Source organism: Saccopteryx leptura, chromosome 2, assembly GCF_036850995.1.
Source record: "Saccopteryx leptura isolate mSacLep1 chromosome 2, mSacLep1_pri_phased_curated, whole genome shotgun sequence".
In the NCBI taxonomy this organism is placed as follows: domain Eukaryota; kingdom Metazoa; phylum Chordata; class Mammalia; order Chiroptera; family Emballonuridae; genus Saccopteryx; species Saccopteryx leptura.
The window spans coordinates 6579340-6644130 of record NC_089504.1 but is presented as its reverse complement, the minus strand read 5'-3'; the positions used below and the strand labels follow the sequence as shown (position 1 = coordinate 6644130).

Below are 64791 nucleotides of genomic sequence, written 5' to 3'. Positions count from 1 at the left end.
CTGAAAAGTATAATACTCCTCATCTTTTTTTCTTTTAACCATCTTCTTCATCAAAAGAGTTTCTGCAATTAGCTAGCTAACTACTTGGTTAAAAGGAGGGAAGTTTACTTCTTGACCTCATAACGACCCATGTACATTATGCATTATCCAATAAAAATTTGGTGTTGTTCCGGAGGACAGCTGTGATTGGCTCCAGCCACCCGCAACCATGAACATGAGCGGTCGGGAATGAATGGATTATATAATACATGAGAATGTTTTATATTTTCAACGTTATTATTTTTTTTATTAAAGATTTGTCTGTGAGCCAGATGCAGCCATCAAAAGAGCCACATCTGGCTCGTGAGCCATAGGTTCCTGACCCCTGCCCTAGGCTCTGGTCGGCAAACTCATTAGTCAACAGAGCCAAATATCAACAGTACAACTATTTAACTTTCTTTTGAGAGCCAAATTTTTTTAACTTAAACTATATAGGTAGGTACATTCCTTATCAAGGTAGCGCCCGCATATGGTATTTTGTGGAAGAGCCGCACTAAGGGGCTCGCCAGCTGCAGTTTGCTGACCAGGGCCCTAAGGCGTTGGGAAACGTCTGCCCCAGTTGTTAGGGTCCACACCCCATCCTTCCATTGATCCCAAGGTTCTGAGTGGCACAGCCGCCCACAGGTGACCCAGGGGCTGCACAGCTCTTCTCTCATTTGATCCAGGGTCACTTGCTCCATAGCACAGGTGAGGGGACTGGAGTGCCTGGAGGACACACAGTGAGTAAGAGGGGAAGCCCATCTAGAACAGGGTCCAGGGTAGAGCTGGGAGGACAGTTGTCCGAGGCCCACTTCTTCCCTGGCTCCATTAGCTTTCCAAGACCATCAGAACAAAGTACTACAAACGAGGTGGCTCAGAGCAACAGAAATGCATCCTCTCCCAGCTCTGGGGCTGTAAGTCTGAAATCAAGGTGTTGGCAGGGCCGTGTTCCCTCCAAAGAGTCTAGAGAAGGTTCCTCTCTCACCCCTTCCAGCTCCTGGCAGCCCCAAGTGTTCCTTGGCTTGTGGCAGCATCATTCTAATCTCTGCCTACCTCTCTCTTCACGTGGTCTCCTTCCTTGTGTCTGTGTCTCTGTCCAAATCTTCTGCTCCTTTCTAAATGACACCAGTTGGCCTTGGCCAGTTGGCTCAGTGGTAGAATGTTGGCCTGATATGTGGAAGTCCCAGGTTTGATTCCTGGCCAGGGTACAGAGGAGAAGCACCCATCTGCTTCTCCACCCTCCACCCTCTCCTTTCTCTCTGTCTCTCTCTTCCCCTCCTGCAGCTAAGGATCCATTGAAGCAAAGTTGGCCAGGGCGCTGAGGATGGCTCCATGGCCTCTGCCTCAGGTGCTAGAACGGCTCCAGCCGCAACAGAGCAATGCCCCAGATGGACAGAGCATCGCCCCCTAGTGGGCATGCCGGGTGGATCCCAGTCGGGCACATGCAAGAGTCTGACTGCCTCCCCGCTTCTAACTTTGGAAAAATACAAAAACAAAACAACAACAGAAAACACAATAAATGACACCAGCCATTGGATTTGGGGCCCACCCTCATTCAGTATGACCTCTTCTTAACTCGGTTACAGGAGCAAAACCCCCTTTTCTAAATAAGGTCACAATCATAGGTCCCAGGGGCTAGAACTTGAACATATCTCTCTGGAGGACACAATTAAAGCCATTATAATGAATGGTGCTAGGCACGACCCTTGTGGTCTCTGGGCCTCAGTTTCCTCACCTGTAAGCTGAAGGCCTTCAGCTCTGGCAATCTTGGAGCCAATAAAAAGCTCTGAGAACCATAGCTGCCTTGTGACCAATATAGTAATAATATGAGTTCGCTTTTATTTACCTAGCCCTTTTGATGCCTTACCAGGCACTGTGCTAAATGCTTGACATACTGAAGCTCAATACACCCTATTAAGGAGGCGATGGTATCATGCCATTTTACAAACAAGGAAACTGAGGCTCACGGAGGTTTGGGTGCTGGTCCAACATTGCACAGCCAGGCCAGGCCTCTGGGAGCTGAGCATCGTGCAGCCCCTCCAGCTCTGGGCCCAAGAGTGTCCGGACACGCAGGAGGGAGGAGCTGACCCCTGTTCAGTCACAGCCCTTGGGCACCACACTTTGGAGCCAGGCCCTGCCGTCTGCCTGTCGCCCAGGCTCCTATCTTTAGAATGCTCTGTGCCCTCTGACCTCCCTCCTGTCAGCAAGGGCAACCTTGTTTCCTCCATCTGCCTCCCATTAAACCGCTGTCACTCAGGACCTCTGATTTCAGCTCTGAGCCTGCTCTGTTCTTTCTTTGCCACGGTCCCTCCCTGCCCTGCCAGCCTAGCCACTTCCTGCTGCCCGACTCCAGGGCTCCTCAGGGGCGGGGGTCCTGGGGCCAAGCACTGAGCGCTCAGACCCTGGCAGGGTGTCTCCCTGTTTCCTCTCTCCAGGGGGTTTGGAAGTCACTCTGAATATCCAATGTACAGAGGATGGTAACCTTCATATATAAAATACCATTAAAAACCAACAAGACGAAGGCAAAAACACTAAGATAAATGGGTAAGGGACATGCACAGGTGAGTCACAAGAATGAATAATTGTCAGCAAACATAAGGGGAGAAGTTTAGCCTCTCTAGCTATCCAACAGCAATAGTGACGATCGCTGACATACAGGACTTACCGCCTGCTAGACTGCCCCGCAGCAGCTCCACAAACAAGTTACAGAAGAGAAGGGACCACACGATCTCATTTAGGAAAAAATGTGGTGCATGTATGCACCTGTGTGTGTATGTGCTTGTGTGTGTATGCACCTGTGTGTGTATGTGTGTGTATGCATGTGTGTATGCGCCTGTGTGTATGAGCCTGTGTGTATGTGTATGTATGCACCTGTGTGTATGTGTATGTATGCACCTGTGTGTATGCGCCTGTGTGTATGCACCTGTGTGTATGTGTGTGTATGCACCTGTGTGTATGTGTATGTATGCACCTCTGTGTGTATGCACCTGTGTGTGTATGTGTGTGTATGCATGTGTGTATGCGCCTGTGTGTATGTGTATGTATGCACCTGTGTGTATGTGTATGTATGCACCTGTGTGTGTATGCGCCTGTGTGTATGCGCCTGTGTGTATGCACATGTGTGTATGCATGTGTGTATGCATGTGTGTATGCACCTGTGTGTGTGCGCCTGTGTGTATGCACATGTGTGTATGTGTGTATGCATGTGTGTATGCACCTGTGTGTATGTGCCTGTGTGTGTATGCACCTGTGTGTGTATGTGTGTGTATGCATGTGTGTATGCACCTGTGTGTGTATGTGTGTGTATGCATGTGTGTATGCACCTGTGTGTATGCACCTGTGTGTGTATGTGTGTATGTGTGTATGCACCTGTGTGTATGCGCCTGTGTGTATGCGCCTGTGTGTGTATGTGTGTGTATGCATGTGTGTATGCACCTGTGTGTATGCGCCTGTGTGTATGTGTGTATGCACCTGTGTGTATGTGACTATGAGTGTATGTGTGTATGTACCTGTGTGCGTATGCACATGTGTATGTGTGTGCGTGTATGCGCCTGCATATGTATGCACCTGTGCATGTATGCGCATGTGTGTATGTGCCTGTGTATGAGCGTGTGTGTATAAACCTGTGTGTATGCATCTGTGTATGCACCTGTGCATGTATGCACTTGTGTGTGTGCGTGTATGCGCCTGTGTGTGAATGTGTGTGCGTGTATGCGCCTGTGTGTGTATGTGTGTGCGTGTATGCGTCTGTGTGTATGCGTGTGCATGTATGTGTGTGCGTGTATGCGCCTGTGTGTGTATGCGCCTGTGTGTGTATGCACCTGTGTGTATGCACTTGTGCGTGTATGCATGTGTGCATGTATGTGCCTGTGTGTGTACATGCCTGTGGTGTATGTGGCCGGAAATACTTCTCTTTGATCCCATGCTGAGATGGTTGTTTCTGGGTGCTGGGATCGGGGATCTTTTATCTCCTTTGTGCTTCTGTGTATTTTCTACCCTTTTTACCAGTGAATGTATCTTCTTACGTGAGACTCAAAATGCTACCTCAGCAGAGGCTGGAGTCGGGTCCTGCACACTTCTATGGTATCTGGAGTTGAATGTGAGGCCACGAACACCTGGGCAAGGCCACAGTCTGTCCACAAAGCCCTTTCTCCTTCCAACTCCATCTAGTGACGTCCTTCTCAGCATACAGACCCCCCTCCCCTGGGTCCTCCCCCCCTCCTCCGGGGCGCCACAGGGCCCAGCCTGACTGTATGAGTGATAAACTGATGACAGCAGCCTTTGACGGGCTATGTTCTGTGTTCTACAAATGAGATGAGAAGCTCAACATGCGTGGTGTCATACACCCAGTAGTCCCATGTCACCGTCAGGGATACTGAGGTTCAGAGGGATAACTGACGAACTCAAGGCTAGGGCGCCAGTGAGGGGCCCACCAGGGTTCAGACCCGGAGCCTGGCCCCCAGCCTCCCTGTGGGGCCCCAGCCACCACCCTCCGAGCTCCCCCCCCACTCTCTTGTTCACACATACACACTCTCACACCATTTCACATGTGCACCTGTGCCCTCACACACTCATGCACACTCATGCACATGCATACATGCCCACAATAGACACACACTCTTTCTCACACACGTCCTTGCAAACATACACCCTCACACACTCATCTGTCCCACACTCCTACATACTTGTGACACCCATATTCACAACTGATAAGACATACACCCTCACACACTCATCTGTCCCACACTCCTACATACTTGTGACACCCACATTCACAACTGATAAGACATACACCCTCACACACTGTCACATTCTTACACTCACCAACATATTCACAGTCGTCTCTCACACACATTTTCTCAGACACACAATTATGCACACCTGTCCTTTCTCACCCCCCCCCTCTCTCTCTCACACACACACACACACACACACACATGTCCAAGGCGGGTGGCTCCTGGGAGGGTTGGTGTCCCTGGTCCCATCCCAGCACCTTCCCCTGCCCAGGAGGGCTGTCAGCAGCCACATCTGTCCTATACAAGAGTCCCGGGGTGGGGAAGACTGGATGGAAAGCCCCTTTTACTATCTCCTTTTATCATTTGGCGGCGTTTCCACAAGCGGGACAATTGGACAGTGCGGCGGTCGGCCACAGGAGTGTTGGCTTCCCCTCTCGGTGGTGGCCTGCTGCTTCCGCCCTGCCAGGGCCCAGGGCCACCGAGGCACAGAGACGCAGCGCTGGGCACGGTTCACAAGTGCGGTCACGGGCTTCCTCCTGTCGGCTTCTTCTGGGCCCAGTGTCCCTTTCTCTCCCCTGCCCTCACCCTGACCCCTCCCCGACCTCCTGCCCTCACGACCCCAGTGTGTCACTGGTCAGGAGACCCAGACTGCGTGGCCCTGTCGGCCACAGTCCCCACGCTGAAGGGCAGGGCCCCGATTCCTCACTGTGAGGGGCCCAGCCTTCTGGGGCTCGGTGGGGGCTGGGCCAGGGAAGGACTTTCTTGTCTCCTCTCTCGTTCCATTTGCTCTCCTAAGAAGCACTCGGGACCGTTTGGGGGATCCCGACACGTAAGGAAAACAAGCCCCAGGGACCTCTGTGCTCCCAGGGACCTGCCCACTCTTTCCCCTCCATCTGCCCCTCCAGAAAAACTGCCCCTGCTGACCAGAACCCCCTGCTCCGAGGGCAGCATTCTCCCCAACCCCCACTCCACACCTGGGCACTTCGGCTGCTCCCGGCGCCTGGCCCTGGTGTGGGGCCTGGGAGAGCCAGCTGTGACATGGGCGAGGCCCCGGTGAAGTCCCCAGCGGCTGCATCAGACGGGGCACAGAGGGACCTCCCTTTCTTACCATCTCTGTGCCCACATCGGAGGCTCCACTTGACCCCAGCCTCTTCCGGGAGAGGTGAGTCCTCAAGGCCCCCAGAAGCCCGGGAGAACAGGGTGAGAAGGTGCCAAGAGCCTGTCTTATCCAGCGTGGGCTAGAGTAACAAATGGTCACCATCTGGGCAGCTTAAGCAACAGGCATTTATTTCTCACTATTCTGGAGGCCAGAAAAGTCGAGGTCAAGGCAATACCAGGCGGGTTTCATTCCGAGTCTCCCTCTCCTCTTGGCTTACAGGCAGACTCCATCTCTCTGTGTGCTCACATGCCCTCTTCCTGCGCACGTGCTCAGAGACGATGTGCTCTGGAGACTCTTCCTCTTCTTAAGAGGGCACTAATCTGGCCCTGGATGGTTTGCTCAGTGGTAGAGCATCGGCCCGGTGTGTGGAAGTCTTAGGTTGGATTCCCACCCAGGGCACACAAGAGAAGCGCCCATCTGCTTCTCCACCCCTCCCTCTCTCCTTCCTCTCTGTCTCTCTCTTCCCCTCCCGCTGCCGAGGCTCCATTGGAGCAAAGTTGGCCCGGGGCCCTGAGGATGGCTCCATGGCCTCTGCCTCAGGCACTAGAATGGCTCCCACTACAACAGAGCAACGCCCCAGATGGGCAGAGCATCACCCCCTGGTGGGCATGCCGGGTGGATCCCGGTTAGGCACATGCAGGAGGGAGTCTGTCTCTCTGCCTCCCTGCTTCTAACTTCAGAAAAATACACACACAAAAAAAAGTGGGCACTAATCTCATCATGGGGCTCCCACCCACCCTCATGATGTCATCTAACATAATCACTTCCCAAAGACTCCATCTCCTAATACCATCACATTGGGAGACAGGGCTTTAACATGTGAACTCGGGGGGGGGGGGGAACACAAACATTCAGTCCACACAGAGCCCCTCAGACCCCTCACCCCAAGCTGGGAAGGAGGTGGGCCTGGTCTCTGGCCTGGTGCTCTCAGCCTCATGCACCATCCACACAAGAAGATGGTGGTTTTGAGGCGCCTTAGATTCCTTCCTGCCTGCCCCAGAAGTCAGGGGTCTACTGAGAGTGACCCTTAGCTTCCCGTGCGGGAACTATCTCCCAAATAATGTCCAAGCTCTCCCTGGCAGACCTCCTCCTCTGCAATTCTGGTCGGTCTACCTCCACCGCTCCCATCCACACAGCTCTGTGTGATCGTGGCCCAGGCCGCGCCTTCTCTGAGCCTTGTCTATCTGGTTGCCAAACGGGTGGGGGCCGGGGCGCGGGGGACGTGCCGAGGAGGTCTGAGCCTGCCTTATCTCTGGCTGCTCTGTGAGCCCGGAGTCCTGATCCCAGACACCCTCCCATCTAACCCCCGCTGGTCCCCAGTTGGCATGGGTCCCTGGCAGGCCAGCCCGGAGCCAGAGCTCAGGGGAGGGGGCCGCTGGGCCGTCTCCAGCAGCCACAGCGAGGCCCAGGCAGCTCTGCCAAGGGAGGGCTCAGGAGGACTCAGATCCCTTGTGGGAAGGAGGGAGGGCAGGCGGGTGCAGGGCAGGGTCCTTTGTGCTGCCCAGGAAGCCCCCCACTCCACCCCCACCGGGCCTGCTTGGCAAAGCTGACGGCAGGAAGAACCCCGTCGGCCATCCGTCAGGGAGACAGAGTGGGCCGTTCGAGGAGGGAGCCGGGAAATTTGATCATTAAGAAACCCTCCTGGCTGTCTGGGGGAATTTAATTAAATTGCTGGAGAGGGCTGTGAGAGAGGGCCACATCTGGAACCAATATGTGGGCTTTGATTTTTTTTTTCCTTCTCTCTCTCTCTCTCTCTCTCTCTCTCTCTCTCCTTCCCTCTTCTCATCTCACTGCTGTGAAGGGGAACACAGTAGACCTGGGAGTATTGGTTCCTCTGGGACAGAATTCCGGGCCGACAGAGACAGAGGGACAGCAAAGGCAGTGACACCCTGCTGGAGACAGACAGAGGAAGGAGAGCAGAGATGGAGGAACACTGAGACGCAGATGGTGGGGAGCCCAGAGAGAGCAGGGCGTGTGCCTGGGCTGTGCCCGGGGAACTGGCTATGGAGGCTTTAGCAGTAACAATAAGTAAAAGTCCACCTCACAGACCAAAAGAGTAAGTTTCAGAGGATTCCAGAAATTGACACACCTGGCCAAGAGTCCCACGGGGTGGTCAGCATTTATTAAGCCCCAGCTTGTCCTGGGGTGAATCCTCACAACACCCCTGAGGTACAGATATGTTATTTGCCCCATTTACGGATGAGAGGTGAAATGACTTGCCCAAGGTCACAGAGCCTTTAGGTGACAGTCCCAGGGTTCCATCCCAGGCCTGTCTAGATCCCATCTAGACGTGCTGCCTGGGTCACTGTCATTGCCATTACTTCACATGCTAACTTTTTACTTTGTGCTGTGTGTACCAGGCGCCAGGCTAGGCTCTTGGGGGCAGTGGTATGGAAAGCAGGTAGGAAGCTCCCAGCAGGTCCAAGAGGTGCCAAGTGCTAGCAAGAGCTGAACAAGCTGACCACGGCTGGGCCGTCAGCGGTGGTGCAGGCTGGTCCTACACCTGGGCAGCTGTTGGCTGAGAGAGGAGGTGGGGACAGCGGAGGTGAGGACAGAGGCACTGGGGTCTCTCTTGCCCTGCAGGACGTGACCCTCTCGAGCCCCAGGTGCTCATAGTCATGGGTAGATGGCTTCCCAACCTTGACCCCCAAGGCCGAGCCATCGACACTGGCTTAGTCCTCTCTTTCAGCCGGTTGCCTGCACATTAGCAATCCTGCACCTGGTCTCCAAGCTTCCGGGTCCCCCCAGCTCCCAGAGCTGCCAGGGCCCGGCAAGGCTCCCAAGAGTCCTGCCATCCAGGGGAAGAACAAAGTCTCCACTCTGGGCAGCCAGCCTCTGGGGTAATTCCAGTCCTCCCCTAAACCCCAGCCACTGCCTGCCAGCCCACACAGCCTGGGGCCTCTTCCTTGATACTCCTGCCACCCCCTGTCGGGGTGGCTGAAGTCCAGGCCTGAGCTGAACATCCATTTCATCCTTCCTCTATGAGCGCCAAGGGCAGGAGCCAGCCCCAACCTAGTCCCCAGTGTAGCCCCAGCCAGACCAGCCCAGGAAGGAACAGGGAACATATTTGTGGAATGAATGTCTCATGACCTTGGGGCATACAGAGCAATTTAAAAATGCAATCAAGCTCTTCACATGAAGGGGAAAGTGAGGCACAGAAAGACCGAAACGGAGGCTGTTGCAGGGCTTCCAGCCCTCGGAGTGAATAAGGTTGGAGGCTCTATGAGTCCTTTGAACATTGCACGGTCTCCTGCCTGGCCGCCCCTAGACCCGACGCTCTGTCACCTGCTAAATCCTGCTCAGCTTCGAGAATGGCATGCGTAATGGGCCCTGGCTGGTTGGCTCAGCAGTAGAGCATTGGCCTGGCGTGTGGAAGTTCCAGGTTCGATTCCTGGCCAGGGCTCACAGGAGAAGCGCCCATCTGCTTCTCCACCCCTCCCCCTCTCCTTCCTCTCTGTCTCTCTCTTCCCCTCCTGCAGCCAAGGCTCCATTGGAGCAAAGTTGGCCCAGGTGCTGAGGATGGCTCTCACATGCTAGAATGGTTCTGGTTGCAATGGAGCAACGCCCCAGATAGACAGAGCATCCCCTCCTGGTGGGCATGCCAGGTAGGTCCCAGTTGGGCACATGCGGGAGTCTGTCTCTCTGCCTCCTCGATTCTAACTTGAGAAAAAAAAAAGAGTGGCTTAATGCCCCTTCCTTAAGAGAGCCCTCCCCGAGCCCACTCTCCCATGGTCACCTATCTCGTTGCTTACTTCTCTGTGGAGATTGGCATGCTGACTTCTCCGCAGGTGGGGCTGAGTCCCAGCTCTATCCCCGGTGCCCCCAGCCCCCAGGACCCATCTCTCTGAAGCTCTGCATTCAGATGCAACCGGCTTGTGAGCTGGGGAAAGGAGGGAAACCCCGCAGGTCCTGCCCACCGGCTCTGTCTGGGTCTGGGGGAGCGGTACTCCTGGTGATGTTGGCGGAGGTGCTCTGTGGGCGGGGCCAAGCAGGTGCTGGGGTGCACTGAGCCGGGAGGCAGCCGAGGCGGGGTGGGATGGCGAGAACCCGAAGCCAAGGGGGCGATGGGATGGGGCAGGGACAGCAAATGCCATGGTCCAGGCTGCTCTGGGGGAGGCGGCGGGCGGCCCGCTGGCAGCGCGAGCCAGCCAGGCTGCAGGGCCTTCCGCACGCCGCCGGCTAATCCGAAACAAAACGAGAGGGAGACGCAGGGTCTCACTTGGAGGCCCTGACAGGGTGATGATATACAGAGTTTTAAATAAATGTATCTCATTAGGGACGCGTTGTCTGGTGGGAGAAAAACGATGCGCTTCCCCACCTCTGCCTCCCGTTTCAGGAAGAGGAAAAAAAACCCCAATGCTACAGCTAAAAAGGAAATTGCATTAACACAGATTGTTTTATTTAAAAAACCTTGACCTCCACTTCAAAAAAAGTCATTAGACATTCTCCTGCTCAAAGGCCGCCGGAGCGATTACGAGGAGGCCTGTTCATTTCTCAATGACTTACTGTTCCTGCGCTCGGGGAACGTGTGAGGAACCGGGGAGTAATTTAAGGCTCCCTGCAGATCGGTGTGTAAATCTTTGCATGTCTAAAGAAACTTTACCAGACCGCTAAGTCGGAGGGAAAGAAACCTGGAAGAGCCCACCCCCACCCCTCCTTATTTTCCGTTTCTTTCCTTTGGAGCTCTGATCTCTTTGATCGTAAAAATGGTCATATTTCACCCCCAAAATATCAGCAATCAGCACACTAAGGAAGTGGGAGCCCAGGGAGAGTTTCACCGCCGATTAGGACCTTGGTTTAATTATTTAACGCCTGCCTGGATTGTGCCGGCTGTGAACACACTCTCCTGGCGTGGGTTCAAGAGCAAGTTATAGATAATAATAACTATTACATCCCCAATTAAGCCGGTGAGCTGAAAGCCTGGTCCCCGCCCCTCGGCCCTGCCTCCTCCTCAGCCGCCACCTCAGCCATCATCACACGTGCCACCCACCATGCCGTGCGCAGTGAGAGTCTCAGTCTCGGGTGGGTGACGCATGGGTCCAGTCCACCCCCTGCGGAGGAACCAGGGGAAGATGTTGCAGACCTGGAGGGACCCCCTGCCCTCGCCCCCAGCATCCTTCCTCTGAGTCCCGGGAAAATATTCTGGAGAGCTACGGTGTGGGGTGGGTCCTAGGCTTGGGCTTGTCCCTTTTCCATCTGAGCCTCGGTTTCCTCGCCTGCAATAGGAGGGAGTTCATCATCAGGGTTGTCTTGGGAGTCATGCCCATCCCAAGAGCCAAAAGCCCACAGCTGGGAAGAGGTCTTTGATGGAACAGAGTGAGCAACCCTTTGGAGTTTAGTCTTTGGGGCTCAGGCTGCCACGGCTGGACTCAGCATCTCCTCAGATAGTCCTACAGGGTTCTGGCCGGGTACTCCCCCAGGATGCCTCAGTGTACAGTAGGTGCTCAGTAGATCACTGTGCAATGAGTTATTCGAGACCATCTCCCGGTGAAACCTGTAGCCTCCTGAGGATAGCGAGGGGAGTATCACACGTCTAGAATGTAACATGGACACCAAGCTCTGGCAGTCGGGAGCCCTGCACACAGTAGATGCTCAATGAGAGTGTGTCATGTGGCCCAGACCCAGACCCCAGCCTGTCCTTGCCCTGATGGGTCCTCAGGACTCCAGACTCACCTTAATGCCACCCTGGCACCTGTCCAAGCGCAGTCCGATACACTGGCTAGGCGTCTCCTGAACCAAGGGGAATCTGATCAGCAGCCATTCAACCAGCCACTCACGCCTGGAACAACCATGTATGGAGTCCTACTGTGTGTCGGGTCAGGGCATGCCTCACTGCTCCTTTCTTCTCTGGCACAGGCTCTGGGACACAGGGTGGAAAGGGCAGAGCCGGCAGCTTCCAGATGGAAAGCCGAGGCTCGGAGAGGGAAGCGCAGGACACACAGCAGGTACACAGCCGGCTGGCCTCCATCCGGCCGAGGCTTCCGATCGAGGACACGTTCTCTCTGCTCTGATGTTATCAAAGCCTCTTACACACCCAGAGATGATGTTTACTGAATATTTCATATGTACTGAGCTTGTGCTAGGCTTACTTATTCACAGAGATGACTTTGCTTGGTTCTCACAACAACCCTGTGAGGTAGATATCATTTTTACCTCCAATTTACAGATGAGGAAACCTAGAGAGGTTAAGTGACCCAATCAATGTCATGTGGCCAGTAAGTGTCACCCATTGCATCAAAAAGATTTAAAACAAGAGACCAAGGAAACAAAAAAGTCACATGATAGAAGAAAAGAGATGCTAATATACAGATTTGCCACCTGAACAGATAGAGTTCCTTATGGTTGTGTCTTAATATTAGCTATGGGTTCCCTGGTAGCCAAGGCAAGAAGGGAAAGGCAGTGGAGAGGCCAAGTCACTCTTTCTCCTTTTTTTTTTAGAAGAGACCATAATTCTTCCAGAGAAACAACTAACTTCCCAGCCTTGAATTCTCATGGAACAACTTGGTGAGATGGTTAGGAGCCCAACAAACTTACCAGGACACAGAGCTTAAGCTCTCTGAGCCTCAGTTTCCCCTCCTTGCATGATCATTGTGAGGATGCAGTGAGTCTTGTTAAATATGAACTCCTGCTACTAAACATTTTTCAAAGAGGCATAATATTTCAACCCTTGCCAAGAGCTGAGAGCCAGTCACCCCAGCACGACACCCTCGGGAAGGACACCGAGGCTCGGAAGGACACTGAGGTTTGGGCCGTGTGCTGAGGGAGAGAGCCAGATGTCCTGCTTGTTGGGCTTCTCTCTGCTTCCTACAGAGTAGACCAAGGCCTGGGATGAGCAGGGAGTCCCACTGTGATCGCAGCCTGACACAATATTTATTGAACCCGGTGATCTGTAACGGTCATGCCTGGTCACGTCTGAGTCACCTCGGCCTCGGTGTTTATAATTCCCCAGACGTGCGTCAGTGAACACGATTTGGCCTGTGGGCCTCCATGTGCTGCCCCTGCTAAACTGCCTCCTTCAAAAGAGGCTCCTGGGCCTGACCAGACGGTGGCGCAGTAGATAGAGCATGGAACTGAGACATGGAGGACCCAGGTTTGAAACCCCAAGGTCGCCAGCTTGAGCGCGGGCTCATAGACATGACCCCGTGGTCGCTGACCTGAGCCCAAGGTCGCTGGCTTAAGCAAGGGGTCATTTGCTCTGCTGTAGCCTCCTTGGTCAAGGCACATATGAGAAAGCAATCAATGAACAACTAAGGTGGCACAATGAAAAATTGATGCTTCTCATCTCTCTCCCTTCCTGTCTGTCTGTTCCTTTCTCTGTCTTTCTCTGTCTCTGTCACAAAAAAAAGAAGAAAAAAAAAAGAGGAGGCTCTTGGGTACGTGCCATGGCGTCTGACCAGGTGAACCGGAGAAGCTGCAGGATTCTGTGATGTGCTTGGTCTCTTTTCCCATCTATGAAATGAACCTGGTTCTTGAGTGATTGACAGTCAGGTGTCTTGCAGAGGCGGCGATAGTTAAAGAATGACACTAACCCAACTCCGTAGGGAAAGGGAAAACCATTCCAGTAGAAAGATGGGCAGTGAATATATACAGACTTCTACAAATAAGAAATGCAAGTGGTTATTAAATACCAAAAAAAAATTTTGCCTTCAGAAATAATTCAAGGTATGCAGATTAAAACAAGGAAATGGGCAATGCCTCGTGAAATGAAAAGAATCGGTCGTTATCACCTGTCCTCCTCAGCACTGCCTACACGGGGCAGCCGTCTCCTACTCCACCTCACGCCGCTCTCCGACCCCGCACGCAGCCCGAGACCCTCACGAAGGGAACCAGGAAGTTCAGAACTAAGCACAACTGGCAGAAACCCAGAGGCATTGGCCACGGGACGCAGAGAAGGTTCAAGGGCCCGTTCTCGAGGCCTAAGGGGGGCGACGGGAGCAACGAGGAAAGGAGACCCGGGCTGCCCGCTGACTTCCGGAGGTTCCTGGTCCCCAGCGTCAGGGAGAGGAAGGAACAGGGCGGCTCCTGCGCCACCGATCTCACCCCGCGGGACTGCTCCCCACGCGTCCCCGGCGCTTCCTGTAGGAACTGCAGGGCTTTTCGAGGAAAGAGCAGCCCCAGTCCCCAATGCCAGCTCATGCGCATTTTCGGCTGCACTTTTATTCGTGTTAAATAAAACCATAAAGACGCCATGGGAAATAAATAAACACATACACAAAAAGAGTCCTCGCTAACAAGCATGCAGAGACACTTCCAGCGGCAGAAACGGATACAGCCTTTCTGGAGGTTCTGTGGCAACACCATCAAAAGTCTTAAATCTTCTGCAGAATCCGTGACCCAGGGCGTTTGTTTTCTTTTTTGCTGCTGTAACACATTATCACAAAGCTAGTGTTTCAGAAACAGTACAAATGTATTATCTTAAGGTTCTAGAGATCAGAAGCCGGGGGTGCTGAAATCCAGGTGTCGGCAGGCTGCTTCGCCGTCTGGAGGCTCTAGGGAAGAATCTGCTTTCTTGCTTTTCCTAGCTGGGAGAGGCCGCCTTGCTCCACCTTCAAAGCGAGCAATGGCCCGTCTTTCTCACATTGCGTCACTCTGACACCAACATGCCTACCTCTCTCTTCCACTTTTAAGGAGCCTTGTGATTATACTGGGCCCACCCAGATCATCTGAAACGATCTGCCATTCTCGCCTTGACCAGGTAGTTCAGTTGTTGGAGCATCGTCCTGATATGCCAGGGTTGTGGATTCCACCCTGGTCAGGGGCACATGCAGGAATCAACCAATGATTGCATAAATAGGTGGAGCAGCAAACTGATGTTTCTCTCTCTCTCTCTCTCTCACTCAAATCAATCAATAAATCTAAAAAAAAAGTTTATATATATATATATTTTTTAAAGCAAGAGAGACAGAGAGAGGGACAGATAGGGACAGATAAACAAGAAGGGAGAGAGATGAGAAGCATCAATTCTTCGTTGCAGCACCTTACTTGTTCATTGATTGCTTTCTCATATGTCCCTGGACCAGGGGGTTACAGCCAAGCCAAAGACCCCTTGCTCAAGCCAATGACCTTTGGGCTCAAGCCAGCGACCTTTGGGCTCAAGCCAGCAACCATGGGGTCATGTCTACGATTCCACGCTCAAGCCAGTGAACCCGCACTCAAGCTGGTGAACCCGTGCTCAGGTCGAATGAGCCCGTGTCAAGCCGGCCACCTTGAGTTTTGAACCTGAGTCTTCTGCATCCCAGGCTGATATTCTATCCACAGCACCACCACTTGGTCAGGCAAAATTTAAATCTTTAAAATGATCTCCCATTCTTAAGGTCACTTGATAGGCAGCTTTAATTCTATCTGCAACCTAACTTCAGCTTTGCCATATTAACAGGTTTCAAAGCTTATGTTGTGGACATCTTTGGGAAGCTTTCATCTGCCTACCACATTCAGATATCCTATTTCTAGGTATTTATTATCAAAGAAATAACTTTTTTTATAATAGCAATAGTGAGTAACGTATCAATAGGCTTTCAATAAAAACAGTGGGTGGTAAACAGGAATCATGATGCAATAAGAAATTATTAAAAAGTTGGTACTCTATAGTTCAGCTTTCATAATACATGTGGCTATTTCTCTCCATCTTCCTAGGATATAGATACAAGCTAGAAAGATATACTCTATAATTAAAATGTATACTCTATCCCCCCCCTTCCTTTTGTTATTGCTTTGCCTAGGTCTTCAATTTGTTATTGAATAAATAGATGACTATCTCCAATCTCTGTCCTTAACTCAACTTTTTAAAATGTGTGGAAATACCTGTCATGTGTCAGAGATCTCTGGGAGTGGGACCTATGTGATTTTTATTTTCATAATTTTACTTTGTTTTCGAAAACCTCCACAATAAGCATACTACTTCTGTTATGAGAAAAGTTCACTTTTATTTTATTTTTTAGCATGTGGTCTTTTGAGACTGGGGCAGATATGCACTTTCACTCACGGTCCGACCCAGGACCCCATCTCCAATGGAGCCAGCAATCAAGAACCAGCTCCTTCTGCCTGGAATCCTCTCCAGAGAACAGGGGCCCTCTCTGTTCTCTCTGTTCCCGCTCATCCCCCCTGCCCAGAGCAGCGCTTGGTTCAATAAACATTTGTTGAACTGAGAGGTTCCAAACTGGGATCCTATTTTCCCTTCACCCCCCACTTGGGGTTAGCATCGGAGGGTTTATGTAAATCACCGAGGAAGTTATTTATTTTTTTGCTCTCTCCCTTTGGGCTAATGAGTCTTGTCCTCCCTGGGTTGACTGGAGTTCCCTTAGGTGCATTTCCAGGCTGTGACAGGTCTGGCTTTTGCTCCAGAGCTGTGGTGTAGCAGTCTTGGCCTCTTGTCCCCCTCTGTCATCCCTGTATCACCCCAACCCTCAGCTCCAGATTGGCAAGGATAGTAACAACTCAATAACAACAACAACAACAATAATAATACCAAATTCAAAACAATCTTTTTGGGTTGGTTCCTTTGTTATTCCTTTGCAGATGATACATCAGACTCAGAGAGGACCAGCACGTGATCTCTCCAAGGCCACACAGCTAGTAAATGGCCGTGAATTCATTAAAATCCATCTCACTAGCTCTGTCCAAGTCTGCCATCACTGCCCTGCACTGCTTCTTGGAAATATTTCTGTTTGTTTTTTATTTTTCTTAACTGAGAAGCAAGAAGACAGAGAGACAGATACCTGCATGTACCTGACCGGTATCCACTCAGCAAGCCCTGTATGGAGCAATGCTCTGCCCATCTAGAGCTGTTGCTCCGTTGCTTGGCAACCAAGCTATTTTACCACCTGAGGCGAGGCCATAGAGCCATCCTCAGTGCCCGGAGCCAACTTGCTCCAACCAAGCCATGGCTGAGGGAAGAGAAGAGAGTGATAGAAAGAGAGAAAGGAGAGGGGAGGGGTGGAGAAGCAGATGGTCACTTCTGTGTGCCCTGACTGTGAATCAAACCCAGGACATCTACAGGCCGGGCTGACACTTTACCACTGAGCCACTGGCCAGGGCTGCTTCTTTAAAATATTTTTTAAACAATAATAATAATTAACACTTACTGAGTGCTCACTAAGTACCAAGTACTCACATACATCAACTTACCTAACAGCCCATTTTACAGATGAGGCACTAAGAGAAAAAGAGGCTAAGTGATTGCTAAGACCTGCAGCTAGGAAGAGCAAGGTCTGGATTTGAACCCAGGAGGCTGGAGCCAGAGTACCGTCATCCCACAGCGAAGTATGACATTCTCTCTTCACACGCATAGACGAATGAATGCACGAGTGGATGAAGGAAGCCACTGTGACCACTAGTCTCAGCGAGAGACCTTGACACCTCACTTCTCAGCTCTGGGCCTCACTTTACGGATCTGTACAACGGAAGGGCTTGGACCAAACTATTTCAATGGTTATTCCAGCTCTAGAAGGAGCCTCTGTCTTTTTGCCTCAGTTTCCCTATCTGTCATCCAAGGGAATGGGACCTACATGATCTCTCAAACCCTTTCTGCTCCGCAGGTCTATGCTGACAGTACTCTGTGTTCTGAACCACGAGCTCAGGGTTTCTCCAGGGATGGAATCCCCATGTGCCCTGAGATAGCACTTCATTAGCACTTCTACAGGGGAGAAGCTGGGGCCAGAAATGGTAGGTGACATTTTTGTTGTTGTTGTTTTGTTCTGAGAGAGAGAGAGAGAGACAGACAGACAGTAACAGACAGGAAGGGAGAAAGATGAGAAGCATCAGTTCATAGTTGTGGCACCTTAGTTGTTCATTGATTGCTTTTTCATATGTGCCTTGACCGGGGGGGCTCCAGCCAAGCCAGTGACTCCTTGCTCAAGCCAGTGACTTTGGGCTTCAAGCCAGCGACATTTTGGGCTCAAGCCAGCGACCATGGGGTCATGTCCATGATCCCATGCTCAAGCCAACGGCCTCAGGGTTTCAAACCTAGGTCCTTAGGTTCCCAGGCCAACGCTCTATCCACTGCCCCACCGCCTGCTCAGCTGGTAGGTGACATGTTTGAGGTCCCCCAGCAGTGCACAACAGAGCTAGGCCTGGAACCTGACCTCCAGCAACAAAGCCGCCCTGACCACTGGGTTGCACTGCCCTAGAGAGACTCCACTCTGGCTTGCTGGGTCCTCTGGCAGGGCAAAGCCTTCCCAGACAGTCCCCAGGGCTGAGTACTGGCCCCTCCTTGCTCAGTGCCTCAGAAGGCTGTTCAGCCACACACCCCGACGACAGCACTGGGGACCGCTGGTGCTCAGGCTAGGCCCCCGCCAGCCCTCTGGGACAAGGAAGACTGCCATCTTTTCAGCCCACCTTTCTCATGGACACACTTTGGGGCAGCTTTCCAGAGAAGAACCGTATCATCTCCAAACCCTCCACCTACCCACGTGTATGCTCCTGTGAGTTGCTGTGGCTTAAAGTTCCTTGCCAGGGGACACTCAGTCTCACCTTGGGGGCGATTCCTTTCTGGGAAAAACCAACTTAGGCTGAACCGAGGCTGGTGACCTGCAGGGTTTCAGGGGTACGTGCAGGATGGGTTTCCTGAGTGGGAACCCAGGAAGCACATTCGGAAGACCTTCTCCTGGTAGGCTTATTTTTGTTGCTGTGACATTATGGCTCGGCGGTGACGGCGGGGAGGACAGGGCCAGGCTACCAAGCACCCTCCTGGGGAAAGACCTCTGGCATCTGGAGGGCTTAGAGTCAGCTTGGCCACCAGGGGCCTCTTTTCTGTGCTTCCTTTTAAAAACAAAACTAAGAGCAGAGGCTGAGCCTGCCTCTCTCCTTCCCTGTCACCCATCTGTCAGTCTGGCTGTCGTCTGGCTGTCTGTCCTCCAGGAATTCTAAAGGGACACTCTTTCCTCCTAGCTTGGTTTTCCTTAGGGAGGACCTGGAGCATTGGGGAGGTGGGCTCTCAGGGGAGGGGGGTGGAGGGAGGGGGAGGGGGATGGGGTGCATGCACCCCAGAAGCTTGAGAATGTGGGGCTTTCTGGAGAAGAGTCTCCGGCCAGGTAGAGCAGACAAGATGTCAGGACAGGGACCGTGTTGGGGCGCAGCAGGAACGAGGGTGGAGCTGGGGCCTCCAGACCGTCTCTGTCAGCTGTCTCAGGGTCGCTCCCCACCGCTGAGGAACTTGTAAATTGGGGGGGGGGGGAGCTAGCCCCTCCACTACCATCTCCCCAGACACTTATCGGGGAATTAAAAAACAAACAAAACACGTGAGTTCCCACTCATTAAAACGCGGGTGGGGAGGGCGATACCCTTGCTTCTGCCCCCTCTCCCCGCCCCCAGCCGCCAGCCGGACTCCGCACAGGACCCCTCCCCGCCCGCAGCCCAAGGGGCGGGGAGGAGGGGGAGGAGGAGAGGCCGGGCCGAGGTTTGCTTCAAGAAGGGGTGTGTGGCCGGAGCAGCTCGTGTTTTAGCAACTTGGGAGAGAGCGAGGAGGCAGAGGAGGGGAGGGAGGAAAGTTGGTTCCCCCGACGTCAGCGCCGGGCGGGCCGGGCGGCCGCGGAGCCAGGAGGCGGCCGGAGCGGAGCAGAGCGCGGGGTGGCGGGGCGCGCTGGCTGCGACCCCGCCGGCGACCCGGCCGGCGACCCCGGGGCGGCTCGCGGGCATGGACAGCGCGGCCGCCGCCTTCGCCCTGGACAAGCCGGCGCTGGGCCCGGGACCGCCGCCGCCCTCTGCGCTGGGGCCCGGCGACTGTGCCCAGGCGCGCAAGAACTTCACAGTGAGCCACCTCCTGGACTTGGAGGAGGTGGCGGCGGCCGGCCGGCTGGCGGCGCGGCCGGCGGGGCCCGAGGCGCGGGAGGGCGCGGCGCGGGAGCCGTCCGGGGGCAGCAGCGGCAGCGAGGCGGCGCCGCAGGACGGTGAGTGCGGGCCTGGCGGGCGCGGCCGGGGGCGTGGGAACGGGACGCGGGGGCCCGGGCTCGCGGGGGCCGGGGCCGGGGGCTCGCAGGGCCCTAGGAGCGCGCACGCGGCCGGCAAAGATGTGGGGCGCTCGGGCTGCCAGATCCCAGGCTGGGAAGGAGCGGGCGGAGACGCTGCGTGTGGCGGGACCTCCCGGGGGTGTGGGCGCCGGCGCCCCGCGTGTGCCGTGGTCCTGGCTGCCCGGCCGCCACCGTTGAGGCTGTCTTTCGTGATGGGGTGGGCTGCGGTGGCCGGAGCTCTCTCCACTGGGGAGGGGGCTGTCCTTTGGTCATTGCCATCTCAAGTCGTAGGGAGGCTGAGTATGGGGAGGGGGCTGCCTCTGGACCCAGACCGGGAGCCCCCCTCGCTGCCCCAGTCCCCAGCAGCCTGGGAAAGTGGGTGTGATTTTACAGCTGGGGAAACTGAGGCTTCCGAGGAGCAAAGAGACCAAGTCACATAGCTGGGTTTCAAGAGCGCTCTTGTCCCCCCGTGATGCCAACTCCAGCTACTACTAGGGCTCCTTAAGACTTGGATTCCTTAGCCTGGGTGGCGAGGCCTGTCCCCACCTCCCGTCTACCCCCCTGGCAGCTCCCTGGGTGGAATGTCCCGGCCCCAAAGAGCCAGCCAGGCCTCTCTTCTCTTGAGAAGGTTAAAGGTCATCAGGAAGGGGCTTTCAAAACAAACAACCCACCCAAGTGGCTTTTTTCAAAAAAAGTCACACTGGATGGGAAAAGTCCTGAGCCCTTGGTAAGAAGTAGGAGGGGTCAGCGAGGGGAAGACAAAGCAAAGGTCCGGCCCTGGGCAGTTTCACGAGGGGGGGGACCCAAGCCCCTACAGCTCACCCACACCCTGAAGAGGAGCTGGGATGGTCGAAGACCACTGCCCGGTGGTCCTCTAGCTCTGGGGCACAGGCTGGCCTGCTGCAGGTTCTGGGCCTTTTAAGCGTCACCCATCTGATCCTGCAGCCTTCCCACCTGCCCCTAGGGACCCCCACTTCCTGCACCAGCCTTGAGTTCTCAGGGGAACCCTTGCTGGCTGCGTGCCCTGCTCCTCGGATGAGAGGAGGCGCAGGGAAAGCCGAGGGGCCTGCAGCCCCTCTGAAATCTTGCCCGGGGTGTGTGTGTATGTGGGGGACAGCTGGCACATGCTTGCAACTCAGAGAGTGCCCAGCTGGTGCCAGCTATGTCCGGGAGCTGCTGGCTCCCAATCAGTGGCATCCACTGCCCACCAGCCACAGCGGACTGACATCTCTCGTCACCCTCTGGAGTAAACATAAAGTGGGCGGACCCACCCCTGGGAGTTGGGTTGTGCTTGATGGCAAAGTGGAAGGAAAGCGTCTGGTTGGGGTGGGGGTAAAGGAGGTGCCCTCTGGTGTGGGAGAGGGGGCTCTGTCACCCTCAGTTTGTTCAGGGAACTCAGGTCTCATGGGAAGAGCAGAAGGTCTCTGATTTCATCCTGATGCATGGAGGACCCCAGGGGTGGGGAGAAGAGTAGCACATCAAAGGTAAAGCAGAGAAAGAAGGGAGAAAAAGACGGAGAGAGAGAAGGGAGGGGTGCAGGAGTGATTGGGACAGAAGGAAGGAGGCCTGGCCAGGGGATGGGTGCCTGTGTCCACCCTGGCCCCTGGCTTGGGGACGGACAGTGGAAGGCTTTGCTTCCTTGGACACAGCACAGAAGGTCTCCAAATAGGGAGTTTTCCAGGGGAGAACAGCTGATGTTAACTAGGGACACAAGGACGTGGACAGGGTTAATAGCAGCCCCAGGTAGCAGACTGGGTAGAGGGCCTCCTCTGCTGTCATTTGGGGTCAGGCCACTCTCAAGGAATGCCTAGGAGGCTTTCGGGTCTTTTCCTAAGGAAGGGCTTCAGCACACTGGAATACCCAGATGTTGGGGACAGAGGACACCCTGGGGTGTAGGGTCAGGTCTGATGGGCCCAGAGGCAGCAGTTAGTCTGCCCCCAGCCGCGAGGGACAGGGGGCCACAGTCAGAGTCGGGCTGGGCTCAACAAAGTGCTCTGGTCTGCCTCGAGCCCGGTCAGTCCTGCCAGCTCTGCCCTGGGGACACGGTACCCTGCTGGGGACACGGTACCCTGCTGGGGACCCCTGGGCCACAGGCGGCGCTCTCCAGGCCTGCGCAAAATGAAGAAAATCTGGACAATATGAGTACTGGTTCAGAAAGCAAAAAATTTCAATTTAGAGGATTCTCTTCTATTTGGGAATTACATCTTTCCTACTCATTTTTGGTGCTAAAACACGCTTTTTAATGAAATGGGGATAATAACTGGAGAGCATTTGATGTTAATGTCTTTACTTGGCAAAATTAAAAGGAGGTAATTCTATACTCATGCATCAGATTGAAAACAAATCACTAGCCCGTGGTCCAAATGTTTTATGTAGAGTCAAGCACCTCCCAAGGCCAGCTGGGCACACTCCAGGGGTGCCCGCTGCCAGGAGAGACTGGAGCAGAGGGGGGGTGCCCTGTGGCTGCCCCTGGGCCTGTGAGAGTCGCCAGCTAGCCAGCTCTTGGGGTCTGGGCCTGCGGACAGAAAGCGGACCAGGAGAGACCACACTCCTGCTCTCTTTTCTCCTCCTTCCCTCTTGGGCAGGTGCCCCAGCCCCACCCCATTGCCACGGACTGTGAATCCCCAAGTCCAGATTTCTTCAAAGGTGGGAGAGAAGGGACTGTTCATCTCCTCACCCTGCCTCATCCTGCTGAGCCCAGCACCCATCACTGGACCCAAAGCAGGCAACCAACCTTCGGGGTGGCTGGAGGCACTCGCCAGGACCCTGGGCCCCAGGCCAGCGGGCAAGAGTCCTGGGCTGTGACTTTGTCCCCTAGTCTTGGGCCTGCAGGAAGGCCCTGGTGCCTCGCTGAGGGTTCGGACAAGCTTATGAGTGGGTTTTCCTGTGTTTTTCTGGAGCCATCTCCAGTCCAAAGGAAAGGACTGCCACCAAAATGATGGGGTGCCCCTGGTAGAAAAATAAGGGTTAATAAGGAAGCTAATGAGTTAGAGAATTGATGTATTTTCAACCTGCTAGGTTCGCAGGCTCAAAACAATTTTTAAACAAAAAATTTTTTTAATTCTTTTGTTTTCACAAAGCCTACAGTAGATAGAGCATATTCTTGCCAATGATTTTCCCAGACCGGGCTCCCCGGGAACTGGCCGGGAAGGCTATGGCTTTGCTGGTGACTCAGAGCAAACTGGGGTCTCGGGTTCCTCCCAAGCCAAACGCTGAGGTCTGTGCTGGGGCGCCGAGCTATGCCAAGCACGTTAGGAAAATAAACCCTTGTTCGCTGCCTTTGCAATGACTTACAACAAAAGAAACCACATTAATAACTGAGATTTTCTTGAAAGCATTCCCTCCTGTGGGCAGGGCGGAAACAGAGATGCGGACCCACTGTGAAAATAAACAAAACCCAGGGAGAGCCAGCGGGAGAGGCCGGGGCCCAGGAGGAGGAGGAGGCCGGGGCCCAGGAGGAGGAGGAGGAGGCCGAGGCCCAGGAGGAGGAGGAGGAGGCCCAGGAGGAGGAGGAGGCCAGGCCCAGAAGGAGGAGGCCGGGCCCAGGAGGAGGAGGAGGAGGCCGGGACCCAGGAGGAGGAGGCTGGGCCCAGGAGGAGGAGGCTGGGCCCAGGAGGAGGAGGCCGGGGCCCAGGAGGAGGAGGCCGGGCCCAGGAGGAGGAGGAGGCCAGGCCCAGAAGGAGGAGGCCGGGGCCCAGGAGGAGGAGGCCGGGCCCAGGAGGAGGAGGAGGAGGCCCAGGAGGAGGGGGCCGGGGCCCAGGAGGAGGAGGAGGAGGCCCAGGAGGAGGAGGCCGGGGCCCAGGAGGAGGAGGAGGAGGCCGGGACCCAGGAGGAGGAGGCCGGGGCCCAGGAGGAGGAGGAGGAGGCCCAGGAGGAGGAGGCCGGGGCCCAGGAGGAGGAGGAGGCCGGGGCCCAGGAGGAGGAGGAGGAGGCCCAGGAGAAGGAGGAGGAGGCCCAGGAGGAGGAGGCCGGGGCCCAGGAGGAGGAGGAGGCCGGGACCCAGGAGGAGGAGGCCGCCCCCTGAGACAGGGCCCAGAGCCGCTTCAGAAAACCTCAGGACCTAGCAGGTCCACTTCTCGGAGACTCAGGATGGTGGGTGACTGAGGACAGAGGCTGAGCTGGGGGTGGGCTGGGCCCAGGCCGGGGACGGTGACGGGGATGCCTTTGAGGACCTGCTCCCTGAGCCACATCTGCCACCTGGTGACACAGTGAAGAGCTGCCCCACCCCTTTGCCAGTGACGGGTGGGCAGGGCCGAGTGTCTGAGTGGTGGACCTGAAGGGTCCGCTGAGTTCCAGAGACTAGGAGACCTGCCTTCATTAAAAAAAAAAAATTAGTGGTAAATATAGTTAAATGAAGAGTTATCCTTTTTAAACATACAGTTCAGTGACATTAAGTACAGTCACATGATTGTGCTACCATTATCACCAGCCATCTCCAGCAATTTTTCATTTTCCCAAATTGAAACTCTGTCCTCTTTAAACACTAACTCCCCTCCCCCAGCCCCCCGCCCCCTCCATTCTCCTTCCTGTCTTTATGAATTCGACTTTTCTAGGGACCTCCCCTACGTGGAGTCATACAATATGTGTTCTTCTGTCACCTTTCTTTCCCTCTCTCTCTCTCTTTCTTCCTTTCTTTCTCTATAATTTTTGCAAGCAAGCGAGAGGGAGACAGAGAGACAGGAAGGGAGAGAGACGAGATGCATCAACTCATAGTTGCAGCACTTTAGTTGCGCATTGATTGCTTCTCATAAGAACCTTGACTGGGGAGAGGGTGGCGCGCCAACTGAGCCAGTGACCTCTTGCTCGAGCCAGTGACCATGGAAGAGTTGACACTACCACACTCAAGCCAGTGACATCGGGCTCAAGGTGGTGAGCCTGTGCTCAAGCAGCAACCTCGGGGTTTTGAACCTGCGACCTCAGCATCCCAGGTCAGCACTCTGTCCACTGTGCCACTACCTGGTCAGGCTTTCCTGGCTTATCCCACTCAGTGTAATGTCTTCAGGGTTCATCCACGTTGCAGCAGGTGTCAGAATTCCCTTCTTTTAAAAGACCGAATAACATTCCATTGTGTGCAAGGGCCACGTTCTGTTTGTCCCCCATCGGCGGAGGGACACTCGGGTTTGCTTCCGCCTTTGACGATTGCGGGTCAAGTTGCCCCCGTGCCCAGGGCTGCACGTCTGTTCAGTCCCTGTTTCCGGTGCTTTTGGGTACACACGTGCCCGGAAGTGGAATTGCTGGAGCCTGGGATAATTCTGTTCCGTTTTGTAAGGAACCTCCATACTGTTTTCCTGAGCGGACTTCACAGATTTAACCAGCCTCCCTCTGACCGGCTCTGCGAGGTGGCAGGTGGCAGCGGCTGTGGGAGGGAAACAGGAGGATGCCGCCGGCCAGATAGAAGCAGGGCTGGTGGGGGAAAGTTTCTCCAGGACTGAGCCTTTTCATGGCAGGCAAGCGTGCTTTCCTTTCCTCCACCTTCTTCCCTCCCTTCCTCTTCATCCATTTCCTGGTGGGGGGGGGGGGGAGCAGAGCCATCTGCAGGGTGACCCTGGGCATGTCACATCGCTCCTCAGTTTCCCACCTGAGCAATGCCAGGCAGTGCACAGAGGTTTGTGAGACGGCTCCTGTCCCATAATTTGATCCAGGCTGGGAAAATGCCCCGTGACGGGTCCCCAGGAACGTGGACCCTCCGGCAGGTGAGGGTGTCCCTCAGCACATGCCCAGGAACCAGGAGAAAGGAAGGGTGAGTGAGATGCCTAGAAGCTGAGCGCCCAGGGAGTGCAGCTGGAGGATGGCTGGATCTTCCAGGGGAACTGGTGGGAGGGGGCACCGCGGTCTGCATCTCGGGCTCTTTGTTCGTGGTTCCAGGGTGATCTTGTTCCTCTAGCTGACAGATCATTGGGGTGGAGCTTGAGGGCCTAGCACAGGAGCGTTGGACCAACTAGCGTCCCACAGGGGCCCTTCCCAGTGGGCTGAAGCTGTGTCTCTTCCTTTCCCAAAGACCTTGGAAAAGTACCGTATTTCCCCATGTATAAGACACACCCCTTTTTGAAAAACTTAGGGTCTAAAAACTGGGTGCGTCTTATACAGTGGGGTTTTTTTACTTGCATTTCCTGCTTTTTCGTGCTTGTCTTTGCGCTCATTGTTTAATGATGAATAAAACTTGAGTTCAGGCCTGACCTGTGGTAGCACAGTGGATAAAGCATTGACCTGGAACACTGAGGTCGCTGGTTCAAAACCCTGTACTTGCTTGGTCAAGGCACAGGTAGATGCTTCCTGCTCCTCTCCACCCTCCTCTATAAAATGAATAAAAAAACCCCAAACAAACAAACAAAAAAAACTTGAGTTCAATAACTTTACTAATACTTTTTTATTCAAATTTCGGGCCCCCAAATTAAGGTGCATCTTATACATGGGGTGTGTTATACATGGAGAAATGTGTTAACTTTGGAGCGGTAGTGGTAAAACCTGCTTGCATAGTGTCCTGAGACTTGAAAAGCACCCTGAGGCTCAGTGTCCTATCTCTGAAATGAGAACTGTGTACAGTGAGGTCTCCTAGGTGTGGGGAGCCTTGAGTGGGCGCGGGCAACCGTGCCTAGCACATAGTAGGTGCCCAATAAAGGATCTTCATAACAGCTCATTGAGACACAGCCGCCCTATGAATCAGGCAGGGTTAGTGACTGCCGCCTCTATTTTTAGAGGCCCTAAGAAGCAAAGCAACTTGCCCAAGGTCCCCTGGCTGGGAAGGAGGGGTGGGATTTGCTTTCGGATCCCAAGTCCAGGCCTCTTTCTCCTGCTCAGCTCAGCATTTAGGCTGGAGGAATGGGGGCAGGGGAAGCCTCACCCTTTTGTTGGGAGACTTGCATTGGTCCAAGGTTTGTATGGAGAACAAAAGAGGGCAGGGTGACAGTGACCACAGCACTCACAGGCCAAGCACGGACTGTGAACTGGCCAGCTCGCTCTTCCCACGCCTCGCCTCTCATTGTCCTCCTGCCAACCATGGAAGTTCGTCCTCTTATCATCCCCATTTTCTGGAGAGGGAAAATGAGGCTCTGAGCTGGGCCACCCGCCAAGGTCCCGCATTCCCATGCACGTGAGATTCCAGCTCAGGCCTGCCCCGTTCTGAAGCCCCTGTTCCCCAGCACTGTCTGAGGCCATCCCTGGAGCCCTGCCCAAACGCTGGGTGGCCTGGCCAGGGATGTCCACTCCCAGGCAGGTGTGGGCTGCGTTCGGGGCACTATGAGGCAGCCAGGGGAGGGGTCTCTTTGATGTTCTGAATATCCTGGCCTGGGTCACAGGCCTGTGGGAGATGGGCCGGGCCTGGCCGTGTGGGGGCTGCCGGGCTTGAGGGGTGTTGGAAAGTATGAGTGTGAGGGGGGTTCTGAACCCCTTCCACCCAGTAACATCTGAATGGTCTCCCTCACCTTCTATAAGCGGGACATGGTAGGACTGTGGAGGGTCCCTGACCCTGAAGAACATTGCCAGAACAGGCCCCCTTTCCCAGTCCACCCCTCCATTCATTCATTCATTCATTCATTCAACAACCATCTTTTTGAGCCGACTATGTGTCAGTCCATGAGCTGCTATTCACTACCCAGACTTTCAGATCTCAAGGCCCGGTGAAATTTCCAGGGACTTGGAGGAACTGGCAGTGTGGGCAGTTTTAGGTGTTGCCAAGAAAAGCATTCAACTCGCAACAACTACCATCTTGTTGCCCCATCTGTTTATCCAAGAAAGAACCTTTTACCATCTATATCTCAGAGTAAAGAAGGATCCTCAGAACTGACCTCATTTAGCTTAACAAAACAAAACTCGCTGATTGCCGCAATTTTTCTCATTTTGCGGTAGTTCGATGAAAAACTTCCGTCGCGGGCTGGAACTAGGGTAGCTTTCCCAGACTCACAGACACCCCCACACACACACACACACACACTCACCGCGTCATGAGGCCTCCCGCCTGGCCCCAGAAATCAAGGCCAGGCTTTTAACGGCCGGGCTGGCCTCAGGCAGCTAGTGACTAGATGAGCGGCCACATCACGCCGCCGGATGGGGCCAAGGGTTAAGTGCCTTTTGCGAGGTGGTGAGTAGGAGAGCACCGTGGGAGCTTCCTGTTTAGACAGAGGGAGCTGGGGAAAGTTGTCTCAGCCGGCTCCCATGCCGAGCGGAGGCAGGGAGACAGGGTGCCCCACAGCCTTCAGAAGCTAGCTAGGCATCACGGGGCAGGGGCCTTTTACAGGGTGCCCTCTGGCCTGGGGCGGGGAGTGGGGGGGAAGCCTCCCCAGGGCTGCAGGGCAGAGCCTGCTCAGCCAGACCCCCGAGTGAGCGGAATCTCAAGATGTCCTGGGAATGAGGATCGTTAAGGGGCCCAGTTGCTCTCGCTGCCCCCTTGCCCTGTGTTTGCTCCACATCTGGGAAGCTCTCGTTCCCAGCCTGGCTCCGAGGGGCCACCACGATGACAGGACACCATCCACATGGGGCCTTTTATGGCTAATGATATCTTTTATTGCATCCTAAAAATGAAGCAGGCTCTGGAAGACATTATTTTTGGTCCCTCTTTGTGATCCGTTCTGCTTTTCTTGTGCGTGGGATGGGCCACCGCCGGGACCTTCCGGTTTGGGGTGGTGGTGGTGGGGGGGGGTGGGAAGGGTTGGGAGGGAGCGGGGGCGATGAGTTAAGAGAAGCCAAGAAGCTGGGACCCCGAGGCCCAAGAGGTGGACAGGGGCTGCTGGGCAGGTTGCCATCTTTGGAGAAGCTGTGTGTGTGAGGCAGTGAAAAAGCAGGAAGCTTGGAACTGGAGACCTGGAAGCTTCCACAGAGGGCCCCTGCTCCCCAGAGCCGAGCAAGCGCCTCAGTTGCTTGCAAACTGACAAAGTGGGAGTGTGTCACCTCCTGTGACAGTGCTGCCCAGGAGGCAGTAGGAGGGGCCCTGGACTAGAAGTCAGGAAACTGAGACCTGCCCTGCCCTACAGCTCAGTCACTGGTCTGAGCCTCAGCGTCCCCAGCAGAGGGGGTTGGACCATCTGTTTGTCCACCTGTGGTCCCAGGAATCAGTGCTTTAGTGTCACCTGGGGAGCAGGCCAAAGTGCGTGAGTGTTCATAGGCCCACCGCAGCTCATGGAAGCAGACTCTCCAGGATCTGGCCTGGGCCTCTGCATTTTATAGGGCCCCCATCATTTTCACGGGCATTCAAGGGTAAGAGTTGCTGTGCTCACGAAGGCTCCTTCCAGCGCTGATTCTGCACCTCTCTACCCCCCCCCCCCCACTGTGGGGGAATGGAGAGGCCGCATGAGCCGCCATGCAAAGCCTGGCACCTACAGGAAGTGCCCGGGAGGTCCAGTCTGCGGGAGGGGGAGGGGCCGCCCCGAGGCGGGGGCCCCAGCGTTCCCAGAGGCCAGACTTTGTGCGGGAGGCTGCCCGCCTGTTGACCATCCACCGGCATTCATTGAGCGCCTACTGAGTATCAGCTCAAGGCAGCCCGAAGGGTTAGAATGAAGCAAGATCTCTCTCTGTCCCTCTCAAGCACCCTGACACCCTCTAGCTGCCAGGGTGGGTAGGGTGCGGTGGTCAGAAACCTTCCTGCTGACCAGAGGTCTCTGTCACTTCTATCACTGAAAAAAAAACCCCTCCTAAGCACTGGCTGGTTGCTCAGTCGATTAGAGCGATTAGAACGTTGTCCCAAAACATCAAGGTTGAGGGGGTTGGATCCCCGGTCAGGGCACATTTGGGAAGCGACCAATGAACGAACAACAAAGTAGCACAGTCTCCTTCCTCCCTCTCTCAGTCTCTCTAAAATCCATCAGTTACACAGAGCCCCGCCTCGTGTTCTGCCTGCCTGCTCCTCTCTGCCCCCCTCGCTCACCCTGCCCCTCACAGACCTGCAGGCTGCCCTTGAAGCGGTCCCCGGGAGGGCGGTCCCCTCACCCGGGTTTGTCCCCCACTCCCCACCGCCTCCCTGTCTGTCCCCCCCCACCCCACGGCTGGCCTCCCCTCTTGCCGTGGGCGCAGAGGTTTACACGCCAGAGATGGCGTTATTAAAAATGACATTTAACCAGAGCTGGAATTACCACGCGGATGGCTGCAAACCTCGGAATCAAAGCCGAGCCGCCGGGGCGCGCCTGGCAGGGGCCGCAGGCCTCCTCTGGCCGCCAGAGCTCCGCGCCGGCCTCCCATATAAAAGCCCGCAGAACGCAGAGGTCTTGAAAGCGAGTGCACCTCCTTTCATTAGACTAACAAATAACACGTAACAGAAAACATCTGTTAACAGCAGCCCCTAATGCTCTCAAGATGGTGCCGTGGGCAGCTGGTCCAGTCAGCGGGCAGCCCGACTGGGCTGCGGCTGTGCAGGCCTCAGGTTTTGTCTGCCCTCACCCCAGGGGGTTCGGGGCCCACCCCAGGGGGGTTCGGGGCCCACGGGAGAGCCTGACACCCCTGCCCTCCCCCTCCTTGGCCTCCCCCTGTATCCTGTGGGAGCTGGGGGTCTCCTCCCTTTGACTCAGTCACTCGGTCTCTCTTCTCACTGATGAGAACCAGTAACCCGAGGGTCTGTTTGTACAGGGACAGTGCCCCCGGACAGTGGCATCACAGGCGTTGCTTTGGCCAGCTGTGGGACCTTGACAAGTTCCTTCTCTCTGAGGGCCTTGTCTGTGCTCTGAGAAGATTCATGCTTGCTTGAAGGGTGTTTTGAAGGATGTTAAGAGGTGATGGAGGCAGAGTAGCTGAGCACGTGAGAGGGGCTCAGAAAGGGTTTCTCCCAAGATGATTAGAGTTGGGGAACTGAGGCTCAGAGAGGTTAAGGGACTTGCCCAAGGTGGCACAGCAGGTGGAGAAGCCCCAGAGTCAACTCCCCCGCCCCCTTGCCGGTCCTCAGTGTTGTGCTGAGTGCAATGAACACAGAAATGGGCCCAACACAGCCCTGCCCTCGGCCGGCCTGCCGAAGGCAGAGGGCGAGCTCATCTTTGAGAGAGAGAGAGCGGGCTGACCCCGCCTCTTCTGAGGCCACGAGTCCCCTCAGATCCCCCACCAGACCCCCTGGGCTTGGAAGACAGAAGGGCCTCTAGATGCACCAGCTCCCAAAGCCCCATCCCAGCAGCTCAGCTAGCCTGAAGAAAGAAGGGCATCTTTGCCCGGGAGGAATGTCCAGACACACAGCCCAGGGGAAAGACAAACTGGCACTGTGTTCCCTGTTTCCTTCTTAAGAGAAAGCTACATAAAACAGGCCTTTCTGCCCTGGCTGGGAATGTCATGCCCATGTGCCAAGGTTGCGGGTTCAATCCCCAGTCAGGGCACGTACAAGAATCAACCAATAATGTACAACTAAATAGAATAACAAATTGATGATTCTCACCTGACCAGGCGGTGGCGCAGTGGATAGAGCATCGGACTGGGATGCGGAGGACCCAGGTTCAAGACCCTGAGGTCACCAGCTTGAGCGTGAGCTCATCTGGTTTGAGCAAAAAGCTCACCAGCTTGGACCCAAGGTCGCTGGCTCGAGCAAGGGGTCACTCGGTCTGCTGAAGGCCGGCGGTCAAGGCACATATGAGAAAGCAATCAATGAACTAAAGTGTTGCAACGAGAAACTGATGATTGATGCTTCTCATCTCTCTCGGTTCCTGTCTGTCTGTCTCTATCTATCCCTCTCTCTGACTCTCTCTCTCTCTGTCCCTGTAAAAAAAAAAAAAAAAAAAAAAGACTTCAAAAAAAATTGATGATCTCTTTTTCTCTTTCTCTCTCTCTCCTCACTTCCTTGCTCAAATCAAGAAATAAAATTTTAAAAATCAAGAAAACAGGCCTTTTTGTCTTCTCCAAACAGACTATGTTAAACTCTATGCCTGCCCCACCCCCTCTAAGATATGCCTTGCTTTTTGGTTCCAAGAAAACTGAATGGGATTCATTAACCCACCCCATTTGTTCATTCATTCATTCAGTGCACAGGTGTGGACAGGTGAGACCTGGCCCGTACCCACAGAGCGGAGCAGGGAGCATTGCTCCCTGCTGTCAGCTCTTCACGCCTGCCTGGCTTCATTGGCAGCCTCTTGCTGAATTCTCTCAACAGCCTTATGAGGGAGGCGGAGCATTACCCCCATCCTACAGATGATAAAACTAAGGCTCAGAAAGGCAAAATGGCCTGTCCAAGGTCACCTAGAAAATATGTAGTAATCCCCAGAGCCCAGGTGCAACACTGGCCACCCTGGGCAGGGTCCCCAGATGGTCAAGGACTGCAGGTCCTACCAGGGAGGGACTGTGTCTCTTATCTCCCCAGTTCTCACCTGGAAACCTCTGCAGTGCCCTGAGGAAGGTGTCACTTTTCTGGGGACACCTTGTGCAAAGCCTGACCTGTGGTGGTCAGGCAGGAGGGCTCTGGGCTGGGCTGTGATGGAAGGGCTGGGGCTGGGGACCGGGGAGGGACCCGGGCCTTTGGGAATCTCGTGTTTCCCAGAGACATAGTGTTTTAATCGGAAGGCCAGCCTCTCCCACAGAGCCGGCTGCCCTGCCACCACGCCCCGGGCGAGGAGAGTGTCAGGGCTCCAAGCGGGAAATTGCTGGAGACAAGAAGTAAAAATGGCTACTCTTGTTTCACTGGGAAGGAAAAAAGAAAAGACAAAAATTGAATGTGGCTGAAAGCGGGGTCGTTGTTTAAAGAAAACTGTTGATGTTGCAGTGAATTCAAAGCCGAGGCCAAGCAGAGCTGGGGGTGGAGGGCTGCCTTTTCAGGGACTGCTTTCGCTCTCAGGGGAGGAAAAATGGGGGCGGCATCCCACGAGCCCTTGCTTCCTTCCTTCCACAAATATTTGTTGAGCACCTACTCAGTTCCAGGCTGAGGGCTGAATACTAGGGGGGGGGGGGTACAGCAGGGAACATATCTTGCTAAGAATATGTCCTGGCTGCTATGAGATCAGATAGTGGGCCTCCCTACCTGTTCTAGGGTTCAGGGAAGGCTTCCTGGAAGAAGCAGACTTTTAAGAAAGACCAGAAGGATGATTGGAATTAGCCAGAAGAGGAGGTTGGGAAGGGTGCTCCAGGTGGAGGAACAGCAGCTACAGAGGCTCAGAGGCGAGAAAGAACTTGGCTGTTCTTGGAGCAGAGGGCGGGGAGTGGGGTGGGGGAGCACGGTGGGAGGGGCCCGGCGACCAAGGCCTGGCTCGTGACGCACAGTCTGTGAACTGAGAACAGTGAGAGTGCCTTCTGTGCACCTGTGGGTGTGTGGAGTGTCCGGATCACCCAGGCCCTCCCCAGGAGCCCTCCTGGTGAGCAAGTGTTCCCTGTCACTGGGGAAAAGATGGCTAACCTGGGGATAGACCCGACTGGCCACCCCCAGCTCAGCTGCTCTGAGGTCTAAAATCCCAAGTCAGGAAGGGGTGGCTCCGGAGGCCAGTTAGAACGAGAGGCAGGGCAGGGCCCACGCCCAGCATCGAGCTCCCCAGTCCACCTGCAGGATGGCTGTGCCAAAGCCGTGGACCCAACCCTTGTGCCGTAGATGCACAACAGCCCTGAGGGGGGGTTTCATCAGCAGACCCAGCACGCGGTGAGGAGGGTCGGCTCGCGACCTGTGTCCCTGCAGGAACCGGGGAGAGTTTGGGGTGCTTTGGCGGAGTCGGGGCAGTGGAGCTGGAGGAGTGGAGTGGGAGTGGTATTCAAGTGTGTTCATCTTCATCACTGCCATCGTCCCTGAGGCCCCAACACTCAGAACCATTTATTGTGCACCTGCTATGTGCTATAAACCCTCTGGGTGGCTCGTCTCGTAAATTCCTCCCAGGTACTCTAGGAGGTCGGCAGTCTTACGGCCCCATTTTCCAGATGAGAACACTGAGGTTCAAAAACCTCCGTGTGGGTTATATATGGGCTGTATATTGAAGGCATGGGGGTGCCAGGATTTAGGCCAATGATTCTCAAAGTGTGTGCCAGGGCGCACTGGTGAGCCCTAGAAGATTTCCAGGTGCGCCCTATGGTATTCCAGAGAAATATGTGCCTGTTGGGGACCAAAAATCCAACAGGGTTTTTGGAGTTTAGATTTTGGGGGGACAGAGGTGTGGGGAATTGGCTGTAAGCTGACAGTCTGCCCAAACCCCCATCTCACTTGCCTGATTAGGTTGCAAAAGGCTGTTAAGCTGTGGTGCTGGATTGTTTACACTACCCCCCCCCCAGTTCCCCGGAAACACTGGAGGCAAATTTCTTCTATCCTTTGTTTGGTGTCAAGTTAAGATGATATGTATGGTGGGGGTTTTCTGCACTCAACACAATTAAGAGAAAAAAGAGAGGAATTCTTCAATGTATTGATGAGGAAATGAGAGTTTGGCTTTCAAATATATGCCCAAACATTGAAGAAATCGCCAGGACACATCAGGCTCATGTTTCTCATAAACACAAGAATGAGAAAACAACACATTTGGGCTGGGACCTGCCGAATTTATTAAATCTTACTAAGAATGTATCTATATATATAAAAATATAACTTTTTTGTCATTTTTTTAATTTTTTTAACCCCTCCTTTTTATGAATTCTAAAAAGCATAACTCAAACAAATGTAACATAAAAATGTTTTTTAATGTCTAAATAAATTGAATTTTGTCATATTTATTTCGTTTAATTACCATAAAAGCACGCTTGGACTTCGTTTTTTTTTTCTTTAATATTTGACTTAATTATTATAACATATTTCTCAGAAATTTGTATATAGCGTACCTACAATTATTTGTAGGATTTTAAATGCGCCCTGACTTCAGAAAATTTGAGAACCACTGCCTTAGGCCCTTGTCTTCGGTGTGTTCTTATACAATACATTTTTAATAAAATATGTATTTCCGATGGCTTTAGGCGAACCCTGTGTTTTGGTCTCTCGACCCCCGCCGGGGTCGCGACCCACAGGTTGAGAACCGCTGCTCTAGGAGGTCATCAACAGGTGAGGGCTCAGCTCTCTATCTACCTGGCCCCCACAGGTGCTCAATTAACACCCATTTGTTCTCTTTCACTCTCCCGGACACTTGGGAGGAGGAGGCAGATGCACAGGTTAGGACCGTCAAGCCCCCTTTGCAGCTGGAAAAACGGAGGGAAGAGAGTTTGCCAAGGCCCCACAGGAGGCGGGCTGAGATTGGGAACAGGTTCTGGGTTCCAGCAGCTGGCCCCAGTGGACTGAGCTGACACTCCTGCTTTCCAGGAGGGAGACAGGTTATCCAGGCCCCGGCGCCCTCCCCAGCCCTGCATGGGGACCAGGGCCCATCTCTGGGAGGGTGGCGCGGGTGTACTGCAGCCCAGCCCGTGGGGTCTGACTCTTCCCGTGCAGGACGAGCACCTCGCTTTATTCTCCATGACACAGATAGTCACCATGCATAATTTCATGACAGATACCGTCTATAAAACACAACACAATTATTTTTATATGTGGTACTTGAGGTTAAAAATTCAAACTAGAGGTTCATTGCAACTTCTAGAAAGTCTGTGGATAAGATGGCTTGGGGAGGAAGGCTGAGATCTTCAGATATACTCCCTCAGGGATTACAGATGGGCTCTCGCCAGCTGCCTACAACATGCATGTGCACACTCACACACGGTGCACCGGCACACACAGGCACAGGTGTGAGCACACGCCCGCAGGTGCACACACAGACATGCACACACTCGCACTACACTGACCCCTGGGCACCGGCACACACAGGCACAGGTGTGAGCACACACCCGCAGGTGCACACACAGACATGCACACACTCGCACTACACTGACCCCTGGGCACCGGCACACACAGGCACAGGTGTGAGCACACGCCCACAGGTGCACACACAGACATGCACACACTCGCACTACACTGACCCCTGGGCACCGGCAGGACCAGTTGGATCTGGTGCTTGCACTCATGGGAAAGCTGACCTCGAGGCTGGCTTCTCCCTCTGCCCACGACCCCCGTGTCCGAGCGGCCACCAGCAGCAGGTTCTGTGAAGATCAGGGAGCCCAGGGTTTGTGGAGGCAGGGGGCGGGGACGTGCACAGAGCTTGAGGTGCCAAGGAAAGGAGTGAACGTATCGCGTTTACCTAGGCTGGTGCCAGCTCTCAGCTTCTCCCCAGACCCTCTCCTCCCTCGCTCCCTGGAGCCAGAAACAGATGGAAATGTGAGTGAAGAGTGGGTCTGTGGACAGTGTGGGGTGAAGCCTAGTCAGAGAGGGGAGAGGAGAGCCAGCACCCCAGTCCAGAGCGGCCAGAGATGGGGTGTGCCCCCTCCAGCACCCAGGGGCAGCTCAGAGCCCCGCAGGAGAACCCTGGGGCTTCGGAGAGCTCCATGCGGCTTCCTGGGCTCTGGGGGGATCATGGCAAATATTCGCTGCTTTCTTGCAATGGGGAACAGCAGCCGAGGTTGGGAGAGAGCCGCTGCCCTGGGTTCCTGCCTGGCAGGAGCGGTCCTGCTCAGAAGGGCGGTGGCTCCGGGGAGCGGGGAGCGGTGAGCAAGGGCTGGAGCCTCCTCGTGTGCCACCGGGGCCCCTGGAGAGGAGATCCAGAGTTGGGCGGACTCCAGTTCGCCCCCTGGGGCGTGGGTCTTCCCCTTTAGAGGCCTCAGTTTCTTCATCTGTAAAGTGGGGATAATGACAAGTGGGTTGTGAGGAAGCAGAGATAAGCGCTTCTCACGGCCCTGGCACTTGGCCGCTGCTGCTGTTGGTATCATTACTGCTGTTGCTATTATTAGCAATTCACAGGCCGGTCCCTGAGAGAGCGGGCAGAGGACCCAGCTACACCCCCCGCAGCTGCCAGGCAGCCGATGGTCCTCAGGATCCCTCATCTCCCCAGCAAGGGGACGGGCTGTGTCCCAACCCACACTAGCTCCATATTAAGGCAAGACTGTCCCTCCTCCCTAGCCCCACCCTGGGGCAGGGCAGGGTGAGGAGAGCTTGTTGATTTCCATTGTCTGTGGCACATTCTGGGTGAGATGGAAGGGGGTGCAGGCAGCGCCTCCCCCTCTCTCGGCAGGGGCTAAGTCCATGGGGCGGGGGGCGTGCCTGCATGTCTTCAGTGATGCTCAGCCCGGAGCAGAGCAGACAATAGCCTGGGCCACCAGAGCAGCATCGGGACAGCCCAGGGAGGGGTTCTGTGTCACAGAGGCCCTCGGCATTCCCTGTGCCTGGGCTGAGTGTGGCCGTCCAGCCTGGTGGGCCTGTCCTCTCCCACAGAAGCTGGGCAGTCTCTGACCTGAGGTGACAGAGAGTGGCAGCGGGCTGTGGTGGTCGATTCAGAAGGGGGCCATTACCGCCCTGGCCTGGGCTGCTGGGCCGTTTGGGATCGTGCTGGGCTTAGAACCCCCTTCCGGGAGCCACATCAGACACTGAGCGGCAGGTACGCTTGACTCACAGACAAGAGTGGCCGTGGACTTAGGTTTCCTGCTTGACACGCCATCAGGTGAAATCAACAGTCAGTAACCATTTGCTAATCACCCTTCTGCATGTACTATATTTTGGAACCAATTAAAAAAAAAAACTGTATTTCAGGTCTCCCATTTTCCTGGGTCTTTGATAAAGCTCCTGGGCCCTCAGCATTGTAGGCCTAAAGGCTGAACAAAAGAGAGCTATGAGTCATTCATCCATCCATCCATCTATCCATCCATCCATCCAACCATCCAACCATTCTCCCTCCCTTCCTTCCTTCCTTCCTTCCTTCCTTCCTTCCATCCATCCAACCAACCATTCATCCAACCATCCAACCATCCATCCACCCATACACTATCCACCCACCCTTCCTTCCATCCATCATCCAGTGTTTACTGAGCACCTACATCGTGCCAGGCACCACTGTCCACACAGACAACCCCAGAGAGGGACAGAGAGAAACAGTCCAAGCAGATGTAAACAGTGATAGTGGAGTGGCTGGGGGAGGTGGACGGGGCCCCAACCCTTTCTCAGGTGGCAAGGGGAGGGTCCTTACAGGAAGTGCCAAGAAGTAAAGACGGGGTTGGGTGCCCTGGCCAGTAGTGCAGTGGATAGAGCATAGTCCCAGAGTGCCGAGGTCCCCAGTTTGATCCCAGGGTCGCTGGCTTGATCCCAAGGGTGCTGGTTCAAGCCCCAGTCAGGGCATGTATGCGAAGCAATCAATGGGTGCACAACTAGGTGGAGCATTGAGCTGATGCTTCTCTCTCTCTCTTACTCTAAAAAAATATAAATAAATAAATAAAGACTAGGTTGGGCTTTCTGATGAGGTGGGGAGATTATTTCAGCCAGAGGGAACAGCATGTGCACAGACAGGAAGTGCCAGGCTGGTGGGAGGGTTGTGGGAGGCGGGGGACCAGATGAGGCTGGCAGGGCAGGTCCTGGAGCTGGGCTCGAAGCTCTGGGCTGGCAGGTTCGCTGTTCTCTGGGTCTCGCTCAGGACAAGGGTGAGGAGAAGGAGACACCCAGGGCACAAAATGCAAAGCGGTGCTCACCTCCAGGGCCGTGCAGCGCCGGCTGGGGGTCCAAGACAGAGTCAGGGCCCTGCAGTGCCGGCTGGGGGTCCAAGACAGAGTCAGGGCCGTGCAGTGCCAGCCGGGGGTCCAAGACAGAGTCAGGGCCGTGCAGTGCCGGCTGGGGGTCCAAGACAGAGTCAGGGCCGTGCAGTGCCGGCTGGGGGTCCAAGACAGAGTCAGGGCCCTGCAGTGCCGGCTGGGGGTCCAAGACAGAGTCAGGGCCGTGCAGCGCAGGCTGGGGGTCCAAGACAGAGTCAGGGCCGTGCAGTGCTGGCTGGGGGTCCAAGACAGAGTCAGGGCCATGCAGTGCCGGCTGGGGGTCCAAGACAGAGTCAGGGCCGGGCAGTGCTGGCCGGGGGTCTCCTTAACTTCTGTTTTCTCAGCGCGGGATTTGTCTTCACATAGCTGTCCCTCCTCCACTCCCCAGGGCGCCCTCCGGTCCTCTGTGAGGAAACGTCAATGTCCTGATGGTTTTGAGTGTGTGTGTGGGGGGGTGGGGAACCTCGGCAGAGGTGCCTGACCTGTGGTGGCGCAGAGGATAAATCCTGGACCTGAAACGCTGAGGTCGCCAGTTTGAAACCCTGGGCTTGCCTGGTCGAGGCACATACAGGAAGCAATAATGAGTTGATGCTTCCCGTTCCTCCCCATCCCTTTCTCTCTCTCCTCTCTTTAAAATCAATAAACAAAAATCTTTAAAAAAAAGAAATCAGAAGTGCCAGGGAGGGGCCAGACACCCATTAGGAGAGAATGAAGCAAATGCACCCAACGGGCTGCTGACTCTTCTCCGTGTTTGATGCTGCTGGCTGAGGGACGGCCGCTGCAGGGCAGCCTGCCACCCAGGTGGGAGGGGCGGGTTGTGAGGAGGGCCAGGTGCTTCCTCAGTCCTGGCAGCCCAGGAGACACAGGCTGCACCGGGCACTCAGGGATGCTTCCTGGGACAGAGGAGGCAGAGATGGAACCGTGGTTGGGCAGGGAGCTTGACCCGTGCAGCCCACCCTCTCCAGGTAGATGAGGGGTACAGAGGGCCAGACTCATGCTTGCCAGCCACAGTGACACCTGGGGGTCCCGTGTCATGACCACCTTCCAGATATCATCCCACAGAATTCTCACAGCAATCGTCAGTGATATGCTGTACAGACAGGGAAACTGAGGCACGGAGCGGCAAAATTACTTACTGATTACAACAACCCAATGGGGGTACTCTTACACTACCCACGAGATTTAGAGAGCAGACAGGTAGCTTGGCCCAGGACCTCAGGACAGACAGACAGACTCTAGCTCACATTGCTGTTGGGCAGACTGCAGTGACACGCTGTTTCCCCTTTTATAAAGCAAATAATGACAGTGTCTCCCCCACCCTCACCCCCCACGGTTACTGAGGGCAGAGGAGAAAGTGCTTTGAGGTCTGGGAAGGATCCCACGATGTGAAGGAGCTTTGTGTGAAGAACCATCCTGGACCTAGGCTGTGGTGTGGGCACTGACCACGAGCTGCCTCCCCTCTCCAAGCACGTGCGATAGCACACCAATCTCACATTTCTCCAAGAATGGCCACTGATGGCAGGACAAGGTCTGTTTGACACCGAAGGAGGGACTTCCCTGGGTCCACATGTCTGCTGCTCTGTCTACAACTGGTCAATTACTCTGAGCCCAAAGAGGCACCTGGGAGTCACAGCCCAGCAGGGCTTGAGGCGGGGAATCAAGCCTAGAAGCCAGTGTAGTAGGGCTGAAACAAACACAAGGAGTTCTGGGTATCGGGGCAGGGGGCTTTTCAAATAGGGTCTTATAGGATGAGTAGGAGTCCACCATTCACTAGTTCATGCCACACCATCCTCTGCCTGTGTGGCTTTGGGTTAGCATGCTCCCTCTCTCCTTCATAGAATGGGTGGGAAGGACCCACTCTGCTGAGACTCCCCAGAAGTTATGAGCACGGAGGGTCTCCCAAAGAAGGTGATGTGATACACAAGGCGAGGAATGTTCCATGTTGTTGGTTCCCAAGAGGCCCATGGCTTAGGGGTGCTGGTCCCATGGCACAGGGAGACCCTCCTGTGCCCCTCAACACATTCTCACTTCCTCTCCAAATCTCTCCTCTTTCAAGCTCCCTGCCCTGTCCCCACCCCCACCCCGGCCCTTCTCCGAGCCCCCAGAGCGCTCAGGTCTTTAGCAATAAGCCTGCCTGCTCCTGTCTGATTTCTGCTGGCACCGCTGGCTAGCTGGATAATCTTGGGGACGTCCTCGGACTCCCTGAGCCTTGGTTTCCTCATCTGTAAAAGGGGAGTAAACAACTTGGTTTATCTGCCAGGGTGGTGCATTCAGCTTAGGGCCCTGTGCCCTAGGAACTGCTCCTCACGGTTACAGACTTTGTCACTGTGCCCACTGCCCCGCCCTGTGCCCCTCACGGTTACAGACTTTGTCACCGTGCCCACTGCCCCGCCCTGTGCCCCTCACGGTTACAGACTTTGTCACCATGCCCACTGCCCCGCCCTGTGCCCCTCACGGTTACAGACTTTGTCACCGTGCCCACTGCCCCGCCCTGTGCCCACTGCCCCGCCCTGTGCCCCTCACGGTTACAGACTTCGTCACCATGCCCCCTGCCCCGCCCTGTGCCCCTCACGGTTACAGACTTCGTCACCGTGCCCACTGCCCCGCCCCGCCCCGCCCTGTGCCCCTCACGGTTACAGACTTCGTCACCGTGCCCACTGCCCCGCCCTGTGCCCCTCACGGTTACAGACTTCGTCACCGTGCCCACTGCCCCGCCCTGTGCCCCTCACGGTTACAGACTTTGTCACCGTGCCCACTGCCCCGCCCTGTGCCCCTCACGGTTACAGACTTCGTCACCGTGCCCACTGCCCCGCCCTGTGCCCCTCACGGTTACAGACTTCGTCACCGTGCCCCCTGTCCCGCCCTGTGCCCCTCACGGTTACAGACTTCGTCACTGTGCCCACTGCCCCGCCCTGTGCCCCTCACGGTTACAGACTTTGTCACCGTGCCCACTGCCCCGCCCTGTGCCCCTCACGGTTACAGACTTTGTCACCGTGCCCACTGCCCCGCCCCGCCCCGGCCACTGTGCTTGCTCACCTGAGCTATCGCCTGTGACTGCCCTGTCAGTGGATCTCCACTTTGCAGATGAGGAAACTGAGATTCATTTAGGGTAAGTGGCCTGTGGTCATGGCTCTAGGCCAGTCTGATCCCAAAGACCCTGCACTCGGCCTTGTCACTGAGCGGTTCTCAACCGGCTATCCAATAACAGCACTACCTGGAGAACGCTCAGTGCATGCTGATGGCCAGGCTCCACCCCACACCTGTCGAGTCACATGCTTGAGCGTGGACGGGGATGGCCATCTTATTTTTATTTTTATTATTATTATTTTGCATCTTGTTCTTAAAAGTTCCACCTCTCCCCCACCCCCTCCCCAGTGAGTGCACGGAACAGGAGGGCTTGGGCCCCGTTCCACGGTGCTGCCTCCCCCCACCTTCCTCAGCCACCCTCCTCTCCCCTGGGCCTCTTGTTTGGTGGGGGGCATTGCCCTTTCCCTGGTAGTGGGTGTGTAACCTGTGGACCTGAGTTTTCTCTGGCGGGACCCTCTGGCACACTCTTGAGGGTAACAATTCACTTTAGAAAGGCCCCCCAGTGCTCAGAGCAGGTGATGTTTTTAGACACACATGTTGCACCAAACTGTTGGGAGGCCCTGGCCTGTTAGCTCGGTTAGTTAGAGCATCATCTCGAAGCGCAGAGGTTGCCGGTTCGATCCCAGGTCGGGGCACCTTCAGGAACAAACCGATGTTCCTCTCTCTCTCTCTCTTCCATCCTCTCTCTAAAATCAATAAAATAAACATTTAAAAAAATACGTTGCCGGGAAGGATGACAGGTTGGCGGGACCTGGGGTCTGGACGAACCCTCTCAAGGGCAGGGGGCCGCTGTCCCCATCACTGCAGGACCTGCTTTCCACGTCTAAAATGGGCTGGACACCTGCACGTGGGGAGGGAGAGAAGACACAGGCAAAACTGAATCTACCTCCCTGAGCTGGGCCAGAAATGGTAGCGCTGTCCTGCCCCCAGCTCCCGTGGCTCGTGACAGCCAGCCGTTTTCAGAATTTTGAAAGCTGGTTGTGAAATACAGATGCTCTCGAAAGTTAAATTATATAAACTTACAATTACACTAATTACATTTAAAACAAAGGTTTAAGTGGAACAAGAAATCGATGTTTCTCTTTCGCCGTCTCTCCCCCTCCACCCAATCAATAAAAAAAAATTTAAAACAAAGGTAATATAGTCTCAAAATCCACTTCTTTCTAGTCATCTGATTACATTTTACTGTAATTTATGTTCTTTTGTGTCTAAGGCATCTGGACGGCGGAGGTACTGCATGCTGGTGTGCTTTGCATCTCTCCCTAATTCTGCCTTTTTATTATTAGCGAGAGAGAGAGAGAGAGAGAGAGAGAGAGAGAGAGAGAGAGAAGAAAGGAGAGAGATGAGAAGAGAAGCATCAGTTCTTTGTTGTGGCATCTTAGTTGTTCACTGATTGCTTTCTCATATGTGCCTCGACCGGGGGGCTACAGCAGAGCAAGTGACCCCTTGCTCAAGCCAGCGACCTTGGGTCCAAGCTGGTGAGCTTTGCTCAAACCAGATGAGCCCGCGCTCAAGCTGGCGACCTCGGGGTCTTGAACCTGGGTCCTCCGCGTCCCAGTCCAACGCTCTATCCACTGCGCCACCGCTCTGTCAGGCTCCAGTTTTGCCTTTGTTAATGTTTCACTGTAGTTAGAAATTGGCCTTGATGGAAATATGTATTTACACCCAGACCTTGGAAAACATTATAAACTAAGGGTCCCTCCTTGCAGAGAACTGGTTGTTCAACAGTTACTAGCACATCACAGGCTAGAATTTAATTTTTAATTTTTCTCTCTTTTAAACAAACGCTTTTCAGAGAAACAGGTTCACAGTGACACTGAGTGCACAGGCCCCCCTCCCCCGCATGCACGCACAGGCTCCCCTGCCATCAGCACCCTGCCCAGAACCGCACGCTTGTTACAATCCATGAGCCTAATGGCTACACCACTGTCACTCAAAGTCATCCAAAGTCCATAGGGTTTGGACAAATATTTAATGACAGTATCATCCAGAATAGTTCCCGCTGTGGGAAGACGCCTCTGTGCTCTGTCCGTTCGCCCCTCCCCCACCCGGGCAGCCACTGACCCTTTCACTGTCCGTGTAGTTCTGCCTTTTCCAGAACTTGGGTCATCAGCACGCAGCCTCTTCAGATTGGCTTCCTTCGCTGAGTAATGTGCATTTCAAGTTCCTCCATGGTTCTTCGTGGCTTTATAGCTTACTTTTTCTAATTGTTGAATAATATTCTACTGTCTGGATGTGCCTCAGTTCACTTATCCATCGTCCACTGCAGGACAGCGTGGTAGCTTCCGAGTTTGGGCCGTTATGAGTGAAGCGGCCATGAACACCCACGTGTGACTTTTTGGGTGAACGTTAAGTTTTCATCTCCCTTGAGTCAACACCAAGGCGTGTGGTTTCCGGTAAGAGCTGGGTTTAGTTTTGTAAGAAATCTCCGGACCATTTTCCAAAGTGGCTGGACCACTTCGCGCACCCACCAGCAATGGGTGAGAAGGAGTTCCTGTTACCCCGCGTCCTCGCCAGCCTTCGGTGCCGCCGGGGGTCTGGGTTCCAGCCTTTCCCGTCGGTGTGCAGCGGCATCTGTCTTCCCGTTGTGCTGATGTGCGTTTCCCTGATGACACGGGATGTGGAGTGTCTTTGCATGTGCTTCTTGACCATCGGTACATCTTCTTTGATGAGGTGGCCCGTTTTTTAAAATCAAGTTGTTTGTAATTAAATTTTTACAAAAGTTTTCTCACGGTAGATAGTCTTGAAAAACAGTCGTTCTCTCGGAGCCACACTTGCCCCGCCAGCATTACCTGGCAAGGTGGTATTTCTGCACAGGAAGTGGGATCTTGTCCCAGTGGTGAATATGGAGGCTGGAGCATTTCTTCGACCACCGCTGAGGCCCTGGACAGGGAGGGGTTCGTGTCCCGGAAACACCAGACTGCTGCTCACTTATGTGCTTAAAGGAGTCGCGGCTGGCACGGCTCTCTCTGGATGTACCCGCGGGACCCGTGTGGAGGCCCCTGCGAACGTGTCCGCGCCGCGTGTGAGAGGAGAGAGCTCAGAGCCGGCAGCGAAGCCCACATCCTCTCTCTGGCTTTGTCTGGCACTCCCCCTGTGCCCTAGAGAGAGTCGTCCTCCTCCCTGTAGCTACAGAACCCGGCTCGGGATTGACAACTACTTTGCTTCCTGGTCAGAACCCCCTTCCTGAGCCCATGGCGCCCAGATCTAATGGACCAAGGCTGCTCAGCGGCCTCCTTAACACTGTTCCAGGCGCTACTGCCAGGCGGTTGGAAGCGCGGGAGGGACGAGGCCGGGAGCCAGCCCTGGTCTGAGTGCACCGAAAGCCCCCCACAACCCGGACCCCCATGCAGGCTGCTGCCTGGGGAAGAGGGGAGCGCAGACCATGCTCAGTAGGAAGGGAGTGTTGTTCAGTGGTTAGGAGCTTCGGTGCTGGAGTCTGGTGCATCACAGTGTGGGTGAGTCCCGTCCTTCCACTCACAGGCTGTGTGGTCTTAGGGAAGTTACTAGACCTCTCAGATCCTCTTTCCTCAACTGTATGATGAGTTGATAATATCTGCTTCCTAGGGTTGCAGGTGTGAGGTTGCACCTTCCACGTGCAAGGTGCCTGGCACGGTGGGGGCTCCATGGAGGACAGCTGGGGGAGCCCCTTTCAGAGTCACGATGCCAACTACGGTGTCTGCACGTGGCCCTGGTGGTTTCATGGCCTGGGCGGGCCTCTGGCCTGGGAGGCGCCGTACCCCTTCCCTCCCGAGCGCCTCCCCAGCCAGCGGCAGCATCCAGATGAAATGGGACCACCACACAGAAGAATGGGGCATGCGACAGGCCACTCGGAGAGTCTAGGGGCAGGGCCCCAGCACCCACAGCCAATCTTTTGGGGTTACCTGGCAAACCAGGGAGAAGCTGAGCCCCACACAATGAGTGACCAGGCCTGGCCAAAGCCAGGACCTCATGGGGATGGGGGTTGTTCTGGCCAGTCTAGGACACCACCCCACCCCGGGCCCTGAAGTGTGGGCAGGGTGTCTGCAATCAACACCCCTCCAGAACTTTCCGACTAAAGGGGAGTCAGGGGAGGCTGTGGGACAAAAGGAAAGTCAAGGGGACCAGACATCGCCACAAGGTCGCTCTCTGTACCAAGAGAAACTGCCTTTGTGGTGTGACCGGAGGCAGAAGGGGCAGAGGCCTGGAGGACGGGCTCCCCTCCAGATTCACTGCGCTCGCTCCAGGCTGCACTTGACCAGTTGGCTTGTTCGGTCTGGTTAGTGCACTCAGAGCCTGTGTTGCTTAGTCCCGGGCAGTGGCCTGGCCTCCACTCCTCCAGTCTTACCCTGGGGGTTGTCGAGAGCTAGGTTAGGAGCCCCCAGTGTGCTGGGGTCTCCCCTTCCTGCCCACAGTGCCCTTCCCCCAGACCCTGCATGTGTGTGAGTCGGGAGGTGGGGGGACAGGGGCCCCAGCAGCCGGGACCCTTTAATGTGGGTGCCGCTGGAGGGAAGAGGCTGCCTGTGGGTTTCAGGGCCTGGCCACGCTCACCCAGGCCCTTACGGAGCTTATTACCTTCAGGCTGGGAACTTTTAAAAAGTGTGGTTTTGTTCTAAAACCCAGAATTTCTGACAGCCAGAGTTAATAAGCCCCCCAAGTGAATTCAGGGGGTATTAATGGGAAAGTTCTAAACAGATTCCTTCTCCATCATGTAAGCAGCTCAGAAAAAAAAAAAGCTCTTCCTCCAGTTTAAGGGTGAGTGTGGCACTTTGATGTGGGCCCGTTTCCTTATAAAGTCTCCTCTGAGGAGGGGGAAAGCGAAAACTTAACCTGGAGACAACAAATTATTTGCAATTTGCAAGCACACATGCTCAGCCCATAGGGGCTAAGCTAAAGGCCAGAATATAGATAAATAAATACATAAATAGGGGTAGGGAGGGAGGGAGCAACAGAGGGTGAGAGGCAGAAAGACAAAACCGACCCGACCCACTTTTAGGCCACTCAGAGGGAGGAACCTTAGTTCTAGCAGGAGGCCGTTCCTAAGGTCCCAGCTGCCTCCCCCTCCCCCCCGTATGCTTTTGGGGAACAGTCTGTATCAGCAGCAGTGCTGGAACCTTGTCAAGGGCAAGGGTGCCCCCATATTCCTGGAGCGACCCGGCGGAGCCTCACTGCCCCCTGGCGCTTGGGTGAAAGGACCCCAGCTAGGGGATCAGGGTGCAGCTGAAGAGAGGGGGAGGAGGCCCACCTAGATGAAGGCGAGTGTTAGGGCCAATGCTGGGTGACCGTGGGTTCCAGGTGTGTGTGTTAGGAGTTGAGGAGGGGGGCACATCTGCCTGGGGGCTGGAGTCCAACAGCCCAGCTCTGCGTCCTTCTCGCTGTGTCCTTGGGTCAGTGCCTCTCCAGCCTCAGTTTCCCCGAACATAAAATGGGGGTGAGGAATAGTAGCAGCATACCGACCTGACTCCTAGGGTGATAAAGTGTGAAGAAGCACAAGTGGCACGCCTAGCCCAACTTTCGGCCCTCAGGACGCGCTGGGCACGTGGGAACCTCCTCTTATTAACTGTGTTTGGATTTCCCTCAACTTGGTTTCCCAGGATGAGAAGGGGCAGTCTCAGCAGTCCCCGTCGTAGCGGGGACTGGGTAGCGGGGTGGAGAGGGAGGTGTTCCAGTTGGAGGGCAGACAGGAGGCAGGAAGTGGAGGAGGAGGAGGAGGAGGGCGAGCGCTGCGCCTCACGCCCCCTCCTCGCACGCGCCCAACCCTGCGCGCCTCTCCCACCCCGCACTCACCCTGGGCGGCGGCGGGCGCGGGCCGCGCGGGGCTGGGCGCGCCGATCTATTAACGTCTGTGTGTCTGGGCCGCGGGTCTGCGGCGAGGCAGGCGCCAGGGGCTCGCCTGGAACCAGATGTGCCGCGGCGCCGCTCTGGCCGCCACCGGCGCGGCGCGCTCGCACGCACGGGCTGGCGCGCACATGGCCGGGCGGGGTGGGCGGTGGCTGGCGCGCCGGGCACCCCCTGGGTTTCGGGGTCGACCCCAGACCCGCGTGTGCGTAATAGAGACCCCTGCCCCCACCCACCAGCCGCGCTCTAACAGAATCTAGTCCAGATGGGAAATTGACCCCCGGCACGCTGGGCTCCCCGGGTGGTGCCTGCCCCGCCCTCTGGCCCTGTCCCGCGGGAGAGAATGCCTCTCAGAAAGCCCAGCCTCCCCAACACCCCCACACAAGGGCTCAGGACTCTTCCCGCATCTCCTACCCCACCCCCACCCCAGTTTGTTTTCTTAAGTTTGTGTGTAGGATTTTTTTAAATTTCTGAGTCAGAGCTTCCCCTAAGATGAAGAGTTTTGGCCATACTGAGAAATGCCAAAACGGGGGAAGGGGTGTAGGAAATAGGGCGAAGGAAATGTAGTGGTTGGCGGCTTGGAAACCTTGGGATTCGGAAGGGGGCTTTTACCCATCGGAGAAATACATGGATTGTACTGAGGACCGTCCCTGCTTGGCACCAAACACGCTTCAACCACAGGCCGGACCGCGCCCACCCCCAACCACCTTGAACCAGCTGCTTCCCTCTCCAGACTTCCTCCGGGGCCTGTAAAGTGAGGAGGGCGGGTCCTGGAAGCGCCGTTGTCTGGCCGCAGGGACGGGGGTGCCCCGCGGGACCACCCTCAGCAGGGGACTTTAGGAAGGTGGGGAGGAAATACTTTGTCCCACTTAGATGGAGGTGGCGTTAAGAGCCGAGAGGAGGGGTAGGACGCAGGACCTAGGACAGGGCCATGCTGAGGCTGCGCTCTCCAGGGCCTTTGGGTTTGGGGCGGGCCTTTGGTTTACAGCCTTTCTCCCATGCTTTCCCAAAGAGTGTTCCACAGAAAACCTTTGAAGATATGTGGAAAGAGTGGATTTTCCCGACCTTGCAGCCCTACCTGTTCCGGAAATGGGGGTCAAGGGATGTCAGTTCCTTAAACACCAGTTCCGGAGGGTGAGTCCTCTCAGGTGCCCGTGGGGTGGGGAAGGCTGCACTGTCTCCAGGGCTTAGGCCAGGGCGGGGAGGGCTGAGACGGGGCTGCCAGAGCTCTGGCCGTGTGTCAGTGCTGCGGTGGCTGCTCCCTCCTGCGTCACTGTCATCTTGTTGGAACCATCACATGCCCGCTTCCTGAAGAAACAGAGAGGCCCAGAGAGGAGCAGGGACAGGCTGAAGGTCACAGCCCGGAAGTGAGATTCCTACCCAGCCGCCCGGAGACCAAACCTTGGGCTTGAGATCAAATCCTCTTTGCGTTTGGAGGATCAGAGAACAAGGCAGTTTGTTTCAGACCTTTAGGAGGCAGAGAGAGGGTCCAGTGAAAGGGCATCCGGAGAGCCAGCTGCCTGGCCCAGCCCAGCCTGGCCACCCACCCTCCCCTCCGGGGCAGGTTCAGCGGACCCGTGCCAGGGGCCTCCTCTCTTCCCCCTTCCCTGCAGGAAGTGAGGTCCTGTTCCTCTAGCCCTGAGCACTGGCACAGCCAGGTGGAAGCCTTTCCCTTTGGGAGAGGGTTTCTCTGGCCCATGCTCTGGTTCCTAAATTAAAAAACAACAACAACAACAACAACAAACAATAAAGAAGTTCATTTCCGCAGATGGGAGGGTCAGGAAAGTGGACAGCTTTGAATAGTTCACACCAATTGAGAGTGCATAAAAGTCTTCACATGTCTGGATAGACAGATTGGGAATAGCTCCCCATTGGGACCCAAGTTCCAGTCATTCATTCGGATATTTATTCACTCAATATTTACTGAGCATCTACTATGTGCCAGACCTCGTGCCAGGAGCTGAGAATAAAGAGGCGAGTTCAGTCTGTGACTGTGGCAGGGCTTCCTGTCTGATCCACCCAGCTCCTCCTGCAACGTCTGTGACGAAGGACAGACCCCACCCCCAGGCACATTCAGGACATCAGAACATCTCTTTTTAGCAAGCTTCCCAGGGAGTTCCGAAGGACGTTGTCAGTGGACACCCCTCTGATAATCCAGAAGACCCTCGGTCACCGGTTCCTCCAGGATTCACAGGGTAGCCAGTGGGGTGGGGCAGGTTCCCAGAATCCCGGCGGAAGGTGTTTAAAAAGCTGCTTTTAAATATTAGCAAGGTAGTCCTGGGAAGAGTCCCTGTGTGCTGCCCCTCAAAGTATCAACCAGGACAATTGGGGACCCCCAGGGAGAAGGATTACGGCTCACTGTAATGGAGAGAATTTTAGAGTCAGGGTTGGCTGTTGTTTGAGGGGGGTGCTGGGGGTGCCGCAGATGGCTCCATGCTTGGGCTCGGAGCGTGCACCCTGTTGGTGAGGCAGGGGACCATCAGACTTGAGGGCATCAGGACCCCTGAGCCTGGTGTGTGGGTGTGGGCAGAGCTCTCGGGTTTGTTTAAGACGAGAAAGGTGGTCAGCTAAGCCACACGAAGCGGGAGCAGTCTGTGCCCCTGGATGCCAGCACTCACTCTGACTTCATGGGTGGGCGTCGGCCACAGGGCCTTCCAGAGGCCCAGGAGCTCTTAAAGGAGAGAGGAAACCCCACCCTGGTCCTTCACTGCAACTTCACCTTGGTCTGGAAATGGTTAACAAGGGCCACTTTCCTCCAGAGATCAGCCACTTTGGGGACAGACGGGCTGGGACATAAACCCCTGCCTCCTTACTGCCTGGCTGTGTGACCTGAGTCAGTTACCTCACCTCTCTGAACCTCACTGTCCCCAGCTGAGAATAAAGCTTAATAACAGTACTTCCTGCATTTTAGAAGGCAGGGCTTTATAACTCAGTGCCAGGCGCATAATAAAAGTTTAGTAAATTGAAGCAAAGAAAAAAGTGGGGAAGGAAGAGCCCTTCTCCCTCACCACCACAGGCCCGAGCTGCGGTCAGGAGAGGAGCGAGACCACTCAGGACAGCCCTGCAGCTTCACCGAGCTGAGCCTCACACTCACATTTTCCAGCATACTTGGAGCTCACAAGTGGGTCATAAAAACCTCCGGCGACGCTTTAAAGGGCAGCAGCCTCTTTGGGAGTACAGCACAGTCCAGAGCCAAGGTCACGGGAGGTCCTGCCAACCTCAGAGGAGAGGCCAGTGGGCACTTCCTTTGTCTTGGCTGCTTTCTGGGGGACTGGGGCCCAAGACAGGACCACAAGGTGGAACTGGGCAGAGGGATGGATTTTTCCGGGGCAAAAAAGCGTGACTCTCCATCAAGCTGACTTTTTTCTGGGGAAGGGTTCCTAGAATTTCTCAGATTACTCAAGGGGTCACTGGCTCTCTGGGTGGTCAGCTAGCTGTCCCCCCCAATTATGTCCAATTGCTGTGTCGGGGACATGCTCCCCTATCCACACCCCCCACCCGAGGGAAGAGAGAGGGAGCAGGGAGGGAGGAAAACGTGTGTTCTCAGGACTCAGATCTCGGTGGACGGAACTGGGGGCCCTCTGCTGTGAGTCCTTGGCCAAGTCTTTGCTCCTCACTGTGCCTCGGTTTCCCCATCTGCAAAAATAAGGGGCTCTGACAGATGACCTGTAAGGTCCCCTTCTCAAGGGTCTGAGTCCTTGAGAAGATGAGGATGCAGGGCTTGAACCCCCAGAGCTGTTGGCAGGTTGGTTTCAGAACTGAGCCACAAGAAGTCGCGACATCTCTGTCCCCAGCCTCGAGCCCTGACGTGCAGGTGCGGGCGGTGGGCAGCTCTAAACTGGGAGAGGAAACCCAACACCGAGCCCCAAGCAGGCACTCCACCCTGGTCTGGAAATGGTTAATGAGGGCAGCTCCCTCCAGATACCAGCCCCTTATTCAAATGTAAGTTTTACAATAAATTTGGCATTTGGCCACCAACCTTAGATTAAAACCAGACGCTAACCACCTTCTTAGACGAAATTTTGAGCAGAGAGCTGCTGTCAGCCTCCTCGGTGCCTCCCGACCCCCACCCCGCCTGCACCCCACGCCTCCAGTGCCCCCACTCTCTGGAGCTTGGATGTGGGGCCGCAGGAGCAGAGAAAACTGGGCTGAGCACAGACATGGCCAGGTTAGCCTGGAAGTTGGAACCCCTGGCTCTTCGGAGCTCTGAGGCAGAAAGCAGCCACGCCCCGAAGGAGGCTGGGAGCTTCCAGAGTCCCAGAGACTCTGAGATTGTCCGTTGTATCAGGCTTTGACCACCTGGTCCTTTTCTGCGCCTGAGAGTAGGACACACGTGTTCTCCATCCAATAGCTTTGTCCCTGCTCTCCCTTTGGGCCCAATGATCCCATTTTTCAAAGGCTCCCGGACCTCAGAAGGTAGAGCCTTACCCTTCCCACCCTCTGGCTTTCCCCAACTCCCAGCTGCTCTCTCACTGAGGACGTCCCCCAACCCCCCACACCCTGAGCAGGTCTGCGGCTCCCCAGCAGGGCTGAGCCACTATCTGGGCCTTGGCCACTGTCTCCCACTCCCTGTCACTCCCCTCCAGGTGTCCCCTCAAGCATCCAGGGGAATCTCCTTTTTTTTTTTGTCATTCTCTGCCAATCCCCACGTCTCTCTCTCACCTCTCTCCCTTTCCTGTTTTTTTTTTTTTTATTTTAATAAGAACATTATTGAGCTATAATTCACATACCATACAATCCACCCACTTCAAGTGTACAACTTAGTGCCTTTCAGCACACTCGGCTGGACAACCGTCGCCCCCGAGTGTTAGAACATGTCCGTCGCCCCCACAGAGGATCCCTGCGCCCTTTCGCCGTCACCCCCCCCCCCCCACTCCCTGAACCTCCCAGCTCCTAGCAACCACCCTGCTCCTGTCTGTCTCTATGGGTTTGCCCATTCCGGACACTTCATGTAAATGGGATCACACAGTAGGTGGGCCTCTGTGAGCCGCACTGACTTCTTTCACTCAGCCGGATGCTTTCAAGGTCCACCCACGTCGCGTCGTAACACGGATCAGCGCTGTATTCCTTTTTATCATTGAGTAATATTCCACGATATGGATATACGATACTGTGTTTACTCACCAGTGGACGGGCACTGGGGTTGTTTGCACTTTTTTGGCAATGATGAATAACGCTGCTACGAACATTTGTATACGAGTTTTTGTGCGCACGTATGTTATCGTTTGTCTTGGGTGCACACCCGGGAGCGGAACGTCTGGGTCATGTGATAACTCTATCTTTAACGTTTGAGGAACTGCCAGCCTGTTTTCCGAAGAGGTTGTACCGCTTTACATCCCACCAGCAGCGCAGGAGGGCTCCGCTGTCTCACGTGGTTTTGACTCTAGCCATCCTCGCGGGTGGGTGTGAAGTGGTATCTCACGGGGTTTGGATTTGCACTTCTCCGCTAGCTAATGACGTTGGGCATCTTTTCGTATGCTTATTGGTCATTTGTATATACTTTCTTTGGAGAAAGGTCTGCCGATCCTTTGCTCATGGTTAAATTGCACTATTTGACCTTTTTATTGTGGAAGTCTAAGAGTTCTTTGCTTACTGTATATAAGCACCTTATCAAACAGATGATTTAGAGGTACTTTTCCCATCCTATGGGCTGTCTTGTCACTTTCTTGATGGTGTTCACAAAACTTGTTAGTGTGGATGATATCTGATTTAGCTCTTTTCTCCTTAGCTGTCTGTGCGTTGGGTGTCTCGTGTAAGAAGAAATCATTGTCTGGACCTGGCGAGGGTCGAGTTGAGACTTCAAATCTTTTTTGTGAGATGAGGCATTCCTTCTTTCCTGTAATCATTCATTCAGAAATATTTTTTGAAACCAAACTTCTAGTTCAGCCCTGGAGATGCAACAGTGACAAGGCAAACCCAGTCCCCACCTTCCTGGTGTTTAGACTTGAACAGAAGAGACAGGCATGGAGCAGGTAACCAAAACAGAAGAAGAATGACTTAATTACCGGTGTGCAGGACAGGACAGGAGCGAGGGATCCTATCACAAGGGCACCCATCCTGGTCTGGGGGCTGGAAAGTCCTCTCAGGGCAGAAAATTCAGGCTCAGACCAAAGGCTGGGTAAGCGTTCACCAGGCAAAAGGGGTGCGGTGCTCCAGGCAGAAGGAACAGCATGTGCAAAGGCCCTGAGGTGGGTAGGAGCTCATGCTGTCAGGTGAGGCACATCCCTCTGGCCCACTGGTCCCTCTGCTAGGGAGTGCAGTGGCCGCATGGATGCATGCAGCATGCCATGTTCTTTGTAAGGAAGAGGCTGAGGACCCCAAAGAGACCCAGGTGCATTATAGATGCCTCAGGGCTCTGTGAGGTTTCTAGGGGCCATGCAGGAACCTTCCCAGCCTGCTCCAGACTCCGGGGTCAGCTCAGGCCTGCTGAGACCTTCCTGTAGAACCCTTAGTCACTGGCCTCGGGGCTGGGAAGGGGTGGGGGCACGGTAGTCCCACGGGGGGGTGGCCCATGACTTCAGCTCCTTACATGCTGCACTGAGGCTTGTGAGGCCAGGGGGCGTGGATGGGGCCTCCCACGAGCCTCTCTGACCCCTCGGGCCGCACTGCCACACCCCTCCTCACCTTCCTTCCTGAGGTGTCTGCTCCTGCTCCAGACTGGTAGCTATAAAAATGTGTCAGCACCTTGGGTTTTGTTCAGAATTAATGAGGTGAAACATCCTTGGAAGGAGGAGGGGACAGTGCCTGGCGGTGGCTGAGCCCCCTTGCTCCTGCCCTGGGGACATGATCTCACGTGACTCAGCACTGGCTGGGCCTTTAGAGCTCTGTAAGGAGGACCCTGGCCCCTGGAGACGGCCCAGGACAGAGGGCAGGCTCTGACGTCTCTCCACACCCTTTCGATCCCTCCTTGTTCGTTCGTCTGTTCATTAATTCATTCATTCATTCACTCACTCACTGTGAAGAGTTTACCTTGGGCCAGACCCTGTGATGGGTCGCAGAGAGACAGGAAACAGTAAGTTCCAGTTCCTGACTGATGAATGACCCCACACTTAGTCTATACAGTGACAGAGCTCTAGGGGGTCCAGGAAGGCTTCCTGGAGGAGAGGTGTATCTGCTGAGACCTGAAGGTGAGCCAGGGAGGAGAGTAGTTGCAAGCCCAGGAATGGTTTGAGCAGGGGTCCTCGAGGGAGAAGGTGTGTATGTTCGGTGTGGGCACTGACTTCAGGGAGGCCGTGAACCTGGACAGCAGTCCTGAGATGGCTTGAGAACCCCAGTCCTGGTTCTGCCTACTGGGGTGACCCAGGTGGCCTGGCAGGCTCCATCCAACGGATAGAGCCAGAAAGGCCGTCAAGAAAAAGGCTCCATCCTTCTGTCGTGGTCACCAATGATTTGCCAGGGCTGGCCCGGGGGCCAGGACCACCATCTCCCTCCATTATCTCTGGCAAGTGGCTACCAAGGGTGTGGCAAGGAAAGAAAGGGCCTGCAGTTTGCAGGCAGAAGAGCTGTCACCCACTCTGTGACCCTGGGTAGGTCCTGGGCCTTCTCGGGCCTCCCTGTCTTCTGTGTAAGGCAGAGACGGCCCTGCCTGCTCCTCCCAAGGTTGCCGGGGCCCCCTGGGAGGTGCAGCGGGAAGCCTGCCTGCGCGATCTCACCAGAGGAACCGAGCCCGCCCCTGCGCCTCGTCCCTGGTCTCCGAGTGTCCGGGACCGAGGCCAGCTTGGCTGGAGATTAAACCAGCTCTTGAGCCCCTTGCATGGGATTCTGGCTGGGGTGGGTGGGGCTGGCCTTCTGGGGAAGCCCTGGCAGCCTGGGCTCCCTTCTCGAGAGGCTGCTAGGACTGTATTTCTTGTCCTTTCCTCCTCCTTTCGGTCTGCTCTTCCTTTCTTTCTTTAAATATTGTTGACCTGACTCCGTTGCTGGCCAGACCTTTGTCCTGCCCTCATGGGTCTCACAGGCTGGGCAGTCTGTACACTGCCACCTCCAGGAAGCCCCCCGGCCTGCATAGCTGGGAACTCCAGCACATACCCCAGCTCCAGAAATGCTCCTCTTGGTGGTCCCGTATACCCTAGGGCCCAGGAGAGATGCTCAGCGCCTCAGGCACGAGGACCAGCTCGGGGCACCCTTAGGGCTGCTGCATGGGCCTCAGTCGTTAAGAGCCTGGGTGCTTGCTGATCTACCGGTTCAAATCCCAGCTGCAGCCTTTCCTAGCCATGTGGCTTTGGTGTGTTGCTTAACCCCATTGCCTTAGTTTCCTCATCTGTAAAATGGGGCTAAGAGCCCTCCACCTAGGGTGGTTATGAGAGTCAAATGAGGTAGTTTCTGTAGTTCCCATTTTTCAGTGAGCTCCCTGAGGCCGGGCGGGGTGCAAGTGTTCTCTCGCTGCTCCTCTGCCTACACCGGGCCTTAACCACTAGGCAGCACTCCCTCTCCCTCCTCACATGAGGTAAGAGGCTCCCTCTCAGTCTCCCCTGGTGGCACTTCAGTCCCCAGAAATGCCCCAGGCCGTGGCTGAGGACTCACATTGCAGAATTCCTGCCTGAGCCCCTTTTCCCAGGGGTCTCTCAGAGGAGCCCCAATCTCTCCCTGAGAGATGCGGGGGTGTGAGGGGAGGCGAAGGCTTTGCTGGCCTTTCCACGCCCCCCCCCCACCTCCACTTCCTTCCTCAGACTTTCCTGTCTGTAAATACTCTGCAGCTTCGATGCTCCTTTGACCAAGGCCCCGTGTTAATTTGTTAAATCCACATCAAGGTCCTGGGGACCCGTTGTTTATTTTTGCGAACGTGTTGGCAGAGATCACATCGGAGGGGGGGGGGAGGGGGAGGCTGCTGATTTGGTCAGAATAAATGCTAATTAATAATAGTTATTTATTTGGGTTGGAGCTCGCTGTGGCCCCGGGGTCAGGCGCAAACTGACTATTTGAAGCAAAAACAAATAGAGAGTGTCTCTCAACAGCTTGAGAAAGGCAGGAACGCAGAGGCTGGGTTTATTTGTCTTGGGAAGAATTTGCAGTTAATTCCCTCCAGACTATTTAGGCCCTTAAATTACACGGAATAAGAAAAACCATGGGTGCCGGGGAGAGGAGCCAGGAACACTTGATCATTTGGCTGAGAGCAGAGTTTTTAAATGTCTTTGGCCCGCAGTCAGCCAAATAAATGGTATGTGTGAAATAATTTAATGGCAGGGAACAGCGCACCAGTCGTTTTTTTTTTTTCCCATTGTAATAGAACTGGGGACGAAGTGATTCTGGTTTTCAGGGGGAGAGGGCAGGGCAGGCCTCCCCATCTGAACACGCCTCTCTCGGTCCCTCGTGACAGTGTCTGAGGAGCCAGGGTCAACGGAGGTGGTTTGGGGCTGTAATTTTAGGCCCAGAGCAAAGCACAACTTTTATTGAACGGAAGGACACTCTGGGCACAGCCCGACTTGGACCGAGCGGGCCCCAGAGCTCGCTGGCCTGGAGGCTGAGACAGTATTTGTTGATGCTCTGAGCCCCAGCGTGGAGTCCCCGCGGGGACTAAGATAAACAGCCCACCACAGTACATTTCTCAGGAGGTGATTCAGGCACTTGCGGCAACAGCACATCCGCTGGGAAGCAGAGGCTGCCCCGCCCGGGAGCCCTGGCTGAGTCCAGAACTCTGGGTTCGAGTCCTGGGTCACCTCAACCCCAGGCTGCCTCTTCTCTGCCCCCCTGCAGGGACTGAGACCATTTTTCCACCGTGGGCCGGGGTGACCGAGGAAGAGCTTTGTTTGCATACACCAAGTGGCTTTCACACAAGCAATAATGCTAAGGGCAGCGAGCATCTATTGGGAAAGTGCTATGCTCTTGACGCTGAGTTAAACTCAGCTCCTCATGGGGGCTTCATGTGACCTCGAGCAAGCTACTGTCCCTCCCAGCTCCCAGAGCTGGGGTCTTCCTTTAGAACAAAGCGGTGACCGGTGTGTCCTTCCCACAGACTAGGATGGGGGGCTCAGGCATTTCCACACCGGCAAGATGACCCGAACCTGGAGACCCCTCCCTATGACGTCTCCCAGAACTGGGACCGGGAGTGTGACAGATCCCCATGTCACCTTGCCTGATAAGGGGCGAGGTAGATAAGGGAGAAGACCCCCCCCCCCCCCCCCACGGAGACAGGCTCACCGTCTCCACCAGCTAAGCCTTCCAAAAGACATGCACTCCAATCCCAGCGGCATGACCTTGGGCATGCCACTCGGAGCCTCAGTTTGCCTGTGTGTGAAATGGGCGGTGCGGTGGAGGGAGAACGTGGAGCGCTGGCTGGGCCCCACGCCTGCCCACACCCACTCTCGTTGAGTGCCTTGGTGGGAACCCGGGGAGGGCCGAGTCCGCAGCCACTGCCACCGTGGAGGCCAGCTGGTGTCAAGGATGCGAGGGTCTGCAGTGGATGCTCTTGTGTGAAGGGTTTGGCTCCAAGTCACTGCACGGTTTGGCCAAAGAGCGGGGTTGTTGCTTCCGGCGCCCACTTGGCGGGGCGAGAGCTGCAAAATGGTTTTCATTTAGACGCCCTCCGTTTTTGCATTGCTCAGAAACTTCCTGAAAAAGTCTCCTTTTTTGGCTGAAATGCCTCCTGCATTGGGTGTGTGCCCAAGCAGCACTGCCTGAAGAGGGGCGGCCGTCCACTCTGCAATGGCTGGTGTTCCAGAAGCTTCCGTCCCGCTCGCTGGGGCTATTGATCGCCGCCCGGTTTTCAGCACAGGGGCCCTTGTTGTTGTGGTTTAAGGTTTCTTCCCGCTCGAGGGGGTGGGGCGCGGAGGAACAGTCACTGGCACCAGACATTCCCGTCCATCCGCGCCTTTCCTTGGCGGAGAGGGGTGAGGAGTGAGGACTGAGCCAGTCCAGGAGGGGAGCTGGCTCGCGTGGGGCCACCCCGTGCTCCCCACCCCTGCCTGCCCACCCCCACGTGTGTCCCAGGTGTTTTGCAAGTACGAACTTCCTGCAAGGGCCGAACGTAAACTCCCGGTGATGTGTCTACACCAGGGTTCCTCGGCCGCAGCACCGCGGACAGTGTGAACCGGACAATCCCTTGCTGTGGGTGTTGAAGGGACCCACAGCATACGGGCAGCATCCCAGCCCGTAGCCATTTCATCCTTGTCCTGATCATCCAAAATGTCCCCAGACATCGCCACATGTCTCTGGAAGGCACAGCTGCCCTCACTTGAGAACCGCTGGTCCAGACCCAGCTGTAAGGTCCTCTTTTCCCGGGGGGTCCTCCTTGGTTCCTGCCGGACAGCCCCTGAAGGTCCCCCACCACAGTCGCTAGCCAGTCTCGTGGAACAGTGTGACCTCAGATTGAATCAGCCGGTCAGTAACAGTCAGTAAACCCAGCTAATCTGGGAGTTTGTTTGAAGGCAGGGATCAAGGGGTGTCCACTGCAGGACCTGGAATGTTCCACATGCTCAGCTGAGCAAATGTGCAGCCCTGTGTGAAGAACGTAAGAGACACAAGGGAATGGGTCACTAGAGAAACAAAAATACAGGTACGGACTTGTAAAGTCCACAAGGTCGACAACATGCTCTGTTGGCCAAACTGGGCAAAACAGCCCTTCCTTGCTCCGCTGGTGGGAAGCCTCGCGGGGGAATTTGGCCACATCTAGCATCATACTCACCGACCTGGCAACCCCACTTCCAGGGCTCTGTCCCAAATACGCACTGACAAAAATAGAACATCCTGTTGGCACGGAGATGCATTGTGGCATCCTTTTGGTTGCAAAAGATCAGAAACACTCCCAGTGCCTGTCACTAGGACTCAGGTGGGTGATCCACCGTAAGTCAGACACCTGAGTGCTCTGGGGCTGTGAAAAGAACCAGACAGATTTCTGTGCACTGGATGGAGGGATCCCGGGACATGTGGTTCTGTAGGAAAATGTGAGTGCAGAACCGTACATGGAACAGCCAAACTGATTTAAAACCTGGGTCCCTACAAGTGGAGGGAGAGAACAAGGAGGGACCGTGAGTGTGGGAAACAGTCCAAAGAGAGAGGATGAGGTTTGTTGTCCCAAATGGATCGGTATCTGGGGTATTATTAAATAAAAACGGGACAGTTGAAGCATCGGCGTGTTCCGTGTGATCTCAGGCTTGTACGTGTTTTAAACGCACATTTGTAATCTTGTAAAGCGCAGGGCGTGGAGGTGGGGTGAGGGAAGTATTGGGTCTTACTTTATACCCTTCTGTGTTGTGTGAATCTGTTACTGTAACAAGCTGTGGCATTACTTTGTTATTAAAATATACATTTTTAATAAGAAAATCAGATACACCAGAAAGGGCTAAGCTGGGCTGGGCTGGTTCTAAGTGCCAGGTGAGCACAGTGGAGTGTGTGTGTGTGTGTGTGTGTAGGGGGATTCATGTGGACCCAGGTGGTCAGGGGAGGACTGGGCAGTGAGCTGGGCCCTGGGGGATGAAAGTGTAGCTTTTCTGCCCCTGGGGAAAATTTAAACGTCGAAATAGTAGCTGAACACCCTCCTTCCTTCCCCTCTGTACCTGGGAGTGACAGGGATAACAGCCCTGTGTGTGGGATTCCTACATGCACTCAGTGATCTGTGCGTGCTGAAGAGCCTGCGTGTAGTGGGCCCTTTGAACTGTGATGCTTACTGCTGTTTATTGTGTGCCATTGTAACCAAACAAGAAATATCAACAGAGGGCTTACCACTGAGCCACACCCGAGAGCGGGGACCAGGTGCTAAGGACACTCAGGTGTCTCCTGGACCCTCCCTGGCCAGGTCATTTGTTCCTCGGGGCAGCAGGCACCTGTTCCCAGGGTCCACAGGCTACAGGATAGGGGGCCTGACTGCTTTTGTTCCCCATTATATCCCTGGGCCCTGGCACTGAGCCTGCCAGGAAGAGGGTGCTCAGTGAATATGTGTGGAAGAATAAACAAATGGATGAATCAACAAAGGCGTGAAGTGGGGCGCTCCTGCTCTTGGGGCTGGACCATCCATCTGTAGAAGGAGACCCAAGTGAAGAGTTCAGTGCAAACCGCTGAGTAGGTGTCTGAGTGACTTTGTTGGAGCCACCAGGTGCAGGAGCGGTGGCCCGCAGGCGTTGCGGGCACCCATCGCTGGCCTTTCTTTGCCCTGCTGACCCTTGGGGCTCCTTCCCCGCAGGTGAGTGTCCCAGTCCCGGGCGCGGCGGCTCCACCAAGCGGAAGAAGAAGCAGCGGCGGAACCGCACCACGTTCAACAGCAGCCAGCTGCAGGCCCTGGAACGCGTGTTTGAGCGCACGCACTACCCCGACGCCTTCGTGCGCGAGGAGCTGGCCCGGCGTGTCAACCTCAGCGAGGCGCGCGTCCAGGTGAGCGCTGCCCCTCCCTGGGCTTCCATAGGGCCGTGCCGCCACCATTCACTCAGGGTTAGGGAGTTGCCGAGGTGAGGTGCTGAAGAGCAGGAACATCTGAGGCCAGGAGGGTTGAGGTTCAAATCCAAGCTGTGTGACCTGCAGCAGGTTACTCAACCTCTCTGTGCCTTTGGTGCCTCCCTGTAAAATGAGGATCACGTTGGTCTATTTTATAGGGTTCTTCTGAGAACCAAAGGAATGAATATAGTGTATATTTGTGCAGTGCCTGCCACAAAGGGTTTTGGTAAAAGCCATTTTATTATTATTTTTTTTTATTTATTTAAAAAAATTTTTTTTTAATTTATTCATTTTAGAGAGGAGAGGGAGAGACAGAGAGAGAGAAGGGGGGAGGAGCAGGAAGCATCAACTGCCATATGTGCCTTGACCAGGCAAGCCCAGGGTTTCGAACCGGCAACCTCAGCATTTCCAGGTCGACGCTTTATCCACTGCGCCACCACAGGTCAGGCCGTAAAAGCCATTCTAAAGTGCTGGGTTCACTCTGTTCCAGCTCCGAGCCACGCGCTCAGTGTGCCCCTCTCTCGTGATGACCTCACAAGAGCTAAGCGCACATTTATTCATCCTTTCACTCATTCACGTGCTCATTCTCCAACGCACACGTATCCAGCAGGAGGCACCATCTATCACTCCCATCTGACAGATGAGAAGACTGAGGCTCGGGCAGGTGAAGCTGCTGGTCCAGGCTGTCAGCAGAGCAGGCACACACTGGGTCCCAAAGGACGCTGGTCCCGTCGCAGCCCACTGCACCCTGCTCACCACCTCCTCCCACCCCCAGGTCTGGTTTCAGAACCGCCGGGCCAAGTTCCGCCGGAACGAACGGGCCATGCTGGCCAACCGCTCCGCCTCGCTGCTCAAGTCCTACAGCCAGGAGGCCGCCGTCGAGCAGCCCGTGGCTCCCCGGCCCACTGCCCTGAGCCCGGATTATCTCTCCTGGACAGCCTCATCTCCCTACAGGTGAGAGCCAGAACCCTCTCAGGTCAGGAGGGGCCGCGGCCAGGGGGTCCCCTGGGGCACGTTAGGGCCCGGGAGCTCCTCAGACCTGGGGTTCACCAAGTGGTAGCCGAGCAACGGTGTGAATGTTGGGCTCCTTGAGTGTGCACGTGTGGGTGTTGGTGTACGTGTGTGTGTTACATGAGTGTGAGCATGTACGCGCATGAGTGTGTGCATTTCCACATCAGTGTGTATACGTGGTTGTGAGTGTGCACACGTGCTTGTGAGTGCACGAGAGTGTGCATGTGCACGCTCAGATGCGCACATGAGTGTGCACGGGAGTGTGTGGCAGTGAGAAGGGGAGGCCTGTCTGGAGAAAGAAAGAGCCCACGTCCCTCAGGCAGTTGAAACCCTGCAGGATTTCTAGGCTGGTGAGGGGGCCCCGTACCCTGTGTTTGCCCCCCTGGCCAGAAACAGGGTGGGAGGGCTGAGAGGATGTCCTCCCTGTCCTCCTGGGGACCTCTGGTGCCCAGAGCCAAGCTCTAGGGCAGGGGTGGGGGTGCTGGGGAGCTGGGTTTCTGTTCCCCACAACTCCAGGGGGCGCCGCCCACCCCTTAGTCTGGGAGCAGCTGTGCAGGAGCCCTGGTCTGGAAGGTGAGATCCAGCAAGTTGGCTTGTGGGATCGGAGTCCTAGTGATGCTTAGTGACGTCCTAGTGTTGCCTGACATCTCCCAGCTCCCTCCCTGCCCTGTGCTTACCTGGGGCAGGAGAATCACCAAGAGGCACCCTTAAGGACAGGGGTGGTCATTCACCTTCATCCTGCTGCTCACCAGGCCCCACGCAGGTGTTGAGGTGAACAGAACCCAGGCCCTGCTGTCAGGAAGCTCCCGGTCCAGCGAGAAATGTCCACAAACCCACAGGGGTGGCTCCATGTCCCAGTGCTGGTCACAGGCGCTTCTGACTCCTTCCCAGACCCTGCAGCCCTGGTCACCCCACCCCGCCCCCTGGGGGCAGACTTCCCAGGAAAGCAACCTTTGACGGGAGGCAGGAAGGCCAGAGGCTGGGGTCCCCGGCCTGAGAGCCAGAAGTGCCCCGGGCAGCACGCCAGCCATTACAGACATATCCCTGTGCTTCCTGTCGCCCCCAGTACGGTGCCGCCTTACAGCCCCGGAGGCTCGAGCCCCGCTGCCCCAGGGGTCAATATGGCCAACAGCATCGCCAGCCTCCGTCTCAAGGCCAAGGAGTTCAGCCTGCATCACAGCCAGGTGCCCACAGTGAACTGACAGCCTGCTCCCTCGGGGCCCAGCTGCCTCCCCGGTCTACGACAACGGAAGGGGCAGACGCGCAGGAAAGGGACAGGACAGCCTCCGGCCCCCTGGACGGTGGGGGGCTCTCCTGGCCCTTCTCTCCAGCTCAGACTCCTGGGCCCGGGAGGCTGCGGAGACGCCCGAAGACCAGCTCAGCCCCTTGTCCGCGGTCGCTGGGGAGCCTCGGAGGGCTGGGCTGGGAGGCGGAGCAGGAGCTTGCCAAGGACCTCACTTACTCTGTGTATTGAAACCAAATAGCTTTTGTCTTTAAGAAATAAAAAGTTGTTTAAGCCCAAACAGGTTGTGGGAGGGCAGATATGGGCGGCAGACCGACTGGGGGCCAGCGTTCAGGGGCCCCGCTCTGGTCCACCCCAGCCACGGGGACGGCCCAGGACCCTCTGGGGCTGGCAGCTGCCCCCATCTCCGTTTTCCTCTGGATAAAGTCACCGGGCAAAGCCTCAGGCCCCACAGACATCCAGGTGTCTAAGTGACTCTAAGCAGGAGGACCCCTCCCCTGTCGGGTCAGGGAGGGACGCTCAAGCCCTTTGGCAAGGGGCAGGGGGGTGACCACAGACGGGCCAGATGCTGAAATTAAATTTCTTGCTTCAGGGCACACAGAAAACACGGGACCCCTCTGAGCATTTGACGGTCAAAGGGCCTGCGCAGATGGCCCACAAAGTGGGGGTGCAGAGTGGGGGTCCCAGGCGGGCTTACAGGACAGAGTGGTTGTGACAGCCAAAGCCACCAGGAGGCCTTCTCTTAAGTCCCCTACTCAGCTTTTTGCAGATGGTAACTGGGGGTGAGAGAGGACACCTGTGCCACCAGCAAGTGACAGCAATTATGAGGAGCTGCGAAAACTCTGGGGAGAGGGGAGTGATCCCAAAGCCAGCCCCTCTCCACCTGGCCCTCTGCCACCCCTTCTGAGGGGCACACCCTCCCAGGAAGTTAAAGTCCCTTCTGCAATCTCAAACAACTCCCAGGAGGTAGGACAGCACTCCCTGACCCCAGAGGGTACAGAGATGATCAGCCTCTCTGGATGAGTGGCCCTCACCGTGACATAGTGGGGTCGATATTCTACAATCTGCCAGCCACACTGCCTCAGAGTGCCCCCAAAGTGCCAACGTTCCCACCCCCACAGGCTATGTCTAGAGATGACCTCAAACAGGTCAAAGCCAGTGGACGAGCCTTGCATGGGGGATGGTCCCCATTTTCGTTTTAGAAGTTATGGTGACTATACCCACAAGTAAGGTGAGGACTCCTCCCCATTCTCCCCAATCCACCCTGTGTACTCCACTCTGTGAAATTCCACCACGGTCCTTGTGGGTGGAGCTTGGCCCTCTTCCGGTGTACAGACGTGTGGGGACGCCGCTGCATGACGTCCTTGTGGTGGATGACTCTGGTCAGCAGGAGAGCGAGGAGCACCGATGGGGGTGACGGAGGCACAGGCTCGGGCTGAGCCGTGGAGGGGGCATTCTGCCCAGGTCGTGAGCTGGCTCAGACCCCCCCTGCCCCTGAGGGCCAGGTCAGAACAAGGGAGAGACCTGCACCCGGACGGGGCAGTGCTCACAGCCACAGCTGTGCTCTCCCGCTCAGTCCAGCCTCTGCTCAGGTAAGTGCTTTCTGGACCTTCTCTCGCCACTTACCACTGAACAACTATTATGAAACACTTGCTGTGTGCCAGGCCCTGCCCCCAGCCCTGAAGAGAATGCAGAGAACAAACATAGGGTCCCTTACTGCAGAGGCCACACCTAGCACAGGGGGCCCCAATTTGTCTAAGGTATCCAGGCAGGCTTCCTGGAGGAGGTGTCTTGGAAGGATGAAGAGTCCGCCAAACAAAAAGGGGAGGGAGAACAGTGTTTCTGGCTAAGGAAACAGCAAATGTGAAGGCAGTGGGGCAAAGCAGAAGCTGTCTCTTTGGGCCAGCTCCAGGGCTGCATCTCCTGGTGTGGGACCTAAAAGTGTGATGTCACCCGGTACTGGAGAGCCAC

The 64791-nt window shown here is 55.4% G+C and overlaps 1 protein-coding gene across 1 annotated transcript; it reads left to right on the top strand.

The window, feature by feature from the left end:
- Positions 1 to 19373: 19373 nt before the first annotated feature.
- On the top strand, positions 19374 to 63100 carry PRRX2 (paired related homeobox 2). Its single transcript, XM_066365569.1, has 4 exons — positions 19374 to 19796; positions 60319 to 60506; positions 61342 to 61520; positions 62644 to 63100. Exons 1-4 carry the CDS (start codon positions 19544 to 19546, stop codon positions 62777 to 62779), a joined length of 756 nt encoding a protein of 251 aa, XP_066221666.1. The 5' UTR covers positions 19374 to 19543; the 3' UTR covers positions 62780 to 63100.
- The last annotated feature ends 1691 nt before the right edge of the window (positions 63101 to 64791 follow it).

Bases quoted from the DNA above. Each gene is read 5' to 3' on its own strand.
- PRRX2 (XM_066365569.1), top strand. From the start codon at position 19,544: ATGGACAGCGCGGCCGCCGCCTTCGCCCTGGACAAGCCGGCGCTGGGC. The intron at 60,507-61,341 runs GTGAGCGCTGCC...TCCCACCCCCAG, and splicing joins TCAGCGAGGCGCGCGTCCAG to GTCTGGTTTCAGAACCGCCG. The intron at 61,521-62,643 runs GTGAGAGCCAGA...TGTCGCCCCCAG, and splicing joins ACAGCCTCATCTCCCTACAG to TACGGTGCCGCCTTACAGCC.